The 67,830-nt window shown below is 52.7% G+C and overlaps 5 protein-coding genes, 1 long non-coding RNA gene and 1 other non-coding gene across 11 annotated transcripts in view; 3 read left to right on the forward strand and 4 right to left on the reverse strand.

The window, feature by feature from the left end:
- URM1 (ubiquitin related modifier 1) overlaps window positions 1-2,462 on the reverse strand; it is a 16,120-nt gene extending 13,658 nt beyond the window's left edge. Inside the window, exons 1-2 of one of the 2 annotated variants that reach the window (XM_059410658.1) lie at window positions 2,143-2,462; window positions 1,100-1,716 (exon numbers count right to left, since the gene is read on the reverse strand). In XM_059410658.1, the coding sequence (XP_059266641.1) occupies window positions 1,100-1,167 (68 nt within the window). In that variant the 5' untranslated portion in view covers window positions 1,168-1,716; window positions 2,143-2,462. Of the gene's footprint in view, window positions 1-1,099; window positions 1,717-2,142 lie in introns of those variants that run through there. The other variant, XM_059410659.1, reaches the window with a different exon arrangement.
- A 5,682-nt stretch (window positions 2,463-8,144) lies between these two features.
- Window positions 8,145-22,851, reverse strand: SLC27A4 (solute carrier family 27 member 4). Of its 2 annotated transcripts, none has more exons than XM_059410661.1 (13): window positions 22,518-22,851; window positions 21,044-21,210; window positions 18,335-18,729; window positions 16,954-17,112; window positions 15,384-15,453; window positions 15,202-15,293; window positions 14,067-14,176; window positions 13,631-13,840; window positions 13,245-13,371; window positions 12,239-12,376; window positions 11,908-12,072; window positions 11,667-11,813; window positions 8,145-9,157 (listed from the first exon to the last, which is right to left on the reverse strand). In XM_059410661.1, exons 2-13 carry the CDS (start codon window positions 21,202-21,204, stop codon window positions 9,000-9,002), a joined length of 1,932 nt encoding a protein of 643 aa, XP_059266644.1. In that variant the 5' UTR covers window positions 21,205-21,210; window positions 22,518-22,851; the 3' UTR covers window positions 8,145-8,999. The 2 variants fall into 2 exon arrangements, with proteins under 2 accessions (XP_059266644.1, XP_059266643.1); XM_059410660.1 differs by having other exon boundaries at window positions 22,537-22,850.
- A 336-nt stretch (window positions 22,852-23,187) lies between these two features.
- Window positions 23,188-23,278, forward strand: TRNAR-UCU (transfer RNA arginine (anticodon UCU)). Its single transcript is given in 2 exon segments — window positions 23,188-23,224; window positions 23,243-23,278. It is a non-coding gene; the product is annotated as a tRNA-Arg (tRNA).
- Window positions 23,279-28,386: 5,108 nt separating this feature from the next.
- Window positions 28,387-37,157, reverse strand: COQ4 (coenzyme Q4). Its single transcript, XM_059410664.1, has 7 exons — window positions 36,792-37,157; window positions 36,587-36,718; window positions 35,393-35,489; window positions 34,760-34,862; window positions 30,089-30,218; window positions 29,512-29,605; window positions 28,387-29,007 (listed from the first exon to the last, which is right to left on the reverse strand). The coding sequence occupies exons 1-7, from the start codon at window positions 36,859-36,861 to the stop codon at window positions 28,833-28,835; spliced, it is 801 nt and encodes a 266-aa protein (XP_059266647.1). The 5' UTR covers window positions 36,862-37,157; the 3' UTR covers window positions 28,387-28,832.
- Window positions 37,158-37,224: 67 nt separating this feature from the next.
- TRUB2 (TruB pseudouridine synthase family member 2) lies at window positions 37,225-48,143 on the forward strand. Of its 2 annotated transcripts, XM_059410662.1 has the most exons (8): window positions 37,225-37,402; window positions 37,765-37,896; window positions 39,855-39,929; window positions 41,103-41,164; window positions 42,335-42,416; window positions 45,959-46,031; window positions 46,529-46,665; window positions 47,398-48,140. In XM_059410662.1, the coding sequence occupies exons 1-8, from the start codon at window positions 37,294-37,296 to the stop codon at window positions 47,721-47,723; spliced, it is 996 nt and encodes a 331-aa protein (XP_059266645.1). In that variant the 5' UTR covers window positions 37,225-37,293; the 3' UTR covers window positions 47,724-48,140. The 2 variants fall into 2 exon arrangements, with proteins under 2 accessions (XP_059266645.1, XP_059266646.1); XM_059410663.1 differs by lacking the exons at window positions 37,225-37,402; window positions 37,765-37,896; window positions 39,855-39,929 and adding an exon at window positions 40,742-40,793 and having other exon boundaries at window positions 47,398-48,143.
- A 15,875-nt stretch (window positions 48,144-64,018) lies between these two features.
- Window positions 64,019-67,830, reverse strand: part of SWI5 (SWI5 homologous recombination repair protein) — a 16,398-nt gene continuing 12,586 nt past the window's right edge. The window contains exon 5 of one of the 2 annotated variants that reach the window (XM_059410672.1): window positions 64,019-64,036. Coding sequence is in view for 1 of the 2 variants with exons in the window: in XM_059410666.1 (XP_059266649.1) it covers window position 64,036 (1 nt within the window). In the remaining variant the exon portion in view is untranslated. The remainder of the gene's footprint in view (window positions 64,037-67,830) is intronic. The other variant, XM_059410666.1, reaches the window with a different exon arrangement.
- LOC132024377 (uncharacterized) overlaps window positions 67,045-67,830 on the forward strand; it is a 4,501-nt gene continuing 3,715 nt past the window's right edge. Inside the window, exons 1-2 of the long non-coding RNA XR_009406234.1 lie at window positions 67,045-67,154; window positions 67,467-67,830. The exon at window positions 67,467-67,830 is cut by the window's right edge and continues 3,715 nt beyond it. This is a non-coding gene — a long non-coding RNA (uncharacterized LOC132024377). The remainder of the gene's footprint in view (window positions 67,155-67,466) is intronic.

A 67,830-nucleotide genomic window follows, 5' to 3' on the forward strand; every position in this document is an offset into this window, starting at 1 on the left:
AACGGACAGAAACACTGAACACTGGAGGACATGGACAGAGTTCTATTTATCTTTGTATCCTCAGTGCCTGGCTCACTGCCTGGCACATGATAGGCACTCAATAAATAGTTACTGAATGGACTATCCAATGAAGGGAAAACATTAAAGAAACTGCGGGCACCCAATGGAAGGAAAGGCATTTACGGGTAGAGGTTTTAGATTCCCGTTTCAGACTTCCCCTTTCATATAAGCCTTGGCTTGTTTATCTTCACACACACGTGCACACACACATCTAGTCCTGGCTTTTCCCATGTGACCCTAATTCTACCACCCATCTATTGGGTCTCAGTTTCTTTGCCATTCACTCTAAGCTCTGTGGTCTTTCTCAGCTCTGAAATTACACGACAAATCTGTCTGTAAAGGACAGAATATTGGCTTGAGGAGACTTTCTCCCTGATCTGGGTTTCTTCAGCTGCTGGTGTGTGTGCCCCAATCCCACTCCTCTCGTCTCACGCAAGCTGTACTGTCAACTTAGCCTCCTCCACTGTGCTCTTTATTTATCCCCATATTTCCACCTGACTCAAGATCTGCAGAAGGCTATCAGCAAGTTTATCCTGAAGATCCTGAAAGGGCTTCAGGTCTGTTTAACACTCCCAAATCTTGAAAAAGAGAAGGAGTCCCGTTTTGGCTACATATCCCAAGAGAAACAGGTTCTAGTAACCGTGCAAGAAACTGCTGTCCAGGGGAAGAAATCTGGGGGTGAAGGGTGATCCTTCTCGGTTCTAGGAGCTCAGATGCCAGACACACGGGCCTGGTCCAAAACGGGATTATCAAGGAAGGTAAGGAGGCCGTCACGCTTAGTGGGTCCGGCAAGGCACAGGGCACTGAGGAATGCCCAAAGGGCACCTCCACGCCTGGGCTTGCGCCTCTATTCCCGGACATACGGCCCCGTCGCCAAGGGAGACCGAGCCTCTCAGACTCTCCGAGGCGGGTGGCGTAGCTCTGGGAAGGCGCTGGGAGCCTCAGCGATTCGGTCGTGACGGGGCCCAAAGCAGAGGGAGGGGAGTTCCGGCCCGACGACTTCAATCCATCCCCACGGCGCCCCAGTTCTGCGACTCACCCGAACTCCACCTCCACTGACAAGGGCGCTGCCATGTTGAGGAAGCCGAGCTCACAGGAAATTCCCATCAACTTCCGGCGCTCCCGCCTCACTTCCGGTCGCTGTGGACGGAAGAGGCGGCACCCAGGGAGCCATCCTCCGCAGCTATTGGAGGAAGGCCGGGAGCGAGGACCCGAGCCGGGTAGGTCCCGGCGCTGCTGGAGGCTGTTGTCTTGGTCTCCTTCTGCCTTTTAGTGAGGGTTTCAGCGGGCCGGGGGGACGGCGGCTTGTGCGAGCCACAACGTGGCGGGAGCCCGGGCATCTTCGCACAGAACCTGTGAGCCACGTTACAAATCTCTCTTAGGTCCGCACAGCGCTTGGGGAGCACATCCATTCGTCTTGACTTGAATTACAAGCGACTGCAAATCTTTATTTCCAGCCCAGCAATCTCTCCTGAGCTATTGAGTCGCTGTCCATCCGCCCCTTTGGTTATCGATTTGGGTTTTACTCACTCAATAGGTATTTCTTCCCGGTCCTCCGTGCACCAGTCATCTTGGTGACTGCTATCGGTGCAGTGGTGAACGCGGTGGGCGAGGTTCGTGCCCTTAGGGCACTCACAGGCTAGTGGGCGAAGATAGCTGTAATCAAATAAACGAACTAATCATACTAATAAATATAAAATCTCAAACCGGAGGAAGTGATCTGAAGTGACACGAACTTCAAAAAAGAAAACACACTGGGCTGGATCCGAACTGCGCTCCAAAGCCTGAATAAAGTAGGTGGATGTGAGGGGTAGAGAAACCTCTGGGAGCATTCCAGTAAGGAGAACAGAAGATGCAAAGACTCTGGGTGGGAGACCGTGCTGGAGCACCCCAAGAAGGGAAATAGGAAGTTGGGGGAAGCAGAAGGCATGGCAAGAGATGAAGCTAGAAAGGGGGCAGGGGCCAAATCATACCTTGGGAGCCAGGTAAGAATTTCAGTCTCTGTTCTAAGAGCAGTGGGAGGTCTTTGAAAGGTTTGGGGGAAAGGGGTGACATTTGAACTATGTTTTAAAATATGCTTACCTGGGGCACCTGGATGGCTCAGTCCGTTGAGCATCTGACTTAATTTCAGTTCAGGTCATGATCTCAAGATCCTGAGATCCAACCCGAGTAGGGCTCTGAGCTCAGCACGTGTCTGCTTCAGATTCTCACTCTCCCTATTCCTCTGCCCCTCTCCCCACTCATGTGCAGTCTCTCTTAAATAAATAAATCTTTAAAAACAAAAACAAAAAACTTGGGGCGCCTGGGTGGCTCAGTCATTAAGCATCTGCCTTCAGCTCAGGTCGTGATTCCAGGATCCTGGGATCGAGCCCCAAATTGAGATCCCTGCTCAGTGGAAAGCCTGCTTCTGTTCCCTCTCTGTCAATTAAAAAATAAATAAATAAAATCTTTTTAAAAAGAAAAAAAACTAAAAAAGTAAAATAAAATATCCTTATTTGCTGCAGTATAAATGGTTTGAAGGAGAACAGGAAGATGGGAGACCACTAGAGCTGGTTACAAAAGCCCAGGGGAGAATTGGAGTAACACAAATGTCCCAGGGTATCTAAACCACACTTCCAAATTGAACTCAGCATTGGTAGCCTACAGTGGGGTAGCCTGATGGTCAATGGTGGAATGATACAATGGTTAAGGGCAAGGAGTTCAGGGCGCCCACCTGGCACAGTCAGTTAGGCTTTTGATTTTTTTGGCTTTGGCCGTGATTTCGGAGTTGTGAGATTGAATCCTGGACCAGGCTCTGTGCTCAGCAAGGAGTTGGCTTGAGATTCACCTCCCTCTGGCCCTCCCCCAACTCATTCTCTCTAGCACTAGTAAGTAAAATCTTAAAAAAAAAAAAGGGGGGGGGGGACACAGGTAGGCATTCACCTGCCAGCTTTATACCCAGGTCCCACCACTTCTGTTTTCTTTTTTTTTTTTTTTTAAGATTTTATTTATTTATTTGACAGACAGAGATCACAAGTAGGCAGAGAGAGAGAGAGAGAGGAGGAAGCAGGCTCCATGAAGAGCAGAGAGCCCGATGTGGGGCTTGATCCCAGGACCCTGGGATCATGACCTGAGCCAAAGGCAGAGGCTTTAACCCACTGAGCCACCCAGGCACCCCTAGCTGTTTTCTTTAAGTAGGTCCCTTAACTTACATGTTTGTGCCTCAGTTTCCTCATCTGTAAAATAGGGATAACAACAACCCCTAACTGAGGGTTGTAGCAAGGACTAACTGAGTTCTAGGCACATGGCTCCTTCCCTAAACTAGGTCCTCCCCTCTGTTCCCCATTTCAAGGATACGACTACCATCCACTGAAACATTCAAGCAAGAAACTTTGGACATTGTTCTTAATTCTCCCATATTCAAATCACCGATTTGGATTCATCTCCTGTCTAAGCTGATTTTGCAACCCGCCCCCTCCCCCAGTCTTCCACACCACCAGCACCCGTCACCTGTACCTGTGGCTCTGCCTGCCTCCCACCTCCCTCATTCTGGCCTTGACTTCAGTGTACACAGTTTGACTCCATGGAGAACCCTGAGCCATTTCAATCTATTCGGCACAGTTCCAGGGCACTGGCAAAGTGAGGACAAATGAGACAGAGCCCTGGTCCTCAAAGGGCACAAAGGAATCCTGCGGTAAATGGAAAGGCCCCACGTGTACCACGCTGTGCGGGCCGGTCACTTTCCCTCTTTGGAACTGAGTTTCCCCAATCTTTAAAGAAGGTTGGGGCCCAAATGATCTAAGGTACTTTCAGCAAAAATATTCTAAGATTCTTCCATTAGACCCAGCTCCTGCAGGGCAGAAATCTTGCTTGATCCCTCTTTGATCCTTGGCTTGAGGTAAGGAGCTTTGTAATCGTACGGGTTTGGTTAAGTGCAGGATGAGAGTGAGTGAACACATACCACTCCCCACTCAAAGTCATTCACTGGCTTCTTTTTGCCAACAAGATAAGGGCCTTCCTAGAAGGTGTTCAGAGCCCTTGAGCCTCTGATCTCAGCTCACCCTCTATGCACTGAGTATCCTCTCATCCTGGGAACTGTCCCCTCCTGGGGCTGGAACTCGAGAGCGAGGGAGCATTTGAAGGGCGCCAGCCATCTGACAAACATTCACTAAGCGCCTATTAAGTAAGTGCCAGGCCCAGTGCTGGTGCTGGGAACACAACAGTGAAAAAAACCAACAGGTCCCTGCCCTTCTGGGGCTGTTCTAGGAGAAGATACAGATGTAAAAACGGACCATGTAGTGTGATTAGTGTTCTAAAGGGGGAGGATAGGGCCCTGGGGGAGCTGGAGGAGGGCCCTAACCCAGCACTGGTATCCGGGGAAGGCTTCCCCGGAAATCACATCTAAGCCCAAATCCAAAGGAATGGTAGGTGGGAGAGGTCACCTAGGAAGAGGGCATCTTCCCACATCTCAACAGACAGGGATTCCTCTAGCTTCTTGCTTAGTCCCAGAGATGGGAGTTCCCTTCTGGGTAAATCAGCCTGTTCTAGGAGTGCCTGGGGGCCTCAGTCTGGGTGATCATCTGCCTTCCATTCAGGTCGTGATCCTGAAGTCCCTGGATCAAGCCCTATGGCCTCTGCTCATCAGGGAGTCTGCTTCTCCCTCTCCCTCTCTCTCAAATAAAAGTTAAAACCATCATCATTACCATCATCAGCCCATGTTGTGAATGCCTGGGTCTCAGAAAATCCATCTCCTGACCTGAAGCCTACCCCACTCAACCTTTTTTTTTTTTTTTTTTAATTTTTAAAAAATTTTTTATTTAACAGAGAGCACAGGTAGGCAGAGAGGCAGGCAGAGAAGGGGAGGGGGGAAGCAGGCTCCCAGCTGAGCAGAGAGCCCGATGCAGGGCTTGATCCCAGAACCCTGGGATCATGACCTGAGCCGAAGGCAGAGGCTTAACCCACTGAGCCACCCAGGCACCCCTACCCACTCAACCTCTTAATTAGTAACAATATTAGTTTAACATATTCATTCCAGGAATGTTTATTGAATGCCCGCCTCACACCTGCCAGGTGCGGTACCTGCACTGCCTGACAGCTCATGGGGACTACTCTCATCCCCATTTTCCAAACGAGAAAATCGAGGCTCAGAACCAGTGGTTTGCTCACAGGCCCTAAGTGTCAGGCCTCAGTCCCAGGTTGTAGCGCCTTCAGCATCACTGACCCCAGGGGCCTCCCGTTGGGTCCGGATCACCCAAATGCCTTCCCTGGGATCGATGCAGAAGAAGGGCTTGGGCCCCATCCCCAGTCCCCTCCAGCAGTCCGGCCAGCCCGGGCGTTGGCCTCCAGCCCCTCAGAAGCAACCCGGGAGACAATGGGCAGGGTCTGCAGGGGGAAGCCGAGGGCGCGGGGGGGGGGGGGGGGGGGGACGCTGCCCGCTGCCCTTTGTCTTCCCGCCTGCTCCCCTCGTGCGCCCCGGGAGGCTGGGAGGCGCCTCTCGCAGGCTTCCTCCTCCCATTCTTGTGCTAATTGGGTGTCAAGCTGAGATCAGTGAGAAAGAAATCCGCCCAGGCTCGGGTTAAACTGCCGCCAAAGACGAGGGCTGAGTCCGGAATATCATTAGGCTTGGAGGAAGCAGGGCCCCCTCCTCGGGGGGGGAGGGGCCAGCCATGCATTCAGGCCCCTTTGAAAGTCACTTGGTCACCCCCTCCCTTACAGCCACCGCCTCAATGGGCCCCTCGGAGGTATTTAACCTTCTTCCCAGGGATTGAAACTGATACTCCAAGCACTGGCCTGGTCGGCCACTTGTCCGTCCTGAGGGCGGTAGGACCTCCGGGGATGTTGGAGGCGGGCGCTTTCCAGCCTCCCCCTGGCGCTGTGGCAGATGGCAATATTGAGGCTCGGGGAAGGGGGTTTGCAGCCCAGCGCTGCCATTCATGGGCTCTGTGGTCTAGGGAGAGATTTTGCCTCCCTGAGCCTCAGATTCCTCATCTGTGGAATGGGGATGAAAACAGCAGCTGCTTTGTGGTATGGATTTCAAGAACCGAGGCACAGAGCACGTTGCAAAGCGCCTAGCACAGAGGAGGGTCTCCATTCAAGGTGGCCGTTAGCAAGTCTAAGGAAGTGGGTTTGACCCGATGCAGGGACCTCCTAGCCTGGCCTGGTCTCCAGAAGCGCACGCAAGGACAAGTGCCCACAAAGGGCTCGTTTATCATATCTTCCTTCAGCTCTGCCCCACCCCTGCCCCACACTCCCCTGCAGCCTCCCTGCTCGCTGCACACTCCCAGGCCTTTTGTCTGGGACACTCTTCTCTCCCCAGTTTTGGATACCTCTTCCTTGAAAACCTCCCTGACCAGGAAACAGGGCTGCCCGCCTCACCGGGGTGCTGGGTTAATAGAGGTACAGCTAACACCACACACACTCTGCCTCTTCACTCGCTAGCTCCCTCTCTCCCGTCCCCAGTCAGCTCCCTGGTCTGTCTTGCTCAAACCCTGCACCGCCTCTGCTGCACCCCTCCCCGCCCCCGCCCCCCCCTCCCCCTACCCCGCCTTTACAGTCTGCTCCATAGATGAACTTACACGACACTTTGTAAACCATGAAACACCATATAAACGTCAGGAAACGCCCAATAAGCAGTAGCTGCCGTTAACTTCACAAGCACACACTGTGATCTGCTGCGTGTGCGTGGTGACTCACACGGCGGCTGCGGTGAGGATGATCAGAGGCAGATGGGCGAGCTCCCAAGGCCCTTCAAGGGGGTTCGGGGGTTCGGAGGATCGGTGTGGAGGTGGTCAACTCAGGCCTAGTCTGGGGTCTTAACACCTGAATATAGATCTTTTTAAAATCTTGTAACTGCTACGTACTGAGCAGACATCAGCACCAGACCGCATGTTAAGAGACCTCCAGGCACAACGCAAGCTCACAGTTATCCTAGAGCTCCATTTACATGGGAAGAACTGAGGCTTAGCCTGGCAGCTTGAACATCTGCCTGTTCAAGCTGAGGCTTTTAACTGCCACTCTATACTGCCTTTTGGTGACTGTGCTCAACCTCAAGGAAGGGATGGGGCCCCCTGAGTTGGGGGCGCTATCCCATTGGGAAGCACTCAGGGCTAAGGGTAAAAGAAACAAAAAGTCACACTGTCAGCCAGGTCTTCGAAGTCTGATTCTAGTCCATGAAAGCCTTGACACTGGCGCTGTGGACTGGGTACCTGCCTGGGCCTGAGGTGGGATTCACAGCCCCTCCTTCCGCTGTCTGGAGGCTCAGTGGTTAAGGACCAAGATGGCATTCTCCAGGCTCTGCCTGCCCTCTGCTGGTCACACTAGGACACTGCAGCGGTGACTGCCAACCCCCTCCACAACCCCCTCCGCACCACTGCAAGGACTCCAGCTCTACCCCCCATTTTCCCCCAAGGGCAGAATCAGATTCCTCTGTCTTTCAGAGTCACTCCCCCAGGAGGCATCCCGGAACTCACCCTGGCCCTCAGCTGCAGGCCTCGGGCGGGGCCCACAGTTGGCTCTGCAGGCATGGGTGGAATGGAAGCTCTTTGGGCTTTCCCCTGTCCTTTTACACCAGGAGGCCGGTGGGGGAGCAGGAAGCCCCAGGGGCTTGGGTTTGCATTCCAGCCGCCTACCCCCACCCCCTACAGCTGTGTGACCTCAGCAAATGACTGACAGACTGCAGGGAAGCTTGAAGAGTGAAGGCAAGGCCCAGGGGCACACCTCGCCTACTGCCCTGCTCGGGTCTGGGTCGGACCCGTTCCCAGTGCGCCCTGCGTTTCCAGCCTGGGTGAGACTCCAGCGATGGGGCCTCAGAGACAGCTGCCTCTCCACTGGTACAGCTGGTGCTGCAGCCCTGGAAGCTTTCCTGGACTCCGCCACAGCTGGTCAGGCAGCTCAGCTCTGGCTGGCACAGCCCCCAGACCCCTGGGGAAAATGCACGAGCAAGGGTCTGGAGATGGGATCAGACGCCGGGTTAAGGTTTTCTCCCTCAAAGGCTTACACAGCCCTTTCCTCAAAATGGGTACCTGTGCTCTCTGGATCCTCCTTTCACAGATACGGAGACGAGTCACTTGCCCTAGACCGCAAACTCCAAAGTGACACAGCTGGTCTGGACTTTCAAGCTCATGCTATTAAATACACTGCCAACTCGTGGAGGGCGGGAAACCTGGGGAGTCCCTAAGTCTGAGCGAGTGAACCGGGTGGATGGGCGGGAGGTGGGGCCTGAGCAGGAGCAGTAAGCTCAGGCGGTGGCGCACACAGGCTAGGGGGAGTCAAGGCAGTTTATTGGCCCCTGAAAGACCCCCCCCAACCCCTCCTCCTCTCATAGCCAGCCGGGGACTGCGATGGAGAAAGTGATGGGGACAGACCTACAAGGAGAAAGGTCCCACCTGAGGGGCAGCCAGGCTGTCACCCAGGAGAGGAGGAAGGCGGGGGGGGGGGGGTACCCAATCCAGGCCGCCCGTGGCAGGTCGCTGCAGGCTGCGGTCCTCCTCCGATCCTCCTGGAGGCTCAGGCAGTGCTGAGTGACACTGGAACAGCTCCAGGGCTGATCCTCCTCCTGCAGCCCCCGCCCACTCTGCTGGCTTCCTGAGTCTGGGGGTTTCTGCCCTGGTCCCATTTACAAGCTCCCGGCGTTCTGGAGAGTGCTTGGCAACCTTCCGCTTGCCCCTGCCCTACCCAAGACATCATCATAAGGGGCCCGGTCTGTCTCAGCCTGGGGCCAGAGGCCCCACCTGGCCTTGAAGACAGAACATGGACTTGAGGCTTTCACAGAAAGCCTTCTGGGGGGCAGGGGGAGGCGGCAGTGAGTCACTTGGCAGTTTTGAGGGGGAGGGGGCCAGCACCTCGGGGTGGAGGTGCTGGGCCCTGCTTGCTTTGGTCTGGCATTGCCCTGGACCCCTCTGGGGTGGGAGCTGGGGCTCTGGATCCAGCACCCGCTGGCCCTTAGAGGGACTCGGGGCAAATCACAGCTTCTCCTCGCCTGCCTGGATGCGGGTGTAGGCCTCTTGGTCCAGCGGGACGTAGCGGCCCTTCCGGGCATCCAGGTAGAACAGCGGGTCTTTCACAACCGCCGGGTCAAAGCCTTCCTTCCGAAGCTCTGTCTTCTGTAACTTGAAGGTCCCTGAGGGAGCAGGGAAGATGGGTCAAAGGGTGCAGGGCAGGGGCCTGAGCCCTGGGAAGCCGTATACAAAGCTGAAGAGGAGCAGAGGAAGAGGGTGGGGAAGACGCGGGAATGGGGCATGGAGCATAGCAGTGCACAGCCCTGGATACTTTGCAAAGGTGGTTCCCGCTAATTAGATCACGTACTGTTGCTCAGAGAGGCCCTGGCACCATGGTGGGGGCCACACTACCTGCCTTCTGCTTGCAGCTGGGGAAACTGAGCACCAAAAGGGGAAACTATCCCTCTAAGGCCACACGCCCTGAGTGACAGCAGAGGGAGGGCCAGAGCTCGGGGCCTCTGTGCTTTGGGCACCTCCCAGGTACAGGTGTGAGCTCACCTCAGCTGCACATAAATCCCAGGGGCCGGTATCCACCATATTTTATGGAGTCTGCTACACTGCACGTGTTTTCAGCTTTTAACATCTCTATAGTTTAGAGCAACAGTTTCAACAGCAGCCCTGTTTTCTCAGTGGTAGCTCACGGAAATTGCACAGGTCTCAGTCACTGGCATCAGCCCACGGGACAGAGGAGAAGACTGGGGTGGCGAGGCATACCCCAGGGCCAACACCACACAGCTAATAAGCGCTGGAGCTGGGATCTGAAGCCGGGTGCAACAGATAGCCAGAAATGGCCAGATTCCTTCCTTCCCTGGACGTACACTCTGCCGCCTGGTGGCCTGGCCACTTCTCCCAGCCAGAGCTGGGGTGTCTCTCACCCGCCACCTGAATCCGAAGTGACCTTGTGACTTGCTTTGACCCACAGAACATGAGGGTTTGGAGAGCCCAGGCCTCGAGGGGTCCTGCAGCTTCCACTCCAGGTGGGGTGCCTGTTGCCAGTATAGTCTCTGAAGGGAAAGAAGCTGCAGAGAGCAGAGGTGAGACAGCCCAGGGATGCCCCGCCCTAGACTGGCCCTATCCAGTAGGATAGCCACTGGCCATATGGGACTCTCTACATTTAATTAAAATGAAGGCAAATGTAAAATTCTGCTCCTCCGGCTGCCAGGCCTCAGGGGGAGTGCTCAGTGGCTGCTCGGGGCTAGTGGCCGCAGCGTTGCTCAGTGCACACACCGGACATCATCCTCATCACAGACGGCTCTGCAGGTGGGTGCTGCCAGAGCAGCCTGCTGGGAGCCAGATAGGCAAGTAAGGACATCCTACCCCTTCCAGCCCCCAGCTAAATCACGAACGATGACAGCTCTTCCACACCAGGTGGGGCTGACAGAAGAACCGCTCGGCAGAACTTAACCCCAAACTACTGACTCATAATCTAGAGCAAAAATACGGCTGTTTTAAGCACTGCAGGGAGTTTAGGGATGCTTGTTCTGCAGCAGAGCCTGACACCCGAGGTCTCTTCCCTGCCTCTCTCCTGCACAGTCAGATGTCACCCAAACCTCGGGGGCTCCCAGCCTTGAGCACGAGCCCAGCAGCAGTGTCCCCATTAGACACTCTGCACTGCTTTCGGTGCTCCTATGAGCCTTCCACCTCGCAGGGGTGACATGGGTCAGGGAAGACATTTCAGTAAGGCAGGGGTTGACATGATGAGCACAAGGGAGGTGGCCCAAGGATGAGCAGCTGATGAGAGGCGGGGGGCAGGGGGCGCTGGTCAGGACAGGGCAGCAAGGACTGACTTCTGCCCATCAGGGGACCCGTCAGTGGTCCAACAGACAGAAGGCTGGCACCACCCAGCTATGTAACTGTGGACCCACACTCACCTCTCTGCCGACGAGAGTAACAGCCCCTTGCTGGTCTCCCTGCTCCCCGGGGGCCTGTTGCCCTCTCCCTCGCTGCACACAGCAGCCAGAGGGCTGTGTGGAACATGCACCTGACACAGGTTACTGCTCTACTCAAACACTTGAGGCTCCCTGCTGCCCCAACACAGCCCAGGCCCTCCCCAGCCCAGAGTCTTCTGGCCTCTCTGCCCCACCTGGCGCCGCTGTCCACAGCTCTCCTTGGCTCCAGCTTCAGGGGCCTCCTTTCCTTCCTCTCCTGTCCAAGTGCCCTCTGGTCTCAGGGACCAGCCCAGAATGTCTCCCACTCCATTCAGGTCTCGGCTCAAAGGTCACCTCCTCTGCGGAGCCTCCCCGGCACCACACCCATTTCATTTGCTTTTCTGTCAGTTCCATCTGTATGTATTCTCTTCTTTGCCCTTGGAATTCCTTGTCCTGTGCTGCCTACCCCTAGATAGCAAGGGTCCCATCAGAATCAGTCACCTCAATCGCCAAGGCCTATCACAGAGCCTGGCAGGTACCCAGTAGGTACTCAGTGAATGTTCGTTCCACTCGTGGGTACGTGAGCCTTCTCTGTCTGAGGGCTCAGTCCGCTCCCTTGTACAGAGGGAGGTCTGTGTACAATGACACAGCAACGCTATGGCTGAAGGACAAAGGACAGCTGATGAGAGGCTGTCTCATCAGGAGCCAGTTAGGGGCACAGGCCTGGAACCCTCCTGAAGCTGGGGCAGGGGAGGGGACCTACCTGTTTTGTGCAGCTCCGGCAGGAAGCGCAGGAAGATGGGGCGGGCGTAAAGAGGCAGCTCCTTCTCCAGCAGCTGTGCAAAGTGCCCCAGGTCACAGTCGCTGGCAGAGCTGGCCACAGCAGCCATTCCGGCCCGGCCCTCGGTTCCTGGGGGTGGCAGCGGGCACCGTGAGGGGCCGGTCGTGCCCCCCGGAGGTGCCTCCCCACAGATGCCTGGCAACTCCCACCAGCCCGCGGGTACCTGGCACTTCCACACCGTACACGGCCACGTCAGCCATGGCCAGCAGGCGGCTGAGCGTGCCCTCCACCTCGGTGGTGGACACGTTCTCCCCTTTCCAGCGGAATGTGTCTCCCGTGCGGTCTCGGAAGTATAGGTAGCCCAGCTCGTCCATCACCAGCACATCGCCTGCAGGGGCAGAGTATGAGGCAGGGCGGGGGCCAGCCGCATAGGACCCCAGGATCTGCTTGACGGGGCAGGTTGGGACTGGGGTCGTGTTCTCAGAAGGTGGGGGAGGGCCCTTCATTTCTCTCCCGCCTGCCTCCCCCCCACAAAGGGGCTGGTGCCCACCCACCAGTGAGGTAGGCCTGGTCCCCCTTTTTGAACACATCCTTGGCGATCTTCTTGTTGCTGGCACCCTGGTTCAGATAGCCGTCGAAGCGGCGCAGGGGATCCTGCTGGATGATCCGGCCCACCAGCTGGCCCGGCTCCCCTGGGGGCAGAGAGGGCAGCAGAGCTCTACCCTGGTGGCTTCCACTCCCTGTTCCCCACCCCCAAATGTGCCCTGCATTTTTTTTTTTTTTTTTAAAGATTTTATTTATTTATTTGACAGAGAGAGATCACAAGTAGGCAGAAAGGCAGGCAGAGAGAGAGAGGAGGAGGAAACAGGCTCCCTGCCGAGCAGAGAGCCCGATGTGGGACTCGATCCCAGGACCCTGAGATCATGACCTGAGCCGAAGGCAGCAGCTTAACCCACTGAGCCACCCAGGCGCCCATGTGCCCTGCATTTTAATCTGACTTCTGGTCACACCGCTTCCCACAGAAACCCTATCTAGCTCTGGGGTGGGAGCCCCGAGGGCAGGGAGCTGCTCCTGGCGGGTCCAGTGCACGGGGGCCCTCAGTAATGTCTGGTCACGGAGCAGATGGCAAGACAAATGACACGAAAGGGTGGCCGAGCTCTACGTGGACAGCCTGACCAGAGCCAGCGCTCCTTGGACCCCTGGCTCTGCTTAAAGAGCTGTACATTCGTTAGCACACACGACCCCCAGGGCAACTCCTGGAGGTGGCGCTGCCATCAGCCTCAATGGCACATGAGGGGACTCGGGCACAGGGCTTAGAGAGGCTAAGCCAGGGTCCACCTGGGGGTCCTCCACACAACAGTGAATCGATGGACTGATGGGAAGAAGGGATGAGGAATGGAAGGACAGGTGGAGAAAAAATAAATGATGTGTCGTTCTTAAGAGTAGAGCGGAGTGATGGCCACTGGTGAGAGAAGGGCTTCCCACTCGCCCAGCCCAGTGCCGTCTCCCTCCCGGCTTAACCTCTCCTGCCCTGACCCTCCTCCCAACCCTGGGGCAGACCTGGCTGGCAGGGAAGGCAGACGCCGTCGGGCCCCCGGATCAGCTCCATGGTGTCTTCGTTGACGCGTACCAGCCGGATCGGGTACACAAAGGACAGGATGCGGCTGTTGAAGCCACAGGCGCCCACCTGCAAAGGCCAAGACTTGGGTCTGAGACTGGACAGCATTAGGAGGCCTGGTGCCCACACCAGACAGTGCCCCAACCAGACAGCGGGGGGCTCGGTGCCCACACTCTACACTGCACCCACGCTGCCCTGACCAGACAGCAGGGGGCTAGAGCAGCCACATTCCATGCTGCATCCCTGTTGCCCCAACCAGACGGTGGGACCCTCCAGCGCCCACATTCCACGCTGCACCCCGCCCGCCCTCCACCGTCCCACTGCCCACCTGGCTGTCGAAGTTGCCCAAACTGCAGTTACATTCTGTGGCCCCGTAGAACTCGGCCACCTGGGGGATGTGGAAACGGCTAGAAAAGTCGGTCCAGATGGACTGGCGGAGGCCGTTGCCGAGTGCCATGCGCACCCGGTGCTGGTGCTCCGCCTCCCGGGGCGGCTGGTTCAGGAGGTAGCGGCACAGCTCACCGATGTACTGCACGATCTGCGGGCGGAGCGGGTATAAGGCTGGCCCGCAACCGCTCTCCCTTCTTCTAACCCCATGGGCCCTGGGCCTCAGTCTCCCCACTGGAACACTGCAAATGGTGCCCTCGGTGAACGATTGGTGCCCTCGGTGAACGACTGGCCTCAGCTGCAAGGCAGATGTCCCCAAACAAGGCCAACAGGTCATGCGGACACAGGGATACCCGTCCTCTGGCCTCCTCACTCACCGTGCAGTTGTACTTGATACAGTCGTCCCAGAACCGGGAGGCTGAGAACTTCTTCCGGATGACCACAGTCATGCCGTGCAGTAGGCACTGCCCCATGCCCACGATGTTTCCTAAAGGCCGGGGCGGGGAGGGGCGCATGGAGGTCAGGGAGCCAGGAGACCCCTCCTTCCAGAGTCTCCTCTGGCCCAGCCTATCTCCTCAAAAGCCCTTTCCCAGGCCCTCTCCCCTGTCCTGTTCCTCCAGCACTAACTGACCGCATCTCTCCCCTCGTCAGACACCTCCCATGGTTCCCCAGTGCCTCCCCAGTATGGGATCGAGGGCATGCTCCTCAGACGGTCCCGGGGGCCCTGGAGCTGGCCCCAAACTCCTGCTCTTGTACCTAGAAGGCTGCCATTCAGCCAGAGGGGGACCAAGTTAGCTCTCCTCGCTTCTGCAGCTCACATCTGCCTGACTAGGGAGCACCTCTTCCAGGAAGCCTTCCTGACCATCACTGGGCTCTTCTCTTGAGCTGAACTCCTGCTCCCTGCCTGTCTCCACACTCACCATGCCATTTCTTGTATTAAAGTCAGGTGAGTTCCCATTTTTCTTTTATTTTTTTTTTTAAAGATTTTATTTGTTTATTTGACAGACAGAGATCACAAGTAGACAGAGAGGCGGGGGGTGGGGGAAGCAGGCTCCCTGCTGAGCAAAGAGCCCGATGAGGGACTCGATCCCAGGACCCTGGGATCATGACCTGAGCCGAAGGCAGAGACTTAACCCACTGAGCCACCCAGGCGCCCCGAGTTCCCATTTTTCATCCTGCCCTAAATCCACACTGGACTTTAAGCACCTTGAGGGCAGGAATAAACCATTCCATCTCTGTGCTGCCCTTCCCAAGCTGCAAGGCTGTGTGCACCTGAGGAAACAAACTGCCGGGCCGGACCAGCCCTAGCATCCTGCGGGACGCGGCCACGCACACTGTGGAACTGGTGTGGCAGTCTTTCATTCAGAGGCCCAGTCAATGGCCACATCTGAATCTGAACCCAGATTTGACTCCAATGCTCACGTGCTTCTACCCACAAGATGCTGCCTACCAAGAGGGGTGGGCGTCCCGAGGCCCCGGAGCGCGGGAGGCTGGGAGGGCGGCCCCGGTTACCTGCGGAGTGGTAGAGGGGCAGGCAATCGTAGACAATGTCGTCGGGCCGCATCCGGAATCCGTAGTAAACCAGGGCGGCCATGCGGTAGTACCTGGGAGGGCACAGATATGGCGCTTCGGAAGCCCCTGGGGAGGCAAGAGGAGGGACTCCCAGGCTCCACCCCCCAGCACGTACCCCTTACCTGCTGTGCACCACGATGGCGGCTTTGGGCAGCCCCGTGGTGCCCGATGTGTAGATGTAGAAGAGCTTATCTGAAAAAGAGAGAGAGACATGAGGGGCTGTGAGAAGAGACCGCTCAGGGCTAGGGAGACACTGGCTGCCGGGAGCTGTGTCCACGGAGCTTCTGCACCGCAGATCTTGTCTCTACATCACCCAGTGGCCCAGCTCGGGGACTGTCACTTTCAGTTAGGCCGAGGCTCAGCCACCTCCCAGCCGCCCACCCCCACCGGCGGGACACTCTAGGAAGCCAGGAACGCCCTGGGATGACTGCATAGCATGTGTGCCTGGGCCTGAGGACACCAGGCTGACCCTGGCAGAGACCCTGCCCTCGAGCTGCTTACAAAAGCACCAGGGAGGGCGCCTGGGTGGCTCAGTGGGTTAAGCCGCTGCCTTCAGCTCAGGTCATGATCTCAGGGTCCTGGGATTGAGTCCCGCATCGGGCTCTCTGCTCAGCAGGGAGCCTGCTTCCTTCTCTCTCTCTCTTTGCCTGCCTCTCAGTGTACTTGTAATTTCTCTCTGTCAAATAAATAAATAAAATCTTAAAAAAAAAAAAAAAAAAAGGCACCAGGGAGGGACGCCTGGGTGGCTCAGTTGGTTAAGCAGCTGCCTTCGGCTCAGGTCATGATCCCAGCATCCTGGGATCGAGTCCCACATCGGGCTCCTTGCACCGCAGGGAGCCTGCTTCTCCCTCTGACTCTGCCTTCCACTCTGTCTGCCTGTGCTCGCTCTCGCTCTCTCTTTAAAAAGAAAAAAAAAAAGAACAAAAAAACCAAAAGCACCAGGGAGACAGAATTCACACATGACAGAGATAAGATGACCATGAGGCCAACAAAGACCAGTTCCTGAGCACTTTCTGTCACACCCCAGCTTTCCAGTCTACCTTTTTCAAACCCCAAAGCTGCTCCATAAAATCGATTCTGTTACTGGCCCTGCTGTCACGGCTGTGGGAACCGAGGTTCAGAGAGAGGCGAGCTCAGGGGCTCAGGACACCAGTGAAGCAGCGGGACTGAGGGATGAACTCAGTGCCAGCTCTGACCCTCCGGGCAGTGCAGCAGACTGGGGGCTCCACAGGGCCGGGTGGAGCGCAGGAGAGGCTGCAGGGTCAGAAGGCTGCCTGGAGGAGGGGGTAGGGAGGCAAGGCAGCCCATGCAGAGAGGACTCCAGGCTGACAGGTGCTGGGTGAATATTTAGGAGGTCTAGCCTCTGGTCCAACCCCAGCCGAAATTCAGACCAAGCGGTCTCCTGGGCTCCACATGATCCTGCTGCGTGTGACAGGCGGCCATGAAGCCTTGTTCAACAAGTCAAAGGATCAGGTTTTGTGAACTCCTGAGTACTTGGCACCGTGCCTGGCATCTTTACACACCCAGGCTCTTTAGCCCTCAGAGTGACCCCATAGTCACTATCCTCATCTTCCCAGATGGAAAAAGGGAGGTGACAGGACTCACTCCAGGACACACAGCAAGTCTGCAGAAGAACCCAGGCCTCTGGCCCTGGGCCCATCTGAGAAGCCCTCCGTGGGGTGGGGAACCCACCTGTGAAGCCCTTGTTGGGACGACTGGGCAGGTGCTTGGGGGCTTCCTCCAGCAGGGGGTCTAGGTGCTCTGTGCCGGCGGGCACTGTGCTTGGCTCCCAGGAGCCGGAGCAGAAGAGGCTGAGCGAGGGGTCCAGGCTGCCATGGATTTCAAAGATGGCTGCAGGGGAGACAGGGGCGATCAGCCGGCAGGCTGAGAACCTCACATCCCCAGAACCTCTACCTGTGTCAGGGCTGGCGTAGTGTCAGGGGAGACTGGCTGTGTGCAGGGAGGAGGACACGTGAAGCACCTGGGTCCCGGTTAGGAGATGCCAACAGGAGCAAGAGCTCCCTGGCTGCCCAGCGGGCACCTTACGTGCGCGCTCCTCCTCACACAGCCCAGGAGGTAGGTGCCAACAGCAGCTCCTAGGTGAGAAGACAAGGATCCGAGAATGGGAGGGCCTGCTCTCAGCTAGAATGTGCTGGAGCTGGGATGCCAAGCCAGCTCTACTGCATGCTGACGTCTGCGCCCTTACACGCTGTACCATGCTCGTCCACAGGCACCGGTTAGAAGGGAGGTGTGGAGGGTCAGAGGTCAGCGGCCTCCAGCCTCTTCAGAAGGTGGGAAACTTCCCTCAGGCTCCCCGGTGCACAGCAGCAGTCTAGATATTCACCTGCACTGGACACAGACCAGTCCTGGCCCCCTCGGCTCCACTTCTGCCTCCCTCTAGATTTGTCCAACGCTCCACTCTCTCCCTGTGGCATCCTTCCTTTCCCCGTCTCAGCACATCAGTAACCTTCCCCGCCGCCATCCCCCACCATGGCAGTCAAGCCCAGGATGAAATCCTGCTTCGGTGTGACCCTATGTGAGCTCCTCTCGCCACTCTGAACGTCTGTCTCCTCATCTGTAAAGCCAAGAGAGCCATCCCTACCTCACCAGGCTTTGTGGAGAGGAGAGCTGCTTTTGTAAAGCACCGAGCTCAGTACTCAGTCAGTGCTCAATGTGGCATCAAAGAAAACGTAAGCTTTGCCAGAGACCAGAGAATACATTCTTGTTCTCATTTTATAGATGAGGCAAATGAGGCCTAATTAGTCACCAGGAATGGTTACCATTATCTCTGTGGGCTCACCTAGCAGCCACTTTGTTAGTGCTTCAGGCGAAAGCTCTTCTTGAAAATGATATGGGGCGGGTACTACAGTGAGGAAACGGAGTCACAGACATTTCCAGTCTCTTACTCAGGATCTCCAGCTTACAAGTGGTAGGGCCCACGCTGTCTGATATCAGGGCTCATGGCCTTTGCCTCTGAGCCATACAGCCTCCTCTAGGCCTTGGCGGGGGCGATGCTGTGGTCTGTGCAAGACCCTGTGGGCCTCCTCCCCTGACCCCACAGCCCGGGGCTCACCTGGGGCCATCTCGCTGCCGAAGATGAGGACGCGGGCCTGGGAAGTGGTCAGGCAGTGGCGCAGGGCGTCCCGCCGGAGGTTGGTGTTGATCAGTGCTGCCTCCACGCCCAGCTTGGCCATGCCTAGCCACAGGCCCACAAACTCGTTGCGGTTCTCCATGAAGAGAGCAGCCACGTCGCCCGAGGCCAGGCCCCGGGCCTGCAGGAAGTTGGCCACACTGCTGGAGTAATCATCCAGCTGGCGGAAGGTCCAGTGGGTGTCCGTGCCCTCAAAGATCAAGGCTGTCTTGTCGGGGTGGCGCTGTACCGTAGAGGCAAACAAAATGGGCACTGTCCGCTGCTCCCGCAGGTACCGCCAGACCTTTGACTTCACCTTGAAGAGTACCATGCCGCCACTAGGTGGGAGCAAGCAAGGGAGCCATGACTACTGGGGTTGCGAGTGGGGTCCCGATACCCCGGCCCAGGTGGCTGTCCCACAAGCTGGAGGCTCCTGAGCCCAATCACTTGCAACACTCCCCTTTCCCAGCACCGGTGTGCTGGGCACTGTGACAGGTGCTGGCCCACCGATGCTGCAGAGTAACACCAGACACCTGGGCAATGACTCCGCCCCCAGTGCAGAGGAAGAAATCAGGGTCTGCAGCAACACAGCTTGCCCAGGCTTCACCGGCTGAGATCAGGAGCCCCGTCCTCTCTGCCCCAGAGTTTAACACCTACGACCCTCGAAGCTTTGCTCTGAGTCTGCTGCTCAGACAGAGCCTTCCTGAACTCCAGGGTCCAAGTCAAAGTCCCAACTCATTTGGGACCGCCCTGTAGTGCACCTTTGCAGACCCCTGCCACAGTAAATAAAGGGTAAGTTTGAGACTTGTTCAGTCTCCTTCCCTGTGAACCCACCAAGGCTAAGGCTCCATCTTGTTCACCACCTTGTCCCCTGCGCCCCACTCAGCACTGGGCCTAGACCTTCACCAAATGTAGAATCACTGGGCAAAAACTACGGAAAGAGTCCAGATGTTCATCGACAGATGAAAGGATAAAGAAGATGGGGGATAGGGCGCCTGGGTGGCTCAGTGGGTTAAGCCGCTGCCTTCGGCTCGGGTCATGATCTCAGGGTCCTGGGATCGAGTCCCACGTCGGGCTCTCTGCTCAGCAGGGAGCCTGCTTCCTCCTCTCTCTCTGCCTGCCTCTCTGCCTACTTGTGACCTCTCTCTGTCAAATAAATAAATAAAAATCTTTAAAAAAAAAAAAAAAAAGAAGATGGGGGAGATATATATACAATGGAATATTACACAGCCATCAAAAGAAGAAACCTTGCCATTGGCAATGACACGGATGAACTAGAGGGTGCTATGCTAAGGAAAATAAGTCAATCAGAGAAAGATAATTCTCCTATGATCTCACTAATATGTGGAATTTGAGAAACAAGGCAGAGGATCATGGGGGAAGAGAAGAAAAAATGAAACAAGATGAAACCAGAGAGGGAGACAAGCCATAAGAGACTCTTAATCTAAGGAAACAAGCTGAGGGCTGCTGGAGGGGAGAGGGATGGGGGGATGGGGTGACTGGGTGGGGAACACTGGGGAGGGTACACATTGTAAGAGCAGTGGGTATTATATAAGACTGATAAGTCACAGACCTATACTGCTGAAGCAAATAAAACATTATGTTAATTGAATTTAAATTTAAATTTAAATAAATAAGTAACTAAAAAAAAAAAGGAAGAATTACTTGGCAATATCCCCCTTTCCTGCCCTGCCTCTGCCTCCTCTGACCTTTGAAAACTTCCAGTTCCCTGACTTCTCTGCCTATTCAGATGCTGTGCCTCTGGCTGGAATCCCCAGCTCCCATCACCTGGAGATGCTGCTCAACCACAGCTTTTTGTCTCCAGGCAGCCTTCTCTGATTCCCCAAGGCCCTGGCCTGAAGCCATCTCTCCCTGCCCTACACTCCCACAGCTCTCTGCTAGCACCCTTCCGGCAGTGGCCACTCAGTACTTCCTTTTACAAATAATTCAGATGACAGGTGCTGAGCTGCCTGTTCTGAGTGTGGGTCACTATGCCGAGTACTAGGACACCACTGCGAGCAAGGCTGCCAGGGTCTCTGCCCACACAGTACTGTTAGTTTAGGGATTTACTGGATCTCCTTATCTCCCTGACCAGTCTAAGCTGGGCCCAAGACTAGGTCGGCCTTCCCCTCCCTGAGACCCAGAGCCAGCCTAATGCCTGTCACACAGCAGGTAGCAGCAGGTGTTTCTGGTACAGGAGAGCCCTTGGACAGTACCTGACTTTCTCTGGGGAGCAGGTTTCCCCAGACATCTGATATGGGGCCCTGCTCTGAATCCTGTGCCTTCTCAGACTTACAGACACAGACCTTCCCATGGGGTTCCTCTTCCATTTTCTCACAAGCTACTGCTTAGCCTTAGGACCCTTTGCAGATGTCTTGATACACCTGGAGTTCAGTGTATGTCCTGGGCCCCTAAGTCTGCCCTACGCTAAACAGCACCGAGTTAGGGAGATCTCCTAGGAGAAGACTTTCACCTTGGCAATGGAGATACCAAGTACCAGGGCCTGGGGAAGGGGGTAAAGCAGAGGCTGCTCCTCTGGGGCCCAGGGGGCCTCTGTGCTCACAGAGACCTGGTCTGTAGAGACTTTGGGAATTAGGAGCCCATCATGTTATAGGAGAATCCAGGGCTGGATGGACTGGACCAGATACTCACAAGATATCACGCCTTATGGTCTTGACGAAGATTCGGACAAAGCGCCAACCTCCAGACCCCAGGTAGAGGAACAGCAAGGAGAACCCCACTTGGGTCCAAGGCAGTTTCAGCACCAGCTTGGAGAACAGCAGCACCCCCACCAGAGATGCTCCGAGCAGCATTGTGGCCTGTGGGCACAGAATAGTTAGTGGAGCCAAATGTCTATCACCCCTACCTCCAGTTCCAGGCAGCCACTATGATCCTAAGGGTCAACCTGTAGTGAGGCTTAGTCATACAAGCAGGTAGCTGAGGGTGGGGACCCTTTCCAGGGCTGTCTTGAAGAGACAGGCTAGAGGCATGGGACTTGAGAAGAGGAGTTCCATGGCTAGGAGGCAGAGGCTGAGTTGTAGCTTCTTAGTCCCATCTCCTTCTACAACTGTCCCCGTGACCTTGGATAAGTTAGTTCTCTCCTATGTTAGGCCTTAGCCTCCCCCTCTACGTTATGGGTATAGTGAGAATTGCTCCCGGAAGCCCTTCCAGCCAAAACAGGACAGTCCACTCCCCTAACATCCAGGATCTCTAACCAGAATAGCTTGGAGAGAGGGGATTATTAACTTAAGTGTCTCTGGCTTGATTCCTCATCCAAAGAACCTCCTTGGGTCTTTGGATGAACAGGGCAAGCCACAATACCCAAAGGGGCAGCTCCCCGGGAAGGGGCCTGGCTCCCACCCAGCTCACAAACTCAGACAGTGTCATGCCTCTGCTGGCCCACAGAGGGCGACAGAGCAAATGGGTTAGAGCCTGGAGGTGCCTGAGAGGTGACTGTCTAGAAGGGAAAGGTGTTTGAGGGAGCACTGGAGGGCCCTGTAGTCACCCCCTGCAAACACACTCGGCAAGTCACTCCGATGACTCTTTGGGGATTGGGCTAAAGAGGAAGGGGAACGGCTGACTGGACTGACATTAAGATTCTTGGTCTCTACTCCTGGCGCTTCAGGGACTGGCTTAAGAGCCGGCAGATGGGACTCAGTTTTCTCTCCGGGTTCTCCTATTCCTGGGGAGGAGCTGAAGGTCATGACTATGATGTAGCCTCACGGTCTCCAAGCCAGGATGAAGACATGGTCTGGACCCCAGGGAGTCCTTACAGACCACCTCCCCACTTCACACAAAAAGCAAAAGCCGGGAGTAGGACCAAACCAGCGCTCCCATATACAATGCCAAGGTCTCTAAGGTCTTCAGACCTCTGGGCTCCCAAAGTCGGCCAGGGCAGAGAACAGGAACCCGTCCCGGAAGGCTGGGGGATGGGAGGAGAAGGGAAGGGGATGCCGACATCCCTCGGGCCCCCGTCCCGTGTCACTGCGAACCGCCCTTGCCCCTAAGCAGCCAGGACAGCATAGCGCCAGGCAAGGAGACAGAGCAGCAGGGCGCCCCCTTCACCCCAGCCGGCCCCACCACCTCCCCACGCCTCAGCCGGGCACATTCCCCGCCCGGGACCCACCGACTTGGCCTATGCTCACCCGGAGTCGGCCCCGCCGCGCGGCGCCCCGTCCAGATCCGGCCTGACTGCGGCAGCGTAGTGGGTAGCGCGGGGGGCATGAGCCGCCCCTGGACGCGCAGAGCCGGGTCTCAGCAGAGCTTCACCGGCTCTGCGCCCTGCATGGCCCGGCCGCCAAGCCAGCCCCGCCCGCAGCCCGGCCCCGCCCGTCCGCGGCGCTCCTCCCCCGCCCGCCTCCTGCAACCCAAACCGGCTGCGCCGGCCCGCAGCACCGCCTCCCGCGCCTTCCCCGCGGCCCGTGAGCCGCAGAGACCTCGGCGCCGCGCAGCCCCAACGCGCCCGACGCCGCCCGGCCCAGCCCGCCCTGCGCGCGCGACGGCCCCGGGCGGCGCCCCGCGCGGTACGCTGGGAGTTGTAGTCCGCACCGCGCAGCCCCGCCCCGCCGCGGAGACCCACGGGAGGGAAGGAGAACGGGCGGCTGGGTCTGGGCTGGGAGCCGGCAAGCCCCTGGCGTTGGCACGTTGTGGGGAGCACCCCCACCCGCAGCGTGGGCGGAGAATCCGGAGTCTGCGCGCAGAGACGGGCAGGGTTCCACCAAGGCAGACGCCACACCAAAAGAACGCCAAAAGGGCGGTGTAGGCAGAGAGGTGAGCTGAGAGAGGATTAAGTAGCTGGCTCTGTGGCGCAATGGATAGCGCATTGGACTTCTAGCCGATCCCGGTGTGGTGATTCAAAGGTTGTGGGTTCGAGTCCCACCAGAGTCGAATTTTGATAGCTCCTCTCTCACTTTCATGTGGATATTTTAGGGACTCCAGTACCTTCACATGATTCAGAAGATGGGCAGACTTGAGGCGGGGACCTCTGTATCTGCGACAGCAATAAACAGGACGTCAGGGCTATTACCTCAGCATTCTTTCCCATCCTTGGTATCTTGCAAGCAGGCAGGTGCACCTGGTGGTACAAAGGGTACGGATCTGTAGACTTGTACCTAACCGGCCTCTGATCGCTCTGGACCTTGCCCGGAAATCAGCTAACTTCCAAGCCTAGGACTGGATTTGCCATCCCACCTGCCAAGCCCCCGGGACACTGGCCAGCTGCCCAGTGCTGTGTGGCTTTGGGCCTCTGAAAACTTGTTTCCTTGATAATCAAACATGTTGGGCATGCACAATTTCCACTTATCCTTTTATTTTATTTTTAAAAATATTTTATTTGTTTGTTTAAGAGAGAATATGCGAGTGGGGGAGGAGAAGAGGAAGAGGGGCAAGCCGACACCCCACACTGACCCTGGAGCCCAATATGGGGCTTGAGCTCACAACCCTGAGTTAATGACCTGAGAGGAAATCAAGAGTCCGTAGCTCAACTTACTGAGCCACCCAGGCGCCCCACCACTTACCCCCCCCCTTTTTTTTAAGATTTTATTTATTTATTTGGCAGAGAGATTACAAGTAGGCAGAGAGGCAGATGGGGGGATAGGGAGTTGTGGGGGATAGCAGGCTCCCTGCTGAGCAGAGAACTGGATGTGGGGCTCGATCCCAGGACCCTGAGATCATGACCTGAGCCGAAGACAGAAGCTTAACCCACTGAGCCCCTTATCTTTAAATACATCCCCTAATTCCTTAATCCGGGAAGAAGTCCATAAAGAGGGGAAGGGCAGTTTTCGGGGTCTCCTCATAGGAATAAAAAATGAATTTTGGTCTGAGAAGTACTTGGATTTATTCTTTTCAGAGTATAGAGTGCATCCGTTTGGGGAACCCAGGTAAATGAAAGCTCTGCCCCACCCCATGGCCATTACATTCAAGAGGCAGTGTGGTGCAGTGGTGATGGGTTTCTGCGTTGGCGTCTAACAGATATGGAACAGCTTCTCAGCTGAAAGTTCAGTCTCTGCTTCTTACGTATGAAAATGAGGACGTACTATGAGTGCTCAAACCTTACAGAGTTCGAGTTGGCATATGACATCTTTTATTTACTATTGTAGTTTACAAGCTTACTGACCGCAAAGCACATTCAAAATCTAGGCATGAAGATTATCTCTGATTATGTCCGCAGGGCTTAGCTTGATAAATATTTGTTGAATGAATGACAGGCTTGAAGGCTCTGACTTGATCCAGGCCAGGATCCATGGATATAACAAACATGATCATTTCCACATTGTCTGCTGAGGTCACGTGTGATGTGGGCAGAGATGGAAGATGGTGCTCGTGGGCAGCCCTGCTGCTCTCCTCCCCGTAGCCTGGTCACAATGGTGAGGCCAAAGCAGTACTCCACCCAGCCCCCGGACTTGACCTGAGGGGGAGATGTGACACAGAAGTAACAGAACAGTCTGTCTTCAAATTGCTTACAATCTAGATGGACGCAGAGAGAGGCAAGTGGAGGTTAGATCACTAAATAGGTTGCCCCTCAGCGAGTGCCCACTGTACTTCTGTCAACACCCACCGCACACTATTATGACTTGTCTTCTTTGCCTTCCCAGTCAGGTACATCGGGTTTCACTCCTAGGTGCACCTGAGGCACTGGGCAAATCACCTCTCCTTGTGGAGGCTCGGTGTCCTCATTTTTTTTTTATGTGTGTGTTAAGATTTTATTTTTAGGGGCACCTGGGTGGCTCAATGGGTTAAGCCTCTGCCTTTGGCTCAGGTCATGATCCCAGAGTCCTGGGATCAAGCCCCGCATTGGGCTCTCCGCTCGGCGGGGCGCCTACTTCCCTCTCTCTCTGCTTGCCTCTCTGCCTATCTGTGATCTCTGTCTGTCAAATAAATAAATAAATAAATCTTAAAAAAAAAAAAAAAAAAGATTTTATTTTTAAGCAATCTCTACACCCAGTATGGGGTTTGAACTCACAACCCCAAGACCAAGAGTCCCATGCTCTACAGACTGAGCCAGCCAGATGCCCCCTCAGTGTCCTCATTACAGAATGGGAATACAGTCATCATGGTTCCTGCCTCCTCGCGCTGGGTATGGGCTCAATGAGATGGCGCGTGGCAGGCTCTCAGCACAGGGCGGGGGCGTCGAAGGCTGTTGGCTGTTGTAACTGCTCGACTCCAAGAGGGCAGGCATGCCGCTGTCTCCATCACCACGGGACCCCTCACGTTTGGCTGACACTCAGGTGGTATTTGTGGAATAACCGGAAACTAGGGGCGTTGTGCAGCAGGACACATGGACAGGGGAGGGCCGTGTGGTGGGAAACTGGAAAGGCCTTTGCATGCCAGGCAGTGAAGAGCCACTGAGGGTTCCTGAGAAGGCCAGGTGTTGGGTGCTATTGTCTGTGGGACAGGCTGAGCTTAGCCTGACCTCACTGTGGGCTCCCTTCCACTCACATGACCCCCATCTGCCCTGCATTGGAGAATCAACACCAGCACTCGAACCTCCAGACTTGCCAGATGAGAGAACGCCATTCAGACTCACTTGAAGGCGCTTGAGTTCCCCAGGGGACAGAAGTGGTTTGGCCCCTGGCACGCAGTGGATGCTTACCCTGTAGATCCATGGTCACGCTTGGCACTGGGACCTCTGAACTACAGAAGTCCTCGCACTCTGGGTATATGCAAAACAAACACCTCTGGCTTCACTGAGTACATGGTGACTTCAGAGGCCTTGAAGGAACTTCCGGGCAAATGACAGCTTCTACTCCCTGAACATGTACTATGTGGTCAGTCACTGCACACACATAATGGCCCTGCTGTGGGATAGGTATGTACTCTCCCCGCGTTTCAGGTGGGGAGCCAGGGGCTCAAAGGGGGAAAGGACCACCGCAAGGGTGCAGTGCTGGCCAGGGGCAGGGCCAGGTCTGTCTGTCCTCAGAGCCTGTGCCCCCAAACATTGCTCTGAAGCCAGCTACCAATGGTTATTATCAGGCAGAGGGAAAGGGAGCTTTCTCTGAGCTACCAGGAGAGGACTCAAGACAAGCTCCACCACAACCCAGCTGTGTGACTTGAGAGGCCACATCCCAAACCTGAGACCCATGGTCTTTACCATGAAGTGAGGTTCTTGTGGGGTTCTCTGCTCCGGGATCAGCGTCCACTCTTTCAACTAAAGAAGCAGTGATCCCCTACTGTGGGCCAAGCACTATTCCCAGCAGTGAGCGGAAAGAACCAGGTTCCCTGCCCTCCTGGGGCTGACACAGAACTCAGGAATAAATGAATAAAGATCATTTCAGAGTGGTAAGTGCCAGAGAGAAAATGAGGTGACATATGTGTGCAGCAAGGGGCAGGGCACTTCTTCAAGTGACTGGCCAGGGAAGGCCTCTCCCAGGAGGTGACGTTTGAGCACAACTGTGAATGAGGTCGTTGGCTGTGTGATGACCAGGGGACAGAACGCTATTCCCAAAGATAAGAAGAAGGCCAATATAGTTTATGAAGATGAAGAATGGAAGTTTCTAGGTAGAAATTGGCAGAGACTTATGGGCTGTGATAAGATGTAAGGAAGCGGTAGCTACTGCCAGTAGAACTTTTTGCCAGTCATGAGTCTGTGGCAAAAATGCCACCTTAAGGGGCGCCTGGGTGGCTCGGTGGGTTAAGCCTCTGCCTTTGGCTCAGGTCATGATCCTGGTATTGAGTCCCACATCCGGCTCTCTGCTCAGCAGGGGGCCTGCTTCCCTCCCTCTCTCTCTGCCTACTTGTGATCTCCCTCTGTCAAATAAATAAATAAAATCTTTAAAAAAAAATGCCACCTTAAGATCTGGAGACCAGACTCCATTTCCAGCTAACCATGATGCCCAGTGTCCATCTCGCCAATGCTGTAAAGTCTCAGGGTGGGCCCTGGGTCCCCAGCTGGGCAGAGAAGGCATGCTCCTGCATCTGGCACGGTTGACTTTTACTGACATGAGGGTAGGGGTGCCTGGACTCTGGAAAGCTGTGGAAACAGGACAGATCTGGAAAGGTGGTCCATAGTGCAAAGATGGATTAGGTCTGGGAAGCTCATTCCTCCTTTTTCTGCAGAAATTCAAAGAGCTCAGGACAAGGCTTCCCTCTTGAAAAAGCTCTGGATCCGAGGTAGGCGTCCAGCCTCCCTACTCCGCCACTGGGAGCCCCAGTTGGGATGTGGTTGGCACAAGGTAGGCTGAGGCACTGGGCTGCCAGTGTGGGGCAGGTCTCAGACAGTCCCTGGTTCTAGTCCCAGCTCTGCTCCTACTGCCTCACAAGTAATAATACATCTCTTTGGGTTGTTGGAGGCATCGATGCAATAATGTATCTCAATTGCTTAGGCACATAGTAGAGCTATAAAACCGTAGCCCTTATTATGAATAGGGAAACTGAGGCAGAGGAAGCCCAACCAGGAAGTCTTGTGGCCTGTGTTCTAGCTAGTTCAGGCAATTCCTTGCCTATCTCTAGGCCTTAGTTGTCCTATCCATACAGTGGGGAGCTGGCCCTCCAAAACTCTAAAGGCTCTGCCATCCTGAGACTGTGTCTGGTTGCAAATCTCCAGACAGGGCTAGCTGCTCCTGCCATGATCCTTTTACCCTGCCTGTCCCCACTCCTTGGCCCTGCCCCAGAGAAAATGCCCAGGTGCCACTCCAGAATGAACCAGCCTCAAAGCTGCCTCCTGACCTATGAACACAGTTTCGATAATCGCTTTCTGCCTGGGAGGGCCCTTTCTCTGAAGCCCTTCCAAAACCCTCACAGGAATGCTAGGAAGTGGGTGTTGGTTCTCGTCCCCTTTTACTGATGATGAAATGGGCTGAGGGAAAGGGAACAAACTTGCCCTAAGTCCCTCTGCTGGAAAACGATGGAGGAATTAGGAATCGGAATCCCAGTCTGGCTGACTTCAGACCAAAGGAAAGAGGACACGTTGCTGAAGCTCAGGCTGGAGGGGATGTGTGCCCCGGGGCTCGAAGAACCATGGGCAGCATGGGGCAAAAGCAGAAGAAGCGGACACTTGGTCTGATAGCAGACTTTATTCAGACAGTGGAGACCTGCCCTCCTCAGGTCTTTGGAACTGGTAGAGCCCTTCCTCCTGGAGGATACCCAGCCTGGCGCCCAGAAAACCCTAGTTGGCAAGGACAGGTCCAGAACAGGAGCAGTGGACCTGAAACACCCCAGCACCAGGCTGGATCACGGAGCAGTGGACCTGAGACACCCCAGCACCAGGCTGGATGACGGATTCTCGCTCACACCTGGTGCTCTTTGGGCAGCTCCTGGCTCTCCTGGGAGCCCTGCTGCTCTGCCTCCTCCCTCCTGGGTGGTCCTCGAAGCCACTCATCAGTGGTTATGACAAATTATGACAAAGGATGTCCAAGGATCAGTGTTCAAAGGAAAAGTACAAAGGTAATGGCCAAGCAGTCCTCTGCCCCCAGGGAAGGGGGGAGTGTGGGCGGCAGCTCAGGGCCTAGGCCAGGCCCCTGACATGCACACTGGGGGGGTCTGTGATGCCCAGCTCCTCCCGTAGAGCCCTCAGGGGCTGCTCCCAGCGCCGCTCGTAGTACAGGTTGAGGACACACGGGGCTCTGCGCCCATTCTGAACCGCCCATGGGATGAGCTCTGACACCAGCACTCTCAGGCTCCTGTGGGGCAGCAGAGGAAAAAAGACATAAGGTCCACAGGGCCGGGTGTGCTGTATGCCCAGAAGTTGATGTGCATTTTCTGCCTTCAAAAATACCTTAAAAGGAAGGTAGTTATTATCCCCAGCAGCAAATGAGGAAACAGAAACTCAGGTAAAATCTTGTGCCCCAAATCACACATTTTGAATATGCCAAAGCCCAGATTTAAACAAGGGCTACCTAACTCCAGGAACTAACACTGGATTTGCCACCCCCTCCCCCATTCCATGTTCTGACCCGACACTGAGGCCTGGCCCAGGAGACCCTAGAGTCCTGTGAAACATCGAGGCTTCCCTCATTGCCCTGGAGACCCTGGGCCAGGCCAGCTGTTCCCTCCTGCCCCGGTCTTTCTACCCTGGCTTTCTGGAGAACCACCGGGGCTGCTCGGGAAGGCTGCATGCTTGTCCCATTTCCTGGAGCCCGGCTCCTCTGAGCTCTCCCTCAACCCCTCGCCACCTGAGCACTTACTGGGCACTGAGTCGGATCGGTCCAAAGAGGGCACCCAGGATGCACATGGGCAGGCCGGTCTGGACAGCCTCAAACCACTTCACCACGATCTCCCCTGGGGGCAGGGCGAGGGACGGGGTGGGGGTGAGGAGAGGCCATGGTGCTCCCGCAAGGACAGAGCAAAGCATCTGCTCCTCTTTGCTCTCTCTTGTGCCCAGGCCTGGCCCCTGCTGGGCTTTGGGTGAAGGAGAGGGTCCAAGGAAGAGCAGGAGATAAGGGCTGGGAAGGAAGCTTGGGCTCAGAGCACAGAAGACTCCAAAAGCCAGGCTGAGAAATCCAGGATGGTTCCTATAGGCCGTAGGAGGTGTGGCAGGTTTGAGAGCAGGGAGCCTGATGCTTGGATGCTGCATTGGCTCAGGAACCACAGAGGCAGTGGAACAGAGGGGGACGCATGGCACAGATGCTACCAAGATGTTCAGAATGCGGAGAATGAGGCACTGAGCCGGCTGACTGGTGGGTGTCAGACCCAGGGCGACAGGCTGGCTAGCACCCTGTCCCCCACCCCCCAGCCCCAGGGCCGCCAGGGGTCACCACTCACCCAGGATGTTGGTGGGCATCCCCAGCAGGGTGTGGAGCATGTCGTGGATCTCCCGGTACCGCTGGATCACATAGGCCAGCTCCTCATCATCCACGAATCGGGTGGGTGCTCGGGTATCTGGGGAGACCCTCTGACAACCGTGAACCTCCCCTAGATCTCCTCCCAACTGTTCCCAAGCCCAAACTAGCCAGCCTCTCCTTGACTATAAACCACTCCCACCCAACCCATACCATGGATGGTTTCTGCCCACACAGGCCAAGCGGGGATGAGTCCTCAGGTAGGGAACATAGTGGCAGACACCCCCATGGCCTACCCTGACACACATAATGTCCAAGCCTGTTGGAATTTATGGCAAAACAGCTCCAGGCAGTAGGGGGAAGCAATAGGGGCTTAAGGGGATAAGGTTTCGGTTTTACAAGACGGAAAAGCTCCGGAGGTTGGTTTCACAGCAATGTGAATATATTTAACACTACTGAACTGTCCGCTGGAGATGGTTAAGATGACAACTCTTTTTTTTTTTTTTTTTAAGGTAAACTCTACCCCCAGCATGGGGCTAGAACTCACAACCCTGAGATCAAGAGTCACACATTCGTCTGACTGGGCCAGCCAGGCCCCCCTGAGATGACAACTCTTGTATTACGTTACCTTAACCATTATTGTGTCTTTTTTTTAACCACAAGTAAAAATAAAATGGGGAGAAAAAGGAATTAAGAACTTTCCAAGGCCCCTGATACTTTCTTTCTTTTTTTTTTTAAGATTTTATTTATGTATTTGATAGAGAGGGATCACAAGTAGATAGAGAGGCAGGCAGAGAGAGAGAGAGAGAGGGAAGCAGACTCCCTGCTGAGCAGAGAGCCCAATGCGGGACTCGATCCCAGGATCCCGAGATCATGACCTGAGCTGAAGGCAGCAGCTTAACCCACTGAGCCACCCAAGTGCCCGATACTTTCTTTTTTAAAGATTTAAGTGGAGGGGGGTGGGCAGTGCCTGGGTGGTTCAGTCGGTTGAGCATCTGCCTTGGGCTCAGGTCATAATTCTGGGGAACTGGGATCGAGTCCTACACAGGTTCCCTGCTCAGTGGGGAGTCTGCTGCTCCCTCACCCAAATAAATAAAATTTATTTATATATTTGAGAGAGAGAGAGAGAGAGAAAGAGATGGCGGGTGCACACACAGGGAGAGAGAGGGAGAGGGAGAATCCCAAGTAGACTCTGTGCTGAGTGTGGAGCCCAACACAGGACTCAATCCTAGGACCCTGAGATCACAACCTGAGCCAAAACCAAGGTCAGACACTTAAAATGACTGTGCCACCAAGGTGTCCCTAATTTTTTTAAGTAATCTCTATACCCAAGGGGGGGGGGGGCTTGAACTCATAACCCCAAGATCAAGAGTCACATTTTCCACTGACTGAGCGAGCAGGATGCCCCAGCCCCGATCCTTCCCATGAGCTGTTCCCAGCCTAGGGTGCTCTCCCCCACCAGCCACAGCTTCACCTTGACAATGCCTACCTGTCCTTTCTTTTCTTTTTTATCTTAAAGATTTTACTTATTTGACAGAGAGAGAGAGAAATCACAAGTAGGCAGAGAGAGGGGGGAAGCAGGCTCCCTGCTGAGCAGAGAGCCCGATGCAGGGCTTGATCCCTGGACCCTGAGGTCATGACCCGAGCCGAAGGCAGAGGCTTAACCCACTGAGCCACCCAGGCACTCCCACCTGTTCTTTCTGACTCGCCTTAAGTGTCCCCACTGCAGGGAGGCAGTCCGTGACCCTCAGACTGCTCAGGTCCACATTACTGTCTCATGTAGTGTTCCATGCCTTGTGATGTGCAGTGCACGTGGCCCTCTTCTAGACCTGGACTTTCCACTATGGCAGCCACTCACCCCAAGTGGCCACTGAGCCTGGAAATGGGATAGCTTCAACCTAGCTATGCCATGGTAGGCATCAAATGCACACCGGGTTTCAAAGACTTGATGTGAAGAGAACAATGAAATCTCAGTAATTTAGAAACAGTGATAACATGTTGAAATGACTGTATGGTCAGTACGCTGGGTTAAAAAAAAAAATAGGCTATTAACGTGTTTCTTTTTGCTTTTACCGAAGTGGCTAACAACAGACTGGAAGTGACCTATCGGCTTGTGGTCGCTTTCTGTGAGCAGTGCTGTAGCGGCCTTGAGGCTGCCCACGGCTGCTGGCTGCTTTGTTCACTGCTAGACTGCAAGGGACTTTTCTGACCCCAGGAAGGGATGTCAACAGTCTCTCTGTGACCCGCCCACTGCCTCTCTGAGTCCTCAGCAGCACCCATGCAGAACGGGAGCAGCCTAGTGTTCCTGTCCCCAAGCATGGTGTCAGCCTGTCCAGAGCCCAAAGGATTTGGTGGTTTCGGGCTGTTGGCTCAGTGCCTTCGTCTGTGGTCTGTGATCTCACTGGGTCCCAGTTCCTAATTTCTTCTCCAGGGAGTTCTACATGTCGTGTGAAGCTGAGGGTGATCAGAGTGACAGCAGTGACATTTACAGAGTACCTACTATGTGCCAGCACTCTATGAAGTCCTTCACATATGTCATCATAAGGCATCCTCACAACCATCTGGGGGGTAGACACTTTAGGATCCTCAGTTAAAGATAAGAAAGATGAGGTTCAGAGAAGTTGAGTGAGTTGCCCAATATCACAGAGCTAAGCAAGTGGCTGAATCAGGATTTGAAACAAAGTCAACTGGATTCCAAAGCCAACAGCCTTAACATCCATTAATTATAAGCCACACAAGTGCCCTGGAAGATAAACATTAGGTCCCCTGCCTTCAGATAAGGAATAGGAAGCTCAAAGAAGTCCACTGATCTGCCCAGGGCCATAAAGCTGAGAAGAGAGGTAGGTTCTAATGCAGGCTACTCTTAACTCCAGAGCCTATGCCCATAATCTTGATGCCACAAGATGACCATACCCCCTACCAATGACAGCCTCAGAGAGGGTGGCCTTACCTTGAACTCTGATCTCAACCTCTGCTGGGACAAAGGTGTTCCTTCACATTCTGTGGGCTGCTGGTTTCAGTGCCCTACAAGTGTCACAATCTCTATGGCTATTATCACAACTAGTGCTGAGACTGGGCAGGGCGCCCAGGGAGGCCCTGGCTGTCCCATCCCCTCCACAGTAACAAGAGGAAAGACTCTGGGGACTTCAGAAGAAGGCGGCCACCCTGGTGGGTTTCCCATGGATGAAGTAACTTGCTTCCTGATGAAATCCAAGGAGATGGTAGGAAATGAGGCAGGAGCAAGTGTCGGAGAGTATGGGGAGCAGATTATTATCTCAAGGACAAATCTAGAGCAGTAGCTTCTTAACCTCTCCCTGGAGGATATTTGCCATGTCTGCAGAGATTCATGGCCATCGTGACTTAGTAGGAATGCTACCTGCAGCCATGGAGAGAGGCCGGGGATGTGGCCAACCATCGCGGAAAGCACTGGGCAGCCCTTACAAACAGAGAATTATCTGTTTCTGGGGCGCCTGGGTTAAGCATCTGCCTTTGGCTCAGATCAGGATCGCAGGTTCCTGGGACCAAGTCCCGTGTCGGGCTCCCAGCTCAGGGGGGACTCGGCTTCTCTTTTTCCCTCTCGTTCCCCCCAACTCATGCTCTCTCTCGTTCTCCCAAGTACATTCACTGTACCTCAATTACTGAGAACAGTGTTCTAGATTTCAAGCAGTCAATAAATATTTGACCTGAATTTTTTTTTTAAAGATTTTTTCTTTATTTATCTGACAGAGATCACAAGTAGGCAGAGAGGCAGGCAGAGAGAGAGGAGGAAGCAGGCTCCCTGCAGCGCAGAGAGCCCGATGTGGGGCTCGATCCCAGGACCCTGGGATCATGACCTGAGCCGAAGGCAGAGGCTTAACCCACTGAGCCACCCAGGTGCCCCTTGACCTGAATTTTTATATGAAATTTTTTCTTCTATTACTTGATTTCCTCCCCAAACCAGAGTATTAGTGCCACGAGAGCAGGACTTTGTCTAGGTCACGATTCTATCCCCAGCTCCTGGAACGATGGGTGGCACACGGCAGATCTGAACGCGTGATGAGTTCCTCAGGATTTGGGACTCTCTCCTCCCTGCCTGGGGCAGAGACTGCCACAGCCTGTCATACCCTGGGGAAAGTACTGTCTCTGAAACAGAGGGATAATACAGCAAGCAGATAAAAGCATGATCTGGGGACGCCTGACTGGCTTAGTCTGTGGAGCATGCAACTTTTGATCTGGGGGCTGTGAGTTCAAGCCCCACACTGGGCACAGAGATAGACTTAGAAATAAAATCTTAAAAAAAATAAAAGGTAGTAAGTGAGTACGAATTCATACTGGCTGTATGGAATCATCAAGTTGCTTAAGGGCTCTGAGCCTCATTTCTTCACCTACTAAAAGGGATAATAATAGGACATACTCAACAGGGAGGGTCAAGCATGAACCTTCTTGCTGGGAGGGTTCAGCAAAATCAGGTATGAGCCTGGCAGCTGACACCCAGTAAGCGGCTATTAGACACTGGCCAGTACTACTGTTTGGACAACAAAGCCTTGGGACAAGAGACAAAAAGCACACCTGGCCACGGTGGCCACTCAGGACTCCTCCTTCCTCAGGATGTCACTCCCATGCCCTTCTCTCCCTTTCCTAGGGATTGTCAAATGCACAGAAGCTGGAAACTCACATTAACATCCAGGAAACGGAGATACTCTTGGCCAAGGGAGCCCTCAGGCAGACTACGGAGCTTGTCTAGGTCAAGGGTGGACAGTGAGATCCGGGGACGCTCCCTGCAAGGCAGAAGGCAGGACTTAGGTACTGGGAGGGCAGCTGCAGAGGCTGGTGAGAGGTCCAGCGAGAGCAAGGGTATGGGAGGCGAAGCGGCAGAGAGCAACAAAGGAGCCACAAATCCTATTGCAGCACCTGCCTCTGGCCAGGACAGTGGCAGGGACTGAGGAGACTACCACAGGCTAAGGTCATGGTTCCAGCCTGCAGTGGCATAATCTCAGGAGCAAGCCTCAGGTGTGATCCAGGTACTCACAAAGGGCACTGCAGGGGCAGGGGTTATAGCTAGCCTGTTATGGGAGCTAAGGGAAGGCAGAGGGATCTACGGTGGGATCTGGGCTGAGGCCACCACACTGCACTACCCACAGGTCATCATAGTGTATATATGAATGGCACCCATGGAGCTAGGCAGTGCCCAGCACGTGCATATGGCCAGGACATCAAGAAGAGCTCCCTAGAGGTACACAGTGTAACTCCAGAGAGGTCAGGATCCCCAGAGAATGTCCCCAACCCCCCAGGTACAGCTGGGACCTACCGCAGGATCTCAGCACCCTCTGCATCCTTCCTCATCTGGTCCCTGAGGACCTTCAGGGCACAGTGTCCTGTGGTCTCCCCTAGAACTGCGACCATGTCTAAAAGGGAAGAAATGGGGACAAATGGAAGATATGATCTTGGGTATCAGACCTGGTCTGAGCCTCCTACATGATAAACCAAAAACTTATCTCTTAGTTACAAGGATGCATGTTAAACATTTAGCAAATCCCGTGGCACACAGTAAGGGCTCAACGTATGTACCTATCGTCATTATCACTGTTATTAATCTATCAGGCTGAGATGGCGCTGGCTGGGACAGCGCTCGAGTTTATGTCACTTTTACACCCATTATTACAACAGAATATCATGCCTCCATTGATCACAGGCTTTGAAATCAGAGTGCTAGGTTTGGATTTAGGTATAATCCCTGTGTAAGTGAATTTGTGCCAAATGCTTCACATTTCCAAGCTAGGTACTAATTTATGAAATGTGGAGAACACCCTTCTTACAGGGTTAATGTGAAAAATCAAGAACCTCGTGCAAATAAAACATTTAGTTCAGGGAGCAGTTGGCATATGGGGTCAGTGAGCAGTTAGCACTGTCATTTCTATTCGTAGAATAAATAATACTTTCCGGACTTAGAATCCTGAGGATGAGAAAACTACTGTAGAACCCTAAGATGTTCCAGTCATACATCCAGCAAACATTTATTGAGCATCTGCTACGTGCCAGGCACAACCTAAAATACTTCTGAGAGTGCAACAGGGCAGTCGGGGTGTCTGACCTTATAAACTTGAATATTTAGTGGAATGTTATAGTTTGATGTATGTTATAACGAACTTTGTAAATCATCTATTTAATCCACGGGTTTCTCAATGTGGCTGGTTGGCAGAATCTTCCGGTAGGTGGTTATTTTTAAAAAATAACTTTAAAAATGCTGGCCCTTCCCTCCCCTCCCCACGCTCGGGCTGATTCGGACTGAGCTCAGGGTGGGACTGGGCATCTGCCTTTTTGTGAACCTTGCGCGTGCTGATGGGATGCTGCCAGGTTTGGGAACCCAGACCTAGTCTACTCTCCAGTTACCCCTAGGGGGCGGGTAGAGGAAGGGGCAGGCACCTGCCCAGGTTCCCCAGGCCAAGGGCGCGCGCCAAGCCCCCGCTGCTCTCCCGGGAGCGCCGGACGCGGGTGACCTTACCGTGGCGGTACGGGTTATAGAGAGCCATTCCCGCCGAGCCGGCGGCCAGCAGCGCCTTCTGCAGCGGGGAGGTGGGGATGTGCCCGGGGTAGAGCAGGCCGGCGCCATGGCGCACGCCTCGGAGCGGAACATCTACTGGGCGAGGAAAAGGCCGCGGTCAGAAGAGCCCGGCACCCCAGGCCTCCCTCCCACCTCCGCCACTTGCCTGCAGCCGGTCCCCGGGGGCCGCCGAGTGCATGGAGAGGACGCAGGGCCGAGCGCAGCAGCGTCGCCATGGCAGCGGGCACCCGCCGGGGGCCGCGGGAACAGGCGCGGGCAGGGCCGAAGCTGCAAACCTCTCCGGCCGCGGAGGGACTTCCTCCTTTGAAGGAGGAAAAATCGTAGCAGGGACAGGAGAGGGCCCTATCACTCAATATGAGAAGGAAACCCAGGCGATCTGTCTACCATCTATTCCCACCGAAGAAAAACTCTCCCCATTTCCCCGCACTCCCAGAAAGGGTCCCCGAGTGATCCCCGCTCGGGGTTCAGCGTCGGGCCCTATTGTCCTCTCTTCCGTGCGTTTTCCCCGAGGCCAATAAGACGTGAACCTCTTCCGGCTAAGAAACATGGCGGCCCCCATGGTCCCGACTACATTTGGGAGAGGGACCGTACGGCACTTCCGTTCGGGTGCAGCTATTTCACCAGCGGGCGCTGCGCGGGCTTCGGGGATGGGGTCCCGCGGCCTGGCGCGGCTGCACGGGCTCTTCGCAGTCTACAAGCCCCCGGGGCTGAAATGGAAGCACGTGCGGGACACCGTGGAGCTGCAGCTTCTGAAGGGTGAGCCCCTCGAAGCAGACCCACGATCCTGCTCCCCTTCTCCCGGGAGTCCATCTCCGCTTCCGATCCTCCCAGCAAAATGAGGTTCTGTGACCCAGGCCCCTGGACCGAGCGGAGCGCTTTCCTAATCAAGGAGTCTGTACACTCCGTTATTCCTCACTTTCCCCTGCGTTCAGACGGCTAAACGGTATTGTCTGGTGTCATAGGTTAATAGAGTCAGATTTTGAACCCGCGCCTGTTTCTTAACTGCTACTGTTCGCTACATCGTGGACTTTCTCTTCCACGTCCCCGTACCTCCCAGTCTCACCTGCCCCAGGTGTCTGGACAGAACTGACCTGATGTCTTGACCTTTGTGTATTCAGGTGTCAATGCTGGGAAGGCTCCCGCTCCTGAGCAGCGTGTTCGTTTCCTGCTGGGCCCCGTGGGGGACGGTGAAGAGAAGGCGCTTACTCTCACCGCCACCAGTGTGCCCACCCTCACCAACCATCCGCTGGGTAAGGCACATTGAGGCAGGCGTCTGGGTGTCATTTCCCAGGCAGTCTGTGCTCAGAGTCAGTGTCCCTGTCCATGCTCAGACTCTTGTCCCTTGAAAGGCCACAGCGGGGATGAAGGATTTGACGGGGAATAGGCAAATTTTCCTGCAAAAGGGCCAGATAGCAAATATTTTAGGCTTTGCAGGCCCGATTCTGCCATTGTAGTGCAAAGAACCCGTAGGCAATATGGAATGCAGTGAGCCTGGCTGTGTTCCAAAAGAACTTTATTTATGGAAAGTGACATTTGAGTTTCATATAATTTTCCTATGTCACACAATATTATTTTCTTGATTTTAGGGGGATCATTGAGGATTTGGCTCGGACTGTAGCTTCTGGCCCTTTTAGCTATGCTGGGATTCCAGATGGGAATTGAGACCCTCAGGTAGAAGTCCTAAGGCGGGACTTTGGGGTTCTTGGGAAAGAGTGACTTATTTTTTTAAAGATTTTATTTATTTATTTGATAGAGATCACAAGTAGGCAAGAGAGGCAGACAGAGAGAGAAGGGGAAGCAGGGTCCCCGCCAAGCAGAGAACCTGATGCGAGGCTCGATCCCAGAACCCTGGGATCATGACCTGAGCTGAAGGCAGAGGCTTTAACCCACTGAGCCACCCAGGCACCCCAAGAGTGACTTTTTTATTCAGCAAAGCTGCCCAAGAATGGAACTAGTTGTAGTGAGCTCCCTGTCACTAGACAAGATTAGGAAGACTGAGGGATTCAGCCAGAAACTACTAAAATCCTTTGGCAGTGATATTTAGTGACTCTACAGTATAGCAGTGACAAGTATGTTCTGAGAATCTCTCCTGTACTAGATACCATGTTAAGCTTTTACCAAGTACCATTTCATTAAATCTTCATCACATGTGAGGTGGGTCCTGTTCTCATTTCACAAATGAGGAAACTGAGGCTCAGTGTTGACATTAAATAACAAAGCCTGGATTCAGTAGGCACATAACCATCCCGTATCCCTCCCCCAATACCTCTTGTTCTGTGGAAACGTATATGCTTCTGGCTCATTCCTGCATACGTTCTTTCTTTTTTTTTTATAGCGTCATTGTATAATTGATGCAGATTTTATTTTTTTTTTTTTATTTTTTTTTTTTTTAAGATTTTATTTACTTATTTGTCAGAGAGAGAGAGAGAGCAAGAGTGAGCACAGGCAGAGTGGCAGGCAGAGTCAGAGGGAGAAGCAGGCTCCCTGCGGAGCAAGGAACCCGATGTGGGACTCGATCCCAGGACGCTGGGATCATGACCTGAGCCGAAGGCAGCTGCTTAACCAACTGAGCCACCCAGGCGTCCCTTGATGCAGATTTTAAACAATGTTTTTATTTTAATTTTTTTAAACATTTATTTATTAGAGAGTGTGAGCAAGGGGAAAGGCAGAGGGAGAAGCCTGACTCCCCGCTGAGCAAGAAGCCCAGTGTGGGACTCGATCCCAGGACCCTGGGATCATGACCTGAGCCGAAGGCAGATGCTTAACCAACTGAGCCACCCAGGCATCCCTCATTAGTTATTTCCTGAGCACCTGGTGAGTTCTGGGCTTAGGGTTAGAACTTGGGACCCATACCCCACCTTCAGGAACTTTCCACCTCCATTTTCTTACTGGGGGTGACCAGGACTCTCCTCTGCTGCCGCTGAGCAGGAAAGTTGGGTCCCAGTGTTCTGCCTAGTTCCCTCAAAGCCTCTCACTGGGGGAACGATGATAGGCAGAGTAACAGGCCCTTTTTCTGGAGCCAGGGAACTGAGGAAATGGTTCTAGGTGCCAGATTCTGCAGTGGGGAAGCCTGAGAGTCCAAACTGCTCTTCGTTTGGGCTCCATGAGGCTACATCCTAGGGAGGAAGCTATGGCGCAGGCTGAAGTCATCCTGGAGGCTGGATCCAGCAGTCCAGGGAGCAAAGGGACCCCGTTTGTTTGTTTCTAGTCTGTGGACCAGCATGCACCAGCCTGAAGATTGGCGTGGGACACCGGCTGGATGCCCAAGCATCTGGGGTGCTTGGTAGGTGATGTGGTGAGCCCAGGGGTGCAGTGATACAGTCTTGGGAGAAGACCCTGGGAGTGGGGGGAGGTGAGGGCTGGGGGCGAGTTACCATGAACCCCGCCCACTTCCAGCCTGACAGCCATTGCCTGCCACTGCTTGCCTTCCCTGCTTCCTGCCCCAGGTCTGGTCAGCTAGTAGAAGGGGGGATGTCATAATTGTTCACCTTTATCAAGTGATGTCTGCGTGTCACATGTAGTGTGAAGCCCTTTACACACGTGTTTTCATGACAACCTTATTAGGTAAGTAGGTTATGATTTTCACCAAGAAAAGAAGGGTCCAGGAGCTTAGGTGACTGGGTCTGGTTCACGTGGCTAGTGACCGCCCCTGGTCCAGGGAGCAAAAACTGTCATCACTTGTGTGGGGTAGCCAAGCGCGTGACTCTGGCCCCACTGGCCAGGGTCTGAATGTCGCTGGGGCTGGACACACAAAGCCCTGAGTCACGAGCCATCTGTGTCCCTAGGGTCAGGCGGTGGCCACATCCTCCATGTGCGGTAGTCACAGCCCCCTGGTCTCACTTCCTGGGGCACAGGCAGGCAGACATGATCTCATGCTCCCTCTCCCTGTCTTCCCGCTCCAGTAGTGAATGGAGGGTCATTCTCTCCTTCAGCCAGAGGGAGAAACAGGCAGGAAGAGGCAGGGAGCGGCCACAATGCCCCTTTATTGGGCCCTTCCTTTATGCTTACGACTTCCTGCGCATTGCCTCAGTGTTCACAACACACACAGGGATCAGACAGTATCTTGTATCCCCATTTTACAGATGGGGAGCCTGAGGCCCAAGGAGGGTGATGGACATGCTTAGAGCCACCCCGGATTTGAGGGCAGGTCTGTGTGACTGAGCTACTGGTGTGTTTCTTTTGAGTGGATCAGAACAACCTGGGGCACTTACTAAGGATCAAGGCCCCTCCCCTCCACGAGTCAGAGTCAGTACAAATGGGTGGGCCCCGAAACCTACAATTTCATATCTTCCCCGGGGAGCTCACTTGCTCCCTGTAGAAGAAACTGTGCTTGTCCTCTTGCTGGCTTTAGTAGCATTGGAGATGGAAGTATGCGGGTGGTGGTTGTGGGGGCTGGAGGTCCCAGGGCAAGGGGAAGGGGGGAGGCTGGTGTGAGATCAGCCTGGGTGTCTTCCAGTGCTCGGCGTGGGACATGGACGCAGGCTTCTCACCAGCATGTACAACGCTCACCTCACCAAGGTATGGGGGTGCTGGGGACAACTCATTCAGCCCCTGCTCCTTTCCCTGGGGCTCACTGGCAGGAAATCTGAAGCTGAGAGGACTCGATGGGGTAACACCCAGGTTATCAGCCAGCCTTGTTTCATGGCCTGGTGCTGGAGAAGACTGTAGGGATAGCGTGGTAATGACCTCTAGCCTTACAGCGTGCCATCCGCTCTGTGCTGAGCACTGCACGTGGATTCCCTCGTGGGTGCCTCCCCGCTTCCCCACAAAGTGGGATCTGCTGTTAACCCACCTCACCGATGAGACCACTGAGGCACAGAGAGGGGATGTCATTTGCGCAGGTCGCGTAGCCTGTAAGGAACAGAACTGCTGTTTGCATCTGGATCTGTCCAAGGGCCAGAGCCTGATCGTGACCCCACTCTATCCCCGCTCCCCACCTCCAAAACTGAGAGGTGGATGTCACCATCCAGGCATCAGGGAGTTTGTCTCTGGCCTGGGGCTGTGGAGTCTGGCACCACGAGAGGGGACAGACGTGCTGTGTTAGGGAGCCTCCATTTTTAATGGTTAAGAGCACAGATTCTGGAGCCAGATGGCTTCCTTTTGAAACCGACTTCTGTCCCTCTGCCAGCCGTGGGTCCCTGGGTGGATTACTTAACGCTCGTGTTCCTCCATTTCCTCATCTGTAAAATGGGAGCGCTAAGAGTACCTCCTCTCTAGGGTCACTCTGAAGTTTAAGTTACATGCACTGTACTTAGCACAGTCACTGGCGCATGGTAAATGCTCTGTAAATTATCGCTGCTGCTGTCATCACTTCTGTGTGGCAGAGGCCGCTAGCCACACGGATCGTATTTGGAGGCTGGGGAGAAGCCAACCGGGTGCACTGGGAGGGGCCCGGCCTGAACAGTTGTCAGGTCTCGTTAGAGAGGAGAGACGAGGAGGCACAGGATGGTCACCGCCCTTTGTGGGCAGGTGCTTGCTGTCAAAGGGGAGTCTGGCACCCTTCCTGGGGGGGACAGTGGGGTGGCTGAGTTGGGGCTGAGTGCCTGGCTCCCTGCGGGGAGACCTGAGGACCCTACATCTGCAGCCTGTCTAGAAGGTCGGGAATGGGAGCTGCCGGGCGCACCTCCCTCCTCGGTGCTAAAGGTGAGCAGGGACTCTGAGCACATCTTTCCTTCCCTGCCCCTGCAGGATTACACAGTACGGGGCCTCCTGGGCAAAGCCACAGATGACTTCTGTGACGAGGGGCGGCTGGTGGAGAAGTCCACATATGGTGAGAGCCGGGAGGAGCCTGGGCGGCGGGAGGAGAGGGCTGTGGCTGCCTTCGCGCTTGCTCTCCCGTGCTTCCTCACCCCCACGCCGGCCCCGCAGGCCCCGCTGACTCCAGCACGCTCAGGCTGGCTGTGGGAGGCCTGTGGGCACATCGTTCTGTCTGGCAGGTACAGTTGCCCTGCGCTCCCTCTGCCTCCCGACCTGGCACAAATGTCACCTCCCCAGGGAAGCTCCTCTAACCCCAGATGAACTAGATGGGCTCTGAGAACTGGAACCAACTAATGATTAGGATTTCTTAAAGTTTATTTATTAGAGACAGAGAGCGGAAGGAAGGGCAGAAGCAGCAAGGGAGAGAGAATCTCAAGCAGACTCCACGCTCAGGGTGCAGAGCTCCATGTGGGGCTCGATCCCATGACTCTGCGATCATGACCTGAGCCAAAATCAAGAGTCAGATGCTCGGGGCGCCTGGGTGGCTCAGTGGGTTAAGCCGCTGCCTTCTGCTCAGGTCATGATCTCAGGGTCCTGGGATCGAGTCCGGCATCGGGCTCTCTGCTCACCGGGGAGCCTGCTTCCTCCTCTCTCTCTCTGCCTGCCTCTCTGCCTACTTACGATCTCTCTCTGACAAATTAAAAAAAAAAAAAAAAGAGTCAGATGCTCAACTGACTGAGCCACCCAGGTGCCCCATGATTAGTGATTATTTATTATCTGTCTTCCCACCCCACACTGTCCCCATGGGAGCAGGGACCATGTCATTCCACGCCTATGGTTCTACGCAGTGCAGAGCCTGGGACTTGGAAGGGGGTAGATAGGTGGATGGATGGATGGTTGGATGGCTCATTCTTCATTTCTTTTTTTTTTAAAGATTTTATTTATTAATTTGTCAGAGAGAGAGGGAGAGAGGGCATAGGCAGACAGAATAGCAGACAGAGGCAGAGGGAGAAGCAGGCCCCCTGCTGAGCAAGGAGCCCCACGTGGGACTCGATCCCAGGACGCTGGGATCATGACCCGGGCCGAAGGCAGCCGCTTAACCATCTGAGCCACCCAGGCGTCCCTCATTCTTCACTTCTTACACTCCCAATGTTCTAACACTTTCTGTAAGATCAATTATGTTTTTGTTTTGTTTTGTTTTAGATTTTACTTATTTGACAGCACAAGTAGGCAGAGTGGCAGACAGAGGGAGAGGGAGAAGCAGACTCCCTGCTGAGCAGGGAGCCCAATGTGAGGCTCGATTTCGGGACCCTGGGATGGTGACCTGAGCTGAAGGCAGAAGATTAACCGACTGAGCCACCCAGGCACCCCCAATTACATTTTTTTATTTGACAGATGTTTTTGGGCACCAGCCATGGACCAGGCTCTTGGGGGGCGGATATAGGATGAATCAGATGGGGTCCCCAGGCTCAGTGAACTCATTCTAGCAGGGAGAGCTGACACACACCTCTGCATCTTGTGCACAGGATTAAGACCGTGGCAGAGTAACACTGTGTAATCCGTACGGGTGGGTGTGTCAGCATCCAAAACACATCCAGAGACAGTTACCAGGTTGACTCTGGTTGGGAGGCAGTGGGAATTTGGATGACGGGAGATGCTTGTTAGTAATGCTGAGCTAAATTTCTTTCTTTCTCCTTTTTTCTATTTTGTAAAGATTTTATTTATTCATTTATTTATTTAAGAGAGAGAGAAAGAGAGAGAGAGACTGAGAACGTGCATTCAGGGAGAAGGGGCAAAGGGAGATGACCGTAAGCAGGCTCCACACTGAGCGTGGAGCCCAGCACAGGGCTTGATGTCACAACCCTGAGATCTCGACCTCAGCAGAACTCTTAGGCGCCCTTAAGAGTTGGATACTTAACCCACTGAGCCATCCGGGTTAACCACTTAACCCACTGAGCCATCCTCAGCAGAACTCTTAGGCGCCCCCAAGAGTTGGATACTTAACCCACTGAGCCATCCGGGTGCCCCCTGATCTAAATCTTAAAGAAGAGGGGTGCCTACTTAACATGCTCTCCCTCTCCCCCTTCTTCCGGCATGCACGTGCTCGTTCTCAAATAAATCTTGTAAAAACTTTTTTTTGGTTTGGTTTTCTTTTTTTAAAATTTTATTTATTTGACAGAGAGATCACAAGTAGGCAGAGGGACAGGCAGAGAGAGAGGGGGAAGCAGGCTCCCTGCTGAGCAGAGAGCCTGATGCAGGGCTCGATCCCAGGACCCTGAGATCATGACCTGAGCCGAAGGCAGAGTCTTACCCCACTGAGCCACCCAGGTGCCCCTAAAAACATACTTCTTTCTTTCTTTTTTTTTTTTTTAAAGATTTATTTATTTATTTATTTGACAGACAGAGGTTACAAGTAGGCAGAGAGGCAGGCAGAGAGAGAGAGGAGGAAGGAGGCTCCCTGCTGAGCAGAGAGCCCGATGCGGGGCTCGATCCCAGGACCCTGGAATCATGACCCGAGCTGAAGGCAGAGGCTTTAACCCACTGAGCCACCGAGGCGCCCCTAAAAACATATTTTTTAAAGAAGATTTGTATGTCAATTATATAACTAAAAAATAATGTTAAAACCAAAGTAAATTAAGAGATTTTTTTTTTTTTTTAATTTATCTGAGAGAGAGAAAAAGAGCACAAGCAGGAGGAGCTGCAGGCATAGGGAGAAGCAGGCTCCCCATTGAGCAGGGAGCCCGATGTGGGTCTCCATCCTGGGACTCTAGGACCATGCCCTAAGCTGAAGTCAGACACTTGGCCGACTAAGCCACCCCGTGTCCCAAACCAAAGCAAATTAAATGCTGGGCAGAAACCCAAGGGCAGAGCTGCAGGAGGCAGGGTAAAGAAGTGACATGGTCCAGGAGGGCTTTCTGGAGGAGGCTGCATTTGAGCTGGGCTGTCAAGGAGGGGGGAGGCAGTGGTGGTGGGTCCATTTCAGGTAGAACAGCAGCGTGAAGAAAGCCAGACAGAGGAGGTCAGAGGTCTGGGCTCTTCATGAGCTGACAAACCTTTGGTCACCACACCTGTGCTCAGAACTCTGGCCCAGATAGGCCCCAGGGTCAGCCTCCTAGCAGTCTGTGAGAATCCCCAGGCCTAGCTGCTGCCTGTCCTAGTCACTCAGTGGGACCAGCAGGCAGAGCCTCTTGCCATCTGTGTCTACGTTCAGACAGATGGCACTCTCCCTCCCAGGGGCCCTGGCATATTAAAACCCAGACAGACTGAGGCTCGGGGGACCTGGCTTAGAATGTTGAATAAGCCATAGTACAGCTTTGAGCCTCCTTTCCCAAAGAAAGTATGCTTAACTTGGAGTCTGTGAGCCCCTCAAAAAATGTCCCCACAATGCTGAGTTCAAGCATAACGTTCTGAGAAGGGTGAGAAGGGGGTCCTGGGCTTTCGTAAGAGTTTCAAAGGACTTTCAAGTCCCTGAGTGGAAGCCCTGGGACCAAAGGATGCCCTCGGACCCCTCCAGGTTCCAAGGATGGGGCTGGTTTGAGGGAAGGGAGTCTGCCAGCTTGTTGTGGCTTGTCCTCGGCAGGCCCTGGGGGGCTGACCATCCCTTGGCCTTTCCAGATCATGTGACCAGAGAGAAGCTGGACCGAATCCTGGCCCTGATCCAGGGTTCCCATCAGAAGGCCCTGGTGATGTAAGTGGGGCCCCATCTACACTCTCCTGAAAGGGACCCTTGAGGGGGTGCTGGGAGAGTAAGAAGTGAGAAGTGCCCCCTGGGCTCCCTGTAGGCTCCGCCCACCCTGGGGCAGATTCTAAGGACTTTTCTTTTTGGACCAGCCCTTGCTTCCACAGCACCCAGAAGTGTTTCTTTGTGCCAGGCCAGCCCCTGGGGAGACCAGGGGGGATCGAGAGACCCCAGCTAGCCTCAGTGAGAGGTTATGATTTAGTGGAGAGGGAAGCCAGGAACCCAGATCACATGACCTAGAGCCAGTGGGCGGGAGCGGGCAGCATGCCCTTGACTGGAAGCTAGGGAGACTGCGGAGGAGGCCAGAGCCTGCGTTTAGGGATTGGAGGGGCAGGGAAGATGGAAAGTGCAGGAAAAGCTTCAGGGAAGCTCTTCATGAGCGGGGCAGGGCCAGGGGTAAACTGGGCTCGGCTCCCCACCCCATGCGAGCCTCTTCTGATGCCCAGGTACTCCAGCCTGGACTTGCAGACCCAGGAGGCCTATGAGACGGCTGTGAGAGGCTTGGTCCGGCCCATGAACAAGTCCCCAATGCTGGTAACGGCCATCCAGTGCATCCACTTTGCGCCTCCGGAATTCCTCATACGTAAGTTGCCGCAGGACGTTGGAGCATGAGACGGGGCTCCTGGGTTTGGGGAGCACTGTGGAATGCCCTTGCAGAGACCAGAGCATGCCTGCCCTGGTGTCTGCTGGCTACGGCACCAGCGGCCAGCTGCCTTCTCAGCCTTGGACTGAACTTGGCCCATCACAGAGCACACAGACCAAATCCTGTCCTATCTGCTGCCAAGTTAGCTTTGAAGCCCGACCTTAGCGAGCAAGTTTATACTTAGTGGTTCATTTCCGGTGTGTCCCAATGTTTCAAGTTGCCGTGGGCCATCAGACAGCGGCCGCCCGCACCTCCCCAGTCCCACCCAGCTCAGCCCCTCTCTCCTTCCTTCTCTCTCCTCCTTACTCATAAGGGCTCCTGGAGTGCTCACCGGGACTCCCAATGATAAGCACCTTGAGTACATTATCTCTTAAGATTCCTCACCACCCATTTTACAGATGAGCCTTAAGTCTTAGACTAGAGCTGCCTTCTGGAAGTTAACCTGCACACAAATCCCCTGAAGGTCTTGGGGGATGGGGAGCAAACTCTGATTCCGCAGGTCTGGGTGGAACCCAAGGTTCTGCACATCTAATCAACCTTAAGGGCTGGCCCCTGGGTTGCGCTTTGAATAGCAAAGCCCTGGAGAGCTTGGTCTTCCGGTGCCGATCTAGATAAGATAACCAACCGGAGGCTGTGCACCCAGCCTTGGGATCTGTTGTATGTCCCCGACAGAGGTGCAGTGCATGCATGAGACACAGAAGCAGCTGAGAAGGCTGGTACATGAGATCGGCCTGGAGCTGAAGACCACCGCCGTCTGCTCCCAAGTGCGGCGCACACGGGATGGCTTTTTCACCCTAGACGATGCCCTCCTGAGGACCCATTGGGACTTACATAGCATCGAGGATGCCATCCAGGCTGCAGCTCCCCGGGTGGCTGCAGAGCTGGAGAGGAGCTTGGGGCCAGGGCTGGGCACCCAGCAGCTTCAGGATCCTGGCCGGCCCTGGGACTCTAGGGGGCCGAGCTCTGCCTTGGGGCTGGAAAGCTGTGCTGGGCATTGACAGACCCCGCGGCTGGCAGGACAGTGGATGGATAAGAATTGTTCATGAGCTGGAACAGCTTACTGTGGAATACAAGAGTAAGGGAAGCTTTTCTACATGTGACAGAAAATTCTGAAACTGTATGAAAGAAGATCAACAGACTTGACCCCACGGAAAAGGAAAAACTTTTCCTATGGAGGAACAGATGATAAGTGATAAGACAGATCAAAATACTTGTAATATGTTTAAGAAGGAATATCCAGGGACGCCTGGGTGGCTCAGTGGGTTAAACGGCTGCCTTCGGCTCAGGTCATGATCCCAGGGTCCTGGGATCAGGTCCCACATTGGGCTCCTTGCTCTGCGGGAAGCTCCCTCTCCCTCTGCCTGCCACTCTGTCTGCCTGTGCTCACTCTGAGAAATAAATTAATAAAATCTTAAAAAAAAAAATTGGGGTGCCTGGGTGACTCAGTGGGTTGAGGCCTCTGCCTTCGGCTTGGGTTGTGGTCTCGGGGTCCTGGGATCGAGCCCCACACCGGGTTCTCTGCTCTGCAGGGAACCTGCTTCCTCCACTCTCTCTGCCTGCCTCTCTGCCTACTTGTGACCTTTCTCTGTCAAATAAATTAAACAAAAAGAAGAAGAAGAATGAATATCCAGAGGCACCTGGGTGGCTCAGTCAAGCTCAGATCATGATCCCAGGGTCCTGGGATTGAGACCGGCATCGGGCTGTCTGCTTGGCAGGAGGCCTGCTTCCTCTCTCTCTCTTTCTCTCTGCCTGCCTTTCTGCCTACTTGTGATCTCTATCAAATAAATAAATAAAATCTTAAAAAAAAAAAAAATTCCAAATGGCCACTAAAAACCAGAAATGATACTCAGTCTCTCTAACAATGACAGACCTACAGATGAAAATGATAATGACTTTTCCTTGCCTTTCCAAAGAACAGAAAGGATATCTAATATTGGTGATGATGTGAGAAAATGGGCAGTGAGTGCTATTGGTAGGAAGGGGAAGGTACAATTTAGTAACCTTTTAGGAGTAACTTGGTAGTACTATGTGTCAAAATTAAAAATACTTCTGTGACCCAGCAGTTACAGTTTCAGGAATCTGTCTTCTGGCATAAGTTGCAGACAGTTCTAGGTACTTAGAAGGTGATAGCTACAATGTATAGTAACAAATAGGAAACACATTACCATCCATCAATAAGGGACTGGCTAAGCAAATATGGGGCATACAGGGCCAAAGGCTCTACTCTTCCGGAGCCTTGCTGGCTCAGTCTGTAGAGCATGCATGCAATGTTTGAACTTGGGGTTGTGAGTTCGAGCCCCATGTTGGGTATAGAGATTACTTAAAAAAAAAAAAAAATTGAAAAGCCTCTATTATAATACCCTTAGGAAAAGGATCAAAAACCAATTTTTCTGGGCACCTGAGTGGCTCAGTGGGTTAAGCATCTGCCTTTGGCTCAGGTCGTGATCCCAGAGTCCTGGGATTGAGTCCCACATGGGGCTTCCTGCTCACTGGGAAGCCTGCTTCTCCTTCTGACCCTCCTCCCCCTCGTGCGTGCCTGCATGTGCCCTCTCTCTCTCACAAAAATATATCTTTACGAAAAAAATTTTTTTAGTCATTTTTTCCTGCCAATTTGATTTTCCTAGGCTTTGGACACCTTGATCCCAAGTGGATTGGGTGTTTTTTTGTTTTGTTTGTTGTTTGTTTGTTTGGGCCTGGCTCTCTTTTAACTTCTATCTGTGTGGATATTTTCCCACTCAGAACATTTGGGCTAGAATGAGCAGGTTGGCCTCTGGCTAGGGTTCCAGTCTGGGCCCTAAGGGGAAGCCTCCTCTCCCCCACCGCTGTCATCCTGGGAAATGAGGCCTCATCCACAGGCACCCTTGCCTTCAAGAGGGGGCAGTGTGGAGCTCAGAGCAGGGCTGAGCAAATGTGGCTTGGCTGGTTTCTGGCCGTGGGGCCTCAGAAGCACAGCTCCCTCAAACATAACGTGGGGATAATGGGAGCACCTGGGTGGCTCAGTGGGTTAAAGCCTCTGCCTTCAGCTCAGGTCATGGTCTCAGGGTCGTGGGATCGAGCCCCAGCTCAGGTCATGGTCTCAGGGTCCTGGGATGGAGCCCCACATCGTGCTCTCTGCTCAGCAGGGAGCCTGCCGCCCCCCACCCTACTCCCCGCCTGCCTTTCTGCCTACTTGTGATCTCTGTCTGTCAAATAAATAAGTAACATCTTAAAAAAATAATAATAATAATAACATGAGGATAATGATTTTGCCTACCTGGTGGGGTTGTGACAAATCATAGTCAGGTGCTTGCCCCGGGGACTTGCAAGGCAGACCTGTGCTCTGTGTGAGTACGCGGGTTAGTGGGATTCCTTTCTTCTGAACAGTGAAAAGAGTTGTCACCGAGTCACAGGCATTCTGCCCATCTCCTCCTGTTTATCTGGCACAAAAATCAGCTGGGAACTTGTCAAGTGATCAAGGTGATCAAGCCAGGTGATCAAGGTCAACAGTGACAATGGTAAGTCCTGTTGCTGATAATATGTCCCCTTGCTGCGATGTAATGAAAATGGCACTTTGCCTCTGTGGTCTTCCTCCCAATAACCCAGAGCCCCCATTTTATGAGAAGGACATGGGGCAGATTCTGGCAGTGCAGCATCCTATAAAATACCTGAGTAGTAGTTCTCAAAACTATCAAGGTAATCGAAAGCAGTGAAGTCTGAGAAACCACCATAGCCAAGAGGAGCCAAAGGAGACGTGCCCACTAGAGGTAGTGTGTGTGTGTGGGGGTGGGGGGGGTGGGGGGGGGCCGGACACACCTGGGTGGCTCAGTCAGTCAAGCATCTGCCTTGGCTCAGGTCATGATCCTAGGGTCCTGGGATCAAGCCCTGCATTGGGCTCCTTGCTCAGCAGGGAGCCTGCTTCTCCCTCTACCTTCGGCTCCCCCTGCTCATACTTCCTTCCCCCCTCTCTGACAAATAAATAACTAGAATCTTTTGAAAATGGGGCTCCTGGGTGGCTTGGTTGGTTGGGCGACTGCCTTCAGCTCAGGTCATGATCGTGGAGTCCAGGATCAAGTCCCACATGGGGCTCCCTGCTTGGTGCGGAGTCTGCTTCTCCCTCTGACTTTCCCCCTCTTATGCTTGCTCTTGCTTTCTCTTCTTTCTCTCTCTTGCATTCTGTCCCTCTCAAATAAATAAATAAATAAATCTTTCTAAAAAATCTTTTAAAAATAATAGATGTACTATGGGACCCCAGAACAGAAAAGGGGACTTCAGGTAAAAACAAAGGAAAATAAATAATTTCTGGGTGTTAGTTAATAGTAACGTATCAGTTTCATTCATTAACAAATATGCATGTGAAATGTTAATAGTACGACAGTATGGCAAGTTCGTGCTGAAGATACAGGAATTCTCTGTACTATCCTCTCAATTTTTCTGTGAACAACTGTTCTAAAAAAAAGTCTACGGGAAAAAGAAGATCCAATTCACCTCAGTGGTTCTGTCGGTTAAGTGTCCGACCCTTGATTTCGGATCAGGTCACGATCGCAGGGTTGTGAGATTGAGCCCCGTGTTGGGCTCTGCACTGAATAGGGAGTCTGCTTGAAGATTCTCTCTCCCTCTTCCTCTGCCCTTCCTCAACCCTCCCCTCGCTCATGTGCACTCTCTCTGTCAAATAAACAAATCTTCAAAAAAAAAAAAAGAAAGAAAGAAAAAAGGTGGAGAGACCTTTGAGAATTCAGATTCTGGCCCCAAACCTTGAATTCTGATTCAGTGGGTCTGGGCTAAGGCCTGGCAAGTCTGCATTTTGGCAAGTCTCTAAGGATTCTGATACCAGAGCTATAAAAACAGCCCCCAGCCAAGGAACCAGCTAGGTGTGGCCATTCCCTTCTGCGGTCTTCAGGACACACAGATAGCTGTTTGAGGCTGTTTAAGAATTCAGAAGCCAACAGCCACGAATGATGGGCACGGTGAGCTTGTTTATCAGGGGCGCCTTAACAGAGTACCATGAACCAAGTGGCTTCAACAGTGGAAAGTGATGGTCTTGTCAGGCTAAGCATAGAAGGAAGGCGAGGGGTCCAAAAGCAGAGTGTCGGCAGGGTCGGCTCTTTCTGAGGGATGAGAAAGACTCTGTGCCAAGGTCTGTGTTAGCTTCTGGTGGTTTGCTGGCGACCTGTGGTGCTCCTTGGCTTCTAGAAGCATCGCTCACATCTCTGCCTTCACGTTCTGGTGGCCTTCTCCCTGTGTGCGCACCCGTTTCCAAATCTCCCCTTTCATAAGGACAGTGGTTAGATGCAGTACTTACTGTAGTCACTATGACCTTCTATTAACTAACTACCTCTGCACTGATCGTATTTCCAAAAACAATTCACATTCTTAGGTTCTAGGGATTAGGACTTCAACATGAGAATTGTGTAGGGACAGAGTTTCGACCCACAACACATGGCTAGACCTTCACCTGGGCTGGCTCAGTGCTCTGCAGGTCACTGTTGTCATGTGGCCAAAAGATTCCCCCCAGGTCATGGCAGGTTCTGTGCTCCCCTCCCCACTGGCTGCAGATTGTCTGAGGCAGCAGAGAGAGCTCAGGGCTCCCGGGACCTAGAGGGTAGCCACCCGGGATCAGGGAATCTAGCTGTCCCCTCCGGGGTTTCTCTCCAGGCCTTTCATTAAGCATCTCCTCTTCCCTTGTCCAATTAAGAATTTAAACTTTTTATTTGATTGCACTGTATATGAGAAGTCCATCTGTATCTCATTCTAGAATTTGCAAAATTTGGGTAGTTGATCTTAGGTTACAAAACAGAAAAAATGGGGCCTTTGGGTGGCACAGTCTGTTACCTGTCCAGGTCTATTTTGGCTTGGGTTGTGATCTCAGTGGCACGAGATCAAGCCCCACACTGGGTTCCCTGCTCTGTGTGGAGTCTGTTTGAGACTCTGTCTCTCTCCCCTCTGCCCCTAACCGCTGCTACTCACTCTCTCTCTCTCTCAAATAAATAAATGAGTCTTTAAAAAAATAAATATCTCTCTTAGGAGTCTGTTGAGATGAGGGCTTTGTCTGCTTCATGCACTGGAGCCACACCGTGGGCTCCTAGGATGGGTGATGTGTGTGTCAAGGCTCTTGAGAGAAACAGGACCAGCTGAAAGCATGTATCTAGAGACAGATTTATTTTAGGAAATTTGCGCACGTGGGGACACCTGACTGGCTCAGCTGGTGGAGCATGTGACTCTTGATCGTGGAGCTGTGAGGTGGAGCCCCATGTTGCATGTAGAGATCACTAAAAGTAAATAAATAAATAAAAACTTTTTAAAAAATTTGGTCACATGACTGTGGAACTTGGCAAATCCAAAATCTGCAGGGTAGGGCAGCACACTGCTGGCTGAAGACCCAGGACAGAGTAGCTGTTATAGCTTGAGCCCCAAGAGAGTCTGGAAACAAAATTCCCTCTTCTGTGGAGGACCTCAGTTTTTTTTTCCCCCTTCTTATTTTAAGTCCTTCAACTGATTGGATAAGGCCCAACCCATACCTCTTAGGGTAACCTGATACAGCCACTGGTGTACATGTTAATTTCATTTTTCAAATGCCTTCATAGCAACATGTAGACTGGTGTTGGGCCGAGTATCTGGGTACTGCCCCCAAACCACATCACAACAGGATGTATCTCTTTTTCATTTAGGAACACAATACATGCTCCCTCTATGGGCTGACATGGTCCGAGGCGCACTGTGGGACTGACCACCTGGGTTTGAATCCCAGCCCTGCCTCTCCTCAGGATGTGAACTGGGCCAGTAGCTCCATGTGGGTGAGTCTTGGTTTCCTCCATCTGTCAGGTAGAAGTGATGACAACAGTGCCTGTCTCACAGAAGGGTAAGATGAACGGAGATGAGCCCGATGAATAAATGCCTCCAGAGAGCTGTCTTTGTGCCAGGCCCTAGGCTAAGAGCGGGAACATACCTGATCTCATTTAATCCTCAAATGGGCCTAGGGTTTAGGCACTATGGCTTGGTTTACGGAAGAGGAAACTGAAGGCAATGAGATGCCCAAGGACATCCCAGCAAGGGAGTTCAGGATCCGATCTATGCTGTCCGGAGTCAGCCTTCCTAACCACGAGGCCATCCTGCCTTTCTGCTGGAGTGACTGGTGGCTTACTGACAAGTCCCAGGCCTGGCACACAGTAGGTGCTTAGTAACTGTGTTTAAGGAATTGAATCCCTGTTGTGATACTGAGATATAATAAGAAATACATGGTCTTCCTCCCCACCTTCTGTGGCCAGAGCAGCTACAACCTTTGTGATTTCCTAAGTGACAAAGGTGAAAGGAATACCTTTGTCATTCATAATAAGGCCCCACCTCAACCACACCTGCCTGCTGAATGGGAGCTCCATAAAGCCCCCTTAATGATGTGGTTGGGAGAACTTCCACGTTCCGTGAACACATCTAGGTCCCCAGAGGGTGGTGTGTCCTGATGATGAGGGAGCAGGAGGCTGGCTGAGGACAAAGCAAAAGCTGGCGCCTGGCACCCTTTCCCCTCCATAAGTGTAGCATCCCTCAGGCAGCCCTGACTGCCATGAACAATAAGCAAATAGTTAACTTGCAGAGCTCACAATCCTGCTAGACAGGAGTCTCCCTTGGCTTACAAATGTCCTAAATCTCACTAACAAAGACGATTGATAGCAGGATTGTGACACCCCACCAAAAAGTCTCCCAACTATCTTAATGTTAATGGCCGGTCTAAAGACAACACTGATCCAGCAGCAAGGGCAAGGCCTCCGGCAGGCCTGGAACATCCTGGCACCTTGTAGGCCCTCTTTAGCATATGAAAACTCCACTGACACCTCCCTTCCCCTCACCTTCCCCCAACAGCAGGGTACACAACCTGCCATCCCTCACAACCCGGGGCAGCAGCTCTTCCTGCCCACGGGTCCTGTCCCCGTGCTTTAATAAACCACCATTTTGCACCAAAGAGGTCTCAAGAATTCTTTCTTGGTCGTCGGCTCCGGACCTCAGCCCACCAAACCTCACCTAGGTTCTAGAACTTCATCACTGAGAGGACATGGAAGCTCTGCCCCCCTCCTCCCCACCATGCGGTACCTTGGCAAGGAGCCCTGTGAGGCTCTTCCATTTGGCTGTTCCTGAGTTGTACCATTTATAGTAAACTGGTGACCAGCAGTTCAACGAGCTATTCAAGCAAATGATCATGGTTGATGAGGGGGGTCATGGGAACTCCCAGTCTGTAGCCGGTCGGTGCGCAGAGAGGTGACCACCGAAGATGCACCATTAGCGTCTGAAGTGGGGGGCCGTCTTGTGGGACTGAGCCCTGAACCTGTGTTAACCTGCCGTTAACTCCAGGCGGTTAGCATCAGAATTGAGTTAAATTGTGGAACACCAGTCCTTGTCCACTGAGAATTGTTCGTACGGAAAACCACGCATGGGCGATGTCAGTAGTATTGTGAGCAGAGAGGGAACAGGGTTTTCCTTTTACCTGTATATGAATTCAGTGTCTGTATGTTGACTATACGGAAACCCAAATGGTTACTTGTTTAACAAAGTGGAATGAAATGCACGGCGTGTCACAATTTGCTTCTTTCATGTGTGACAGAGCGTGGCCATTTCTCCCTGTCTGTCCATCAGGTACAGGGGTTCCTTCCTCCAGACCCCATGTGGGTGGCCCAGGGGCACAGGAAGGCTCCAACCTTCTCCACCTCGGGCTGTTCCTCTCTCTCTCAGACACAATCTATCTACTCTATTGCCGGTAGGATGAGACAGCTTTCCCAAAGGCTTGGGGTTCCAGCCACTTGACCCAGAATTCGACCAACAAATATGAGTGAGTGCCCACCCAGTATTTTCCTGATCCTGCTGTAGGCACCAGGAATACATTAGTAAAGGAGACAGCCCAAAACACCCAGGCAAGAATGTTAAACAGGGCAGCTTAAGAAGAGGTCATTTGAATAAAAAGCTGAAGAAGGTCTGGCACTGAGCCAGGGAGATTATCCGGAGGAAGAAGCCTTTGAGGCTAAGGGAACTGCAAGTGCAGGTCAAAGAGTAGCTCTCTGATTTATCAGGGGACAATAGGTCCTCTGTGGAGAAGCAATATCCAGATTGACTTGATTGCCTCCAAATAAGAATTACCTTAAAGTCCTTTGCACCCAAAGTGAGTGTTCTGCCTTGTCAGAAGGTGGGACCTTGGACCTTTAGCTTTGTAATCTGACAGAGAATCTGCCGGATGGAAGAACCATCTTCCAGAGATCACAAGTAGGCAGAGAGGCAGGCGGCAGGGTGGGGAAGCTGGGTTTCGTCACCTGTGTGTTTTCTTTTTTTAAAGGATTGTTTATTTATTTGACAGAGAGAAAGAGAGAGAGAGATCAGACATAGGCAGAGAGACAGGCAGAGGGGTGGGGGAAGCAGGCGCCCTGCTGAACAGAGAGCCCAATGCGGGGCTCGATCCCAGGACCCTGAGATCATGACCTGAGCGAAGGCAGAGGCTTAACCCACTGAGCCACCCAGGCACCCCACCTGTGCATTTTCTTGAACCTCACAGGATTCAGAGCCATGGTGGCTAGGACTTGTTCCTTCAGAGGCTCCGGCCCTTTAGGGCCTCTCTTCTGACGCTCGCACCAACTTCACCAGAAGGTAGAAACTGGCTGCCCATGATGCCTTTCTGAAAAACTGCGCTGGTGCCATCATTATCAATTACTCCCAGGGCCTAGCGCCCAGGCCCAGGGCCTGGTCACATCTGGTGGTCAGCAGGCCAAGTGCTTTGAAAAGGACATGATATATGTTATATGCATTTTTTTTTTAATTTTTTATTTATTTGACAGAGATCACAAGTAGGCAGAGAGGCAGGCGGTGGGGTGGGGAAGCAGACTCCCTGCTGAGCAGAAAGCCCGATGTAGGGCTCAATTCCAGGATCCTGAGATCAGGACCTGAGCTGAAGGCAAAGGCCTAACCCACTGAGCCACCCAGGTGCCCCATGAAAAGGACAGCGATATTAACAAGAGCGGCTATCACTTACAGCAGGTTTCTGCCAAGCAGGCTCTGTGCTGAGAATTTTACATTGACTATCTCCAATGCTCCCATGATCACCCTGGTATGGAAGATACCATGATTGGTGTGCCTGGGTGGCTCAGTTGGTTAGGTGTCCGACTCTTGGGTTCAGCTTGGGTCATGATCTCAGAGTCGTGGGAGTTGGGATTTGAGCCCCGCATGGGGCTCCACTCACAGCACAGAGTCTGCTTAAGATTCTCTGTCTCCTTGTCTCTCTGCCTTCCCTCCTCTTGCACACCTGCTCTCTAAATCAATCAATCAAATCTTTAAAAAGAAAGAGAGAAAGACACCATGATTATCCCCATTTTACGGGTGAGGAGAAACACCCTGCCCAGCAGAGAGCACCTAGGTCTCAAAGGACCTGGCTACCCCCCTGACTTCTAAGCAGGTAGCTGCTGCAGAGGTCGGTTTAACCTGCAAGTCTCCCACCTCCCTGACCTCAGTCATCTGGAACTGCAGATAATCCACTTATGCTTACTTGAGTCACATTCACTGCTCCAGGCAGCCACCTACCACCCCCTCTTACCTGGCCCCACCCTTGCACCAACATTCCCAGGGAATTTGATCCCCATTTACAGATGGGGAAATTGAGGCATCAAGCGAGTAGAGGGTAGACAGCCTGTCAAGGGTGTAGACTCAAGATTTGAACTGGGTGGTCTGGCTCCAGAACCTGTACTCTTTTTTTTTTTTTTTTTTTTTTTTTTAAGATTTTATCTATTTATTTGACAGAGAGAGGCAGAGAGAGAAGGGAAAGCAGGCTCCCTGTGGAGTAGAGAGCCTGAAGTGGGGCTCGATCCCAGGACCCTGAGATCATGACCTGAGCCAAAGGCAGAGGCTTAACCCACTGAGCCACCCCCAACCCCAGATTCTGTACTCTTAACCCTTCTTGAACCCGGCCCCCCTGTCTTGACCTTGGCCCAAACTAGACCCAACCCAACCATGCCCTGGGTATGTCCCCAGTTAGATTTTCCTACTGAGACTTTGGAGCCAGTGGAGATATGCATAATCTTATCTTATCTAAGAGCTGTGGCCTTGTTAGATAGGAAGCATATGAAAATATATGTGTCTGTGTGTAGAAAATTCAGAATAAAGTCAAGTGAGGCTTAGATTTGCTAGATCCAATCTAATGGTGAGGAAACCTCACCTGAGGTTGTGCGCAAACCTTTGTTAGCTAGAAAAATTAGATAACTGGGACCCAGGCACCCAGGCTGTCCCAACACCTCTTTTGGAGTCCTTATTGGCACAGAGATTATAAAGGGGACTCAGTGTGGCCTGTTGTGGTCTCAGGATTGTGGGGGACTGGAGAACCCCGAGTCATGGCCAAACTATTACATCACTAGGCAGCCTCAGTTGGCTGGGAAAAACCACTCCAAGTCCCTGAGAGGGTAAAATGTTTTCCTTAGGAGGTGTCTTTAACCCCAAAGAGGCTAGAACTTAAACAGCGATCATTAAATTGTGCCAAACATCTTAGCAATGTGAGATTTGTAAGTTGAGTTTCAGGGTGCACTACTGAGTCCCATCATTTCAAGAAAGTGACTGTTTTTGTTTTTTGTTTTTGTTTATTTAAATTTATTTATTTGACAGACAGAGATCACAAGTAGGCAGAGAGGCAGGCAGAGAGAGAGAGGAGGAGGCAGGCTCCCCGCTGAGCAGAGAGCCTGATGCAGGGCTCGATCCCAGGACCCTGGGATCATGACCTGAGCCAAAGGCAGAGGCTTTAACCCACTGAGTCATCCAGGCGCCCTGAAGAGACTGTTTTTATTTTTATTTTATTTTATTTATTTTTTTTTTTAAAGATTTTATTTATTTATTTGACAGACAGAGATCACAAGTAGGCAGAGAGGCAGGCAGAGAGAGAGAGAGAGAGGGAAGCAGGCTTCCTGCGGAGCAGAGAGCCCGATGCGGGGCTCGATCCCAGGACCCTGAGATTATGACCCGAGCCAAAGGCAGCAGCCCAAACCACTGAGCCACCCAGGCACCCCTTTATTTTTATTTTTATTTTATTTTAAAGATTTTATTTATTTATTTGACAAAGAGAGATCACAAGCAGGCAGAGAGGCAAGCAGAGAGAGAGGAAGAAGCAGGCTCCCTGCTGAGCAGAGAGCCCGATGTGGGACTCGATCCCAGGACCCTGAGATCATGACCTGAGCCGAAGGCAGAGGCTTAACCCACTGAGCCACCCAGGCGCCCCAAAGAGACTGTTTTTAAAGCCAAAACACAGGCAGTGGCATATGCACCTACTGTGCACAAGGCGTGTTCTTAGTAACTCCAGCAATGTCATTAGCAAACCCACAGGCCTCTGTATCTGCCGGTTGCCCGTGGGTGTGCAGCCCTGTCCCCCGTGCGTTGGGGTGGGCCTTTGGCGGCAGATGGGCCAGGGTGTGAACATCAACCCAGTCTACCCATGGAAAAAATGTGGATTAATTCAGTCTTCCCCCACCCACTTCTGTGGGCCAGCCACTGCTCTGGCACTGGTGTCCAAGGACAGAGAACACCCTTAGTCTCCTGGAGTGTGTGTCCCGAGAGGAGTGGGTGGGAAAATAATGGGAGAAATGAGTGTTTGGAAGGAAACCTGCATCCAGGTCTATAAAATCTATCTTTCCTCCGGTAACTAAGGATGGACTCCCGGGGCTGCTACCCTAGGCCAACCCTTGACGGGCATACCATGGAGAGGTTGTGGGTTCAGTTCGCTGCACAGTTCAGTTCAGAGCATGGCAATAAAGTGAATCATGAAAAGTGAGTTAAATGAAATTTTATGTTTCCCACTGTATATAAAAGTTATGTTTACACCCTACTGCAGTCTATTAAGTATGCCATAGAATTATGTCTAAAAAAAACAATGCAGGGGCACCTGGGTGGCTCATTAAGTAAATCGTCCAACTCTTGATTTCGGCTCGGGTCAGATCTCAGGGTTGTGAGATCAAGGCCCATGTTAGACTCCACTCTGGGCATGGAGCCTGCTTAAGATTCTCTCTCTCCCTCTCCCTCTGCCCTGTCCTCCTCCATTTTTTAAAATACTTTATTGCTAAAAAAAAAAAAAAAAAATGATAACTGTTATCTGAGCTTTCAGCAAATCATCATCTTTTTGCTGGATGTCGATGCTGCCGACTGGTCAGGGTAGTGGTAGCTGAAGGTGGGGGGGCCATGGAATTTCCCAAAATAAGCCAATGAAGTTTGCTGCATCCGCTGACTCTTCCTCTCAAGAATCTCTCTGTAGCTTGTGATGCTGTGTGATAGCATCCTGTCCACAGTAGTGGTCTTCTCAAAGAGGGAGCCCTGATAAAAACCTTCAACCAAGTAGGGATGGATGGAAGATACCTCAACATCATAAAAGCCATATATAAAAGACCCACAGCTAACATCAGCTTCAGTGGGGGGAAAAACTGAGAGCCTTTCCCCAATGGTCAGGAACAAGACAAGAATGTCTACTCTCACCATTACTTTTTTTTTTTTTTTAAAGATTTTATTTATTTATTTGACAGAAAGATCACAAGTAGGCAGAGAGGCAGGCAGAGGGAGAAGGGGAAGCAGGCTCCCTGCTGAGCAGAGAGCCTGATGCGGGCCTCAATCCCAGGACCCTGAAACCATGACCTGAGCTGAAGGCAGAGGCTTAACTCACTGAGCCAACCAGGCGCCCTCACCATTACTATTGAATAAATTACTGGATGTCTTAGCCTCAGCCATAAGACAATATAAAGAAATAAAAGGCATCCTAATTGGCAAGGAAAGTCAAACTTTCACTATTTGCAGATGATACGATACTCCCTATAGATAACCCGAAAGACTCCATCCAAAAAATTGTTAGAACTCGCACACAAATTCAGCAAAGCCACAGGATATAAAATCAATGTGCGGAAATCTGTTGCATCTCTATACACCAATAACAAAGCAGCAGAAAAAGAAATCGAGACGTCAACCCCATTACCAAACAATAAGATACCTAGGAATAAACCTAACTAAAGAGGTAAAAGATCTGTACTCTGAAAACTACAGAAGACATATGAAAGAGATTGAAGAGTACACACAGGAATGAAAAAGCAGTCCGTGCTCAGGAACTGGAAGAACAAACATGTTAAAATGTCTATACTAATCCCAAAGCAATCTAACACATTTAATGTTATTCCTATCAAAACACCACCAGCATTTTTCATAGACCTCGCGCAAACCGAAATTTGTATGGAACCACCAAAGACCCTGAATGGCCAGAGAAATCTTGAAAAAGAAAACCAAAGCTGGACACATCACAATTCTGGACTTCAAGCTCTACTACGAAGCTGTAATCATCCAGACAGTACGGTATTGACACAAAAACATGCGCATAGATCAGTGGAACAGAATAGAGACCCCAGAAATGGACCTTTAACTCTATGGTCAACTAATCTTCGACAAAGCAGGAAAGAAAATCTAATGGAAAAAAGAAAGTCTCTTCAACAAATGGTGTTGCAAAAAATGCTTGACCGACTGAGCCACCTAGGCGCCCCACAAAATATAAATATATATATATATTTTAAGATTTTACTTATTTGACAGAGATCACAAGTAGGCAGAGAGGCAGGCAGAGAGAGAGAGAGAGAGAGAGAGAGAGTAGGAAGCAGGCTCCCCGCAGAGCAGAGAGCCCGATGTGGGGCTTGATCCCAGGATCCTGGGATCATGACCTGAGCCGAAGGCAGAGGCTTTAATCCACTGAGCCACCCAGGCACCCCACAAATTATAATTCTTAAACAATTACACTAGGAACTTGAAATGACTGCTTGATCCATGGGTTTCAGGATGGATGTTTTGGTAGGTGGCATGAAAACATAGTCTATTGTCCATCTCCATCACTCTCTTGGGTAACCAGGTACATTGTCAGTGAGCAGTAATATATTGAAAGCAATTTTTTTTTTCTTGAGCAGCAGGTCCCAACAGTGAGCTTAAAATATTCAATAAACCATGCTGTAAATAGATGTGCCATCATCCAGGCTTGGTGGTTCCACTGAGAGGGCACAGGCAAAGTAGATTTGGTAATTTTTTTTTTTTAAGATTTTATTTTTATTTATTTGACAGACAGAGATCACAAGCAGGCAGAGAGGCAGGCAGAGAGAGAGAGAGGAGGAAGCAGGCTCCCCAGTGAGCAGAGAGCCCGATGCAAGGCTTGATCCCAGGATCCTAGGATCATGACCCGAGCCAAAGGCAGAGGCTTTAACCCACTGAGCCACCCAGGCACCCCAGATTCGGCAATTCTTAAAGGCCTTAGGATTTTTGAGATGGTCCATGAACATTCGCTTAAACTTAAAGTCCCCTAACCTGAGAGCCAGCCTGTCCTTGGAAGCTTTGAAGCCAGGCATTGACTTCTCCTCTCTAGCTAGGAATGTCCTCGATGGCATCTTCTTCCAACAGACAGAAGGCTGTTCTGTCTACATAAAAAATCTGTTATGGGGGGGGGGGGGGCGCCTGGGTGGCTCAGTGGGTTGAAGCCTCTGCCTTCGGCTCGGGTCGTGGTCCCGGGGAGCTGGTCCCGGGGTCCTGGGATTGAGCCCCAAGTCGGGCTTTCTGCTCAGCGGGGAGCCTGCTTCCCTTCCTCTCTCTCTGCCTGCCTCTCTGACTACTAGTGATCTGCCTGTCAGATAAATAGATAAAATCTTTTTAAAAACAAATCTGTTACGGGGTGCCTGGGTGGCTCATTGGGTTAAAGCCTTTGCCTTCGGCTCTGGTCATGGTCTCAGGGTCCTAGGATTGAGCCCCGCATTGGGCTCTCTGCTTGGCAGGGAGCCTGCTTCCTCTCTCTCTCTCTCTGCCTGTGTCTCTGCCTACTTGTGATCTCTGTCTGTCAAATAAATAAATAATGTCTTAAAAAAACATCGAGCCTGCATCGGGATCTCTGCTCAGCAGGGAGCCTGCTTCGCCCGCCTCTCTCTGCCTGCCTCTCTGTCTACCTGTAATCTCTGTCAAATAAATAAATAAAATCTTAAAAAAAAAAAAATCTGTTGTTTCGGTGCACCGGGGTGGCTCAGTCGTTAAGCATCTGCCTTCACCTTGGGTCATAATCCCGGAGTCCTGGGATCGAGTCCCACATCGGACACCCCCACCCAACGGGAAGCCTGCTTCTCCCTCTCCCACTCCCCCTGCTTGTGTTCCCTCTCTTGCTGTTTCTCTCTGTCAAATAAATAAATAAATAAAATCTTTTAAAAAAATTGGTAAAAAAAATAATCTGTTGTTTCATGTAGTCGCCTGCATTAATGATCTGAGCTAGGTCTTCTGGAGAACTTGCTGGAGCTTCTCCATCAACACTTGCTGTTTTTTTTTTTTAAAGATTTTATTTATTTGACACAGAGAGAGAAATCACAAGTAGGCAGAGAGGCAGGCAGAGAGAGAGAGGGGAGGAAGCAGGCTCCCTGCAGAGGAGAGAGCCTGACACGGGGCTCGATCCCAGGACCCTGGGATCATGACCTGAGCCGAAGGCAGAGGCTTTAACCCACTGAGCCACCCAGGCGCCCCTCAACACTCGCTGTTTTACCTTACATTTTTATGTTATGGAGACTGGTCTCTCTCTGCACCTCATGAACCAACCTCTACTTCAGGTTGTAAACTAGACTTTCTTCTGCAGCTTTTCATGTCTTTCATTCAGCCTTTACAGAATTGAAGAGAATCAAGCCTTGTCCTGATTAGCCATTGGCTTAAGGGCATGTGTTATGGTCTGTCTGGTCTTCTATCTAAACCACTGAGCACTTAGAAGCTACTATAGGGTTATTAATTGATCTAATTTCAATATTGTTGCATTTCAGAGAATAGGAAGGCCAGAGGAAAGAAAGAGACAGAGCGGGAAATGGCTGGTCAGTGGAGCAGTGAGAACACAAACATTGATCAGTTAAGTTTGCTGTCTGTCTTTTTTTTTTTTTTTTTTAAGTTTTTTTTTATTTTTTTAAAAGAGGGATAAAAAGTAGGCTAGGAGGCCGGCAGGGGGGGGGGGGGGGGTGGCAGCCTCCCTGCTGAGCAGAGAGCCTGATGCGGGGATCGATCTGAGGACCCTGGGATCATGACATAGAGGTTTTAACCCACTGAACCACCCAGGCACCCCATGTTCACTGTCTTCTATGAGCAAAGTTCACGATGCCCCCAAAACAATTAAAACGGTAACATCCCAGATCACTGATCACAGATCACCACAACAAATATAATAATAATGAAAAAGTTTGGAATGTTGAGAGGATGACCAAACCGTGACGGAGGGATACAAAGTGAGCAAGTGCTGTTGGAAAAATGGCGCCAGTAGGACTCAATGCCGGATTGCACAAACCTTCAATTTGTAAACAACAAGTATCTGCAAAACACAATAAAGCAAAGTGTGCTACAACAAGGTATGCCTGGGCTTGTGCACCTGACCCTACCGTTTCTCCTGAGCTAAGGTCATTACCCTGGCAATTCCCTGTCTCTTGGGCTTCAGGATTGCCTCTTTTTTTCCTTGATCATTCCCATCAGCATACACATGTGCCTCTATATCTCATATCTTAAAAACACACAATGGGGGGCCCCTCGGTGGCTCAGTTGGTTAAACATCTGCCTTTGGCTCAGGTCATGATCCTGGGGTCCTGGGATTGAGTCCCACATCAGGGCTGCCTGCTCAGCAGGGGGCCTGTTTCTTCCTCCCCCTTGCCTGCCACTGCCCCTGCTTGTTCTCTCTCAAATAAATAAAAATTAAAAAAATTTAAAAACACGCAAGTAGAAAACAGCATGGCAGTTCCTCAAAAAATTAAACATAGAATTGAAGGCAAAGACTCGGACGGATATTTGCACACTCACGTGCATCACAGGATTCATGGTAGCCAAGAGGGAAATGACGCCCATGTCCATGGGAAGGAAGTTCAAGATCAAATGTGGTCCATCCATGCAATGAAATATTATTCAAGGATGAGAAAGGAAGGCAGTCCTGGCACCTGCCACAGCATGAATGAGCCTTGAGGATGATGTTAACTCAAACAAGCCAGTTATGAGAAGACAAATACTGGGGTGCCTGGGTGGCTCAGTGGGTTAAGTCTCTGCCTTTGGCTCAGGTCATGGTCTCAGGGTCCTGGGATCGAGCCCCACGTTAGGCTCTCTGCTCAGCGGGGAGCCTGCTTCCCCCTCTCTCTCTGCCTGCCTCTCTGCCTACTTGTGATCTCTCTGTCAAAAAAAAAAAGGAATTAAAAAAAAAGAAAAGAAAGAGAAGAGAATGCCATATGATTCCACTACTTAGGAGGTCCCTAGGGTCATCAAGGTCATATAGACAGACAGTAGAAGGGGACAGGAAATGCCCCTGGACTACACTTAAAAAGGTTTAAAATGGTCAAACTTAAGTATATTTGACCACCCCCACCAATTCCCATACAGAAAAACAAACATGAACTCTTTCTTGACCTCAGGTCTCTCTCCAGTTACTTAGTTTCTGTACCACCTTTAAGAACAAAACCAGAAAGGCTGTCTCTGGCGACTGTCCGCTGTTCTTATCTCATGCCGCCTGAACTCCCTCCAACCAGACTTCCAGTCTCCGCTGCACTCCAGAAACCGCTCTGCCAAGATCACAGTAAGGGCCCTCCCCCCCCCCCCCCCCCCCCCCCCCCCCGTCCCCCCCCCCATGTGTTCAAGGGCCTTCCCCTGGCCCCTGGGCCTCCTCCTTCCTCCCTGGGTGCGTTTTGGTCTTCTTTGCGGGATCCCTTATCCCCGAGTTCTCCTCCTTGGTGCTCCCAGCCTCCTTCCAGCTCCTTTCTCCGCCCACACAGTCCTAGATGATGTCAGGAGAAATCACATGGCTCTGGGAACCAGGGGTTGTTACAAGGTGGATGTCCCCAGCTCTATGTCTGGCCTGATCTTCCCCGGGAGCTCCATCCCCAAATCCCAATTGCTCAGCATTCTCGCTTCTTGGTGGCTCAAACCTCACGGAACCCAAACCCAGCTCCGTATCTTCCCCCCACTTCCTTGTTCCAGGGAGCACAACTCCACCCTTCCAGTCGCTCTGGCCCAGATCCCAGCAGGCCCCCTTTCCCACACGCCCCATTCTTCATCCATTAGCAAATGCTGCTGGCTATGCCTTCAAAATGCTGTTGTTTTCAGAATTCGACCATTGACCAACCTTCACCTGGGTCCACCCTCATAACCCATCCACTTGGTGGACAGAGGGATTTTGTAAAAATGCAAGTCAGACTTGTTACTTTTCTGTGCAAAGCTTTTCCTTGCTCCCCTAGAATCGAATCCAAGATCCTTCAAAGGCCCTCACTGTCTGCGGCCGCCCCAGCCCCACCCCTTCCCTTTCCATCACTTGCCCTAGGGAGCCCACATGGGTTTCTACACTGTTCCTCAAAGGCTCCTATCTCAAGACCGTCTGCACTTGTTCCTCGCCCTCTGTCCCCTCCTGTGGGTCTCCACTCCACTGTCATCTTCCCACCCTACTTAAAACCACCCCGGGGAGGGGGGGAAACAGCTCTTAAAAAAAGAGGGGACGCTCAGTTGGGTTAAGTGTCTGCCTTTGGCACAGTCCTGCATGGGGCTCCCTGCTCAGTCTGGAGCCTGCTTCTCCCTCTGCCTCTGCTGCTCCCCCTGCTTGTGTGCTCTTTCTCTAACATGTAAATAAAACAAAAACAAAAACAAAAACCTCTAAGAGACTGCCCCAGAAGCCTGGCTAAACAAAAACAAACACAAAAACCTCTATGAGACTGCCCCAGAAGCCCGGCTGGCTGGCTCAGTCGGTGAAACACACAGGATTCCTGAGCTCAGGGTTGTGAGTTTGAGTCCCATATTGGGTGTAGGGATGACTTAAAAATAAACATCTTTAGCGGTGCCTGGGTGGCTCAGTTGGTTAAGTGGCCGGCTCTTGATATCAGCTCGGGTCATGATCTCAGTGTCCCGGGATTGAGTCCTAGACTGGGCTCTGCGTTCAGCAGGGGCAGGGTGTCTGCTCAAGGATTCTCTCTCCCTCTCCCTCTGCACAGCCCCCCACCCCCGCTCCCCCTCTCTCTCTCTGAAATAAATCAATCTTAAAAAATAAAGAAATATACATCTTTAAAAAATACTTAGGGGCACCTGGGTGTCTCTCATTGTCTCTCTGTCAAATAAATAAAATCTTAAAAAAAAAAAAAAACTTAGAAAAAGTATTCTGCTCCAGAATAGGCCCCCTTTTGGGCCCAGGACCTAAACTAGAATTCATTCAATATGTCTTTGGGGAAGGAGACCCAAATTTTATAGGCTTCAGGTTCCAACTCTTCCCTGTTTATTCTTCTTGCTGGCACTTGGCACCATCCAAAGGATGATTTATCTTTTATTTGCTTTATTGTCTTTTCCCAGCCTTAGCGTGTCGGTTCACAAGCCCTGGGATATTTGTTTTCCTACTATTGCATCCCCAGAGTTTAGAGCGGTGCCTGAGAACATGCGTATTGGATATTAATGCCCAGATAACCACAGCTTTCAAGGTAAGGATTTTCTCTTTATAGGCCCACCCAGCGCACTCCCCTTACTCCCTCTCCTAGGTGCCCCGTCTCTTATTCCTACTTTCCCAGCCCTCCTCTCCCCACCCCTCCCCAGACTTTACCACCCCAGAAGCCGGGCTCCGGAACTGTCCCACTGCAACTTAGAAGGACCTAGCACTCCTCGCCTAGGACCCGCATAGGCATTATCATAATAATGAGCGGACACAATGGCCTGGATCTTTAGAATCATTAAACCCGCCTTCACAGCTCTGATCCCTCAGGAAGTGGCCACAACATGTTTTATTTTACCTCCAGTATAGGCCCGGCCAAGTTCGCTAACCCAGCCTCCCACAACTGTCTGTCCGCGGCACGGCCTGCTGAACTTCCTCTGTTTGGCCACAGTTTCAAAACCAAAGAACTCTTTCCAACTCCGTATCATCCACATCTGGATCTCTGCCGCGAATCTTGTCAGTCCCTAACTCACCCCCTCCTTCTAGTACCTTAGCAGGAAGGATGGGGCGATGGAGCCGGGCTGGCGAGCAGGAGGGGCCCACATTAGTCACCCTACAGAAGTGCCTGTGTGGGGGTGGTGGAGGTTGGTCGAGAGAGACAAGCATCAGGTGGGTGGCCAGGGAGGGACTGGTACCTGCGGCGGTAGGTAGCAGGGGTGGGGGATGGG

Source organism: Mustela nigripes, chromosome 9, assembly GCF_022355385.1.
Source record: "Mustela nigripes isolate SB6536 chromosome 9, MUSNIG.SB6536, whole genome shotgun sequence".
Classification (NCBI taxonomy): Eukaryota; Metazoa; Chordata; class Mammalia; order Carnivora; family Mustelidae; genus Mustela; species Mustela nigripes.

Bases quoted from the DNA above. Each gene is read 5' to 3' on its own strand.
- SLC27A4 (XM_059410661.1), bottom strand. From the start codon at position 21,204: ATGCTGCTCGGAGCATCTCTGGTGGGGGTGCTGCTGTTCTCCAAGCTG. The intron at 13,372-13,630 runs GTGGGCAGTGGG...TGGCCTTTGCAG, and splicing joins TGGGCAACTTCGACAGCCAG to GTGGGCGCCTGTGGCTTCAA. The intron at 9,158-11,666 runs GTAGGTCCCCTC...CTGCTCCCTCAG, and splicing joins GCCGGAGCTGCACAAAACAG to GGACCTTCAAGTTACAGAAG.
- COQ4 (XM_059410664.1), bottom strand. From the start codon at position 36,861: ATGGCGACGCTGCTGCGCTCGGCCCTGCGTCCTCTCCATGCACTCGGC. The intron at 29,606-30,088 runs GTGAGTGGTGAC...CCCTGCCCCCAG, and splicing joins GATGCCCACCAACATCCTGG to GGGAGATCGTGGTGAAGTGG. The intron at 29,008-29,511 runs GTAAGTGCTCAG...GCTGCCCCACAG, and splicing joins CCGATCCGACTCAGTGCCCA to GAGCCTGAGAGTGCTGGTGT.
- TRUB2 (XM_059410662.1), top strand. From the start codon at position 37,294: ATGGGGTCCCGCGGCCTGGCGCGGCTGCACGGGCTCTTCGCAGTCTAC. The intron at 39,930-41,102 runs GTAGGTGATGTG...GGTGTCTTCCAG, and splicing joins CCAAGCATCTGGGGTGCTTG to TGCTCGGCGTGGGACATGGA. The intron at 42,417-45,958 runs GTGAGAGCCGGG...TGGCCTTTCCAG, and splicing joins GGTGGAGAAGTCCACATATG to ATCATGTGACCAGAGAGAAG.